A 72,089-nucleotide genomic window follows, 5' to 3' on the forward strand; every position below is an offset into this window, starting at 1 on the left:
TAATAACCTGCCACTCATGGTGACACCAAAGGCCTAATGATGGTCAGTTTTAGTCCTGGTCTTTGTCCCTGTGCTATGACCCCCTCTGCTGGACAGACAGAAGACCTGGACACGGTGTGGTCAGTCTCTTGAGAGTAAACCAGGAGGAAGAAGATGCAGTCATCATCTGATGTGCTGAAGCTGAACTTCAAGTTGATCTTTCACTAACCAGTCTGTGTTGCATGGTCTGGTAAAGTTAGGCGTCTGTGTGTGTGTTTGTGTGTGTGTGTGTGTGATGGAGGGGGGTCACCAGGGACTCCAGTCTGGGTTTGCAGCACATCGGTGAGGCTTTAATTTGGTGTGCGAGGCGAGAGGCGGCGGACTCTCCCAGCAGAGACGGTGCTGTGTTTGTTTTGCGGGTGTGTAAATTAGCGGTAATTCGTTTGCTCAGTAATGACGTGGGAGAGCTAATTAGGGCAGTGTTGATGGGTGCATTAATTAGTCTCTAGTGTGTGATGCTAATGAGACCCTGATATAGAGTGTGTGTTTGTGTTTGCATGTGCATGAGTGTAAGCCATGTATCTGTAAAGGCCTACCACTATAGGTCACAGCTCTGGGAGTGTAGAGTAAGAGCGCAGAGACGGTGAGAGTTAGAGGAGGAGGAAATTAATTCAGAATCACTTTGTGAAAATCTGTGTGGTAAAACTGTGCAGAGACAGTCCCCCAGTATTGATCTATTTGTTGTACATTATTAAAGTTTCATTGCAAAGACAAATTAAAACCCCAAACTGAAGAGGCTGCATCACTTTTATCTACAAGTTTCATTATTTCAAATATCTGCTAATAGCTACAACATTATTAATATGTTCAGTGTGAGCTCAATGTGCCATAACTAATGAGGCTATCACACAATTACCCTCCAATGCTACGCTTCACAAATGTACACACTATACAGCAGAAATAATTAACTTTATGTCTAATACTTTCTTGAGACAACCCATGATACTTTTCTTTTTCTTCCATTTAGGAGGTGTCGCATGATAATCTGTCGAAGGGATCGATAAAATACTCAGAGATGGGTTCAGAGCTGGAATGCTGCGTGCTACATTAGTCAGGTAAGATAGTCCGACTTTAATGTTATACTCCCTTTCAGCAGACTGTCTGATACACTTTGGTGTACATTTGTTTGTACATTAATTTGTTTCCTGACAGTATTGAAAATTATGATGACCCAGTACATTTTTTATATTCCTGATCTTAGTATCCAGAATATTGCCAGGATCTGGATCGTAATTTTACATCTGTCAGAAATGATGGTGACCTTGTCTTGTATTGTTTTGCAAAGCAATCCAACCATTTATGGTGGAGTTACATACACATATGGTGAAAACGGCTCTATCTCACAATGTTACAGAGGTATTGTGATATATTTTACTGGTCTAGAGATATAATTATATTTTGTATAATGACAAAATACTGCAATTAGTGCTGTCAGGTGATTAAAAAATTAATCGAATTAATTGCAGGATTTGTAATTAATTAATCTAATTAATCGCGTTTTAATCTCTTAAGCTCCATTTAAGAATTTAAACTCTTTTGACATTACAAAACTTACTGCGTCTATAGAAGTAAAATGTATTTTTCCAAATGGGGAGGCGGGGTCTGGTGGAGCTTGTCAATCAAAACCATGCTCGTAAACTACTGTGGGTGAGAGCGTTGTGCTCTTTGGATGAGAGCTCAGCATAGATATGAGGAGAAGATGAGAGATGACAGAGGCATAGAGAGACGCTGCAAGTCAGAAAAGTTCACGCTCCAACTGAGGCGGAGATCATGGAGGATCGAGATGAACGGGTTCTAAAAAAGTATGTCTTCAAAACGAGAATATTACATTATTTTTTATTACATTTCAATTTGTGGTGTAATTAATCAATTTAATTAACACGTTAAAGTGAATGTTTTGGTAATGCGACATGTTGTTTTGCTACTATTGAGTTGTGACGATGACATCGTGATAGTGTTGAACGTTCACAGAAGCATTGTGATAATTTTGGACAATCATTGTGACCAACTGTATTGTGATCATATCCTATGAAGAGATTGTATTAAATTGTGATTAGGGATGGGTACTGAATTAGTATTTTTTATAGGTACCGAAAAAATTCTGTCAAAAGTACCGGGTACTGATTTATGTAAAATCAAAGGGTACCATGTTTGGGTACCTAAATGCATCCTTGTGACTGTGAGGGAGTGGAAAAGTAGGCGATTTTCCATGCTGAACATGAACACAGCATTGCAAGGTTATACATTGAAGAATTAATGTTTTAAATTGAAAAAAATGTATATTTCATTATTAAAGAAATGTATATTTTCAACCACGAGAATTGCAAAAAAGTACCAAAATTGGTACCGTTGAGTAACGATATCTATTGCCAGGCACTGGTACCATATCCTTTCAAATGTGAAAGGTATCTATCCCTAATTGTGATATAATATTGCAGTAGAGTTGTACTTTTAAAACTCAAGTTCCTACTTCTACCAAGTGTGTCTGTAAGTGAACATGAGTGCCCCGTGTGTGTGTACAGGAGGTCTGTATCTGTGAACCCTTTCCTCCCGCTGCCTCGGTGATGTCAGCCATGCTCGGCTGAATAGTGATCTCCCTCCATTGAATCATCTCGGGGCTGACGGGGGTCCCTGCTCAAACATCACAGGAAGCAGAGGTGTGCAGCGGCTCGGTCACACTGCGGAGGTTTCACAGCCTCCAGCTGCATCACCGCCATAAATTCATCCCAAACTATAAAAACGTCCCAGACACAAAACAGACAACACGGGGAGCCGTAATGGATGAAAGGCTGTTTTATAAGTGTGTTCAGAGACAGGTCCACTTCACAGATAAGAGGGATCCATCTGTGTGTGGTAACAGCAGGGCAGTGCTACTACACTCCTCTGCAGCTTCTCTCACTTAGGATGTGACAAGGTGGCAGCCTGCTGGAAGAATTTACGGCGTATTACTGAGGTGGCATTTGTCATAGCAGCGCTGGGAGGCAAAGCATGTAGAAGGAAAGAGGGTAGAGCAGGGGGATTGGCTTTAGAGCTTCACCAGTGATCTATTCTAATCATATTTATTCATGACTATCCAGTTATACATAATCCATTACTATTCCTGTTCGACTGTATCCTCGGCTGTTTCCGGCTGTCGCTCATTTCTTCGCCTGCTCTCCTTTCTCTTGAACAGCTGGGGAGAGACAGAGGAAAGGAAATCAGCATGTGAGGCCAGTGGACCAAGCTGCTGCATTCAGAGTCGTCTCCAGTCCACAGATAAAATAAGGTGATTTATTTCGAGCTTGCTAGAATTTCAAAGATGGAGATTTGTCACACTGAGCTTCACTGAAGACAGAAACTTCTCCTGCTTAAATAATCCAACTTCTGACATCAGCATACCTCGAACCTCCAGCTTGCACTCCACCTCGTCCTGCCCCAGATCGTTGACCGCCCTGCAGGAGTATCTGCCTCCGTCAAACAGGCCCGGCTTCCGGATATTCAGAGTCAACACGCCCTGTTTGTTCATCATTAAATACTTCGGGTCTTCGCCGATGATCATGTTGTTCTTCATCCAAATGATCTTAGGCTGTGTTGGAGGGGGGAAACAGGAAAAAGAGAAGCAGGGAGAGAAACGCAGAGGGAGGAGGTGAAACTGGGTCAACATTTCATCTCGACAAATCTTTGCTGATTTGGCGAGGTTAGAGGAAAAAAAAAAAAGGTGTGCGTTCAAAGATCTTTGTGCTCCAGCTCGTTCTGGCTTCAGACATAAAAATACACTCCTGCTGCACAGGCATCAAAATTCTCTGACTGTTCTCGACTCGCGCTTTGACTCCCCAAACTCGTACGCTGGCTCTCAGAACACAAAGCGTGAAATGTGTGCAGCATGCCCTCGCAGCAACGCTAACAGGGGCCAGCACAGGTAAAGTGGAGGCTGGATGGATGCTGCTGCACTAAGTAGTGTATAGTTTGCTCTTCGTGAGACGCAGCCAGGACATTTTCCCAAGGCTAAATGTCAGAAATCTGCAGCACACTAAACTGTCCTCTATTTTTAAATCAAGTTACGCTCTTTGTTTCTCATCTTTCTGTTTTCATTCTGCAGCAGTTAGAGGCTAAAATTTAGAGAAATGTACAAAAATTAACTCAAACTTCCACAGAAATCTTAACCTAAAGGTTGAGTACCTTGGGGTGGCCTCGGACAGCACAGCTGATCGCGGTGGTGTAACCAGCAACCACACTTCTGTCCACAAGGGGCGCTGTGAACTTCGGGGAACACTTAATGTCCTTCTCCTTGAAGGGTTTCGATTTAGAGTCCAAACCTGCACAGATGGAAAAAAAACATGTGAGATTCAAATCAGTAAAACCCACACAGCTCTCCTCCAGGAGACCACTCTTTTAGTTCTGCCCTCTGCCTTTCGAAGCGTTTCACCGTCAAACTCCCTCGGGTCACGCAAAACATTCCCCTGCAGGCCGCCTTACGTAAGACACATCTGTAAAACTGTTAATCTAAACACCACAAACAGTAAACAAGGTCACAGGACTTTTTTTTATCACGGGTTTCTATTTTTAAAGGTTGATTACTTTTGAATTTTTCATGAAAAGTAGAGTCTGTGGCTGTGTGAGAACTTCTGGATCAGCAGGAGAAACTTATACTTGACACAGACAAAAACAGTGAAGTATAAAAGTTTTCACCAATTGTGGCCTGTGAATCCAGTCCAAGTTTATTTATAAATCACACTTAAAAACAAAATGTTACCAAAGTTCTGTAAAGTAAAATTAAAAAATAAAGAAATATAAAACACAGATGCACAAAAAAAGTAAAAACTGGAGGACATAAATGGATTAAAAAAAACAGAAAAGGGTTAAAAGCCAGATTCTCAATCAGAGCTAAAAACCAGGGAGCAATGGTATGTTTTAAGTTTGACTTAAAGACAGGCAGAGAGAGGGACACTAACATGATGAGAAAGAGCTTTCCAGAGCTTTGATGCAGCTACTGAGAAGACTCAATCACCCTTGAGCTTCAACTTTGACCTTGGGGCAGTCAGAGACACCAATCAGAAGATCTGATAGTCCGATATAAAGTATGGGGTTTTAAATGTCAGAAAGATAGGGAGGTGCCAACCTGTTTAGAGGCTAAAACATGAATACTAAAATTTTAAAATCAATCCTAAACGCACAGGAAGCCAGCAAAGACTTCCAATCCGATCCAATTTTTTCATGATGTTTTGCTGATACTGATCCAATACCCTTCTGTGATAAACCTCATTCTCCATTAGGCGATTCTGCTGTAAATGATAAATCATATTTGTTGTATTAAAGTGAGCCCTGTTGGTACCTCCTCAAGGAAAACTCACTTTATAAATGTTGCAAGATGCTGTTTTACTGTCGTTGCTTTGCAAAGAGAAGTAGTCCCACACGGTGGACATGTTGGCAACATGGTTTGATTTACAGCAGCCGTAAAGCGTGACGGTGCCGAAAAGACGTGCAAACTGGATCGGTCCTGATCATGTAACAAAATCTGATGCTATCTGATCCTCCAAAAATGGCCATATCAGGGGCCGCTACCGATCAGTGTATCAGATTGGAACATCCCTAACATAACATGCATCCAGTAATTGAGATGGATATTGAGATAATTGAGATAAATAGGTGGCAGCATTGGGTCAATGTGACAGTAGAGGAGGAGGACAACACAACTGCAACTTGCAAAACAAATGTCGCACATGAGTGAAAGACGTGGAACTGTTAAATGCTGATTGGTGTAACCAATGTTTCCCATAAAAAATCCAATATCTCGCAAATTATTTGCAACGATAATGATTTTATCAGTCTACTACACTGTAAAAAATGACATTTAAATTGATTTTAAACCAACTGACCCAACAATAAAGAAAAAACACTGATGTCAACAAAACCTCTGTTATCAAGTTCAGAAATGAAATATTTTAAACATACTCTAAAATGATACTTCTTAACCCTTTAACCCCTGCCCTCTTCTTTTTTTGGGTCTCTACTAAAAAAAAAAAAAAAAAAAAAAATTAAGGAGTACATTTCTGCATCTACAAGCTCTATTTGTACCATTCTGGTGTCATAAAAAATACAAAACACTTGTGAAATTGGTTCAGATACTGGTATTTATGTCACTGGCTTGGAATAATAACTTAACGTTTTTTAATGCTTTTTGTTGTAGACCAACCTCAAAGTCAGAAATATGGAACATTTATATAAATATGAACTTTTTAGGTGTGAATAAACCAAACATTTAAATCACTAATTTGCAAAAACAACTGAAAAAAAATTAAGAAATTTGTGTTTGCTGCAGTATCTGCTTGAAAAAGTCCTTGTAATCTGTGGAAACATCAGAATGTAGGCTCAGCTACCTGTGATGATGCTTAAACAGTTGAACATGTATGGTAAAAGTGTGACATGGTCAGTGTTCAGTGTCTAATCAACACATCTTCGTTTAACTCACAGCGAACATGTCTGCCTGATTCTGTTTCCGTTTTTAAGTCGAGTCTGATGAAGAAGTCTGCTGAGCATTAGCTGAAATGATAGTCATGAAATCCACGTTTATCTCTTTCAGCTCCTCATCCTGTTGAAGGAGCAAACTCTTTCAAGTTGCAGATTAAGATTTGGAGACAGACATCTGACTCTTGCTTCGCTGTGATATGTGGCTGAAACTCCCCACAGCTATCGCCGTGATTTAACCGGCCAGACTGCAGCTTGGAACACGGGGGAGATTGGCTGGTTGGCGGCCAAATCCTCTGGTAGAGTAAGCAAATACAACAACACAACAACAACAGTAGCAGCATTTGGCTGGTGGCAGGTGTTAATTTCCCAGCCCGGTTGTTTCCATAATCCGCAGCCAGTATTAAATATTATTTAACACTCTGTAGAAGATTATTTCTATCCACAGTAATCAGGGAAATTGATTCTTGTGTAAATCATGTTTAGGTTATTATTTCCTGTCCTAAACTCACGTGTGAGCTCCGTTTTTCAGTTTTATTATGTAATCTTCCTCAGCACCAGACCCATAATATACCATAATGTTCCTTTATGTTAGGACTGAGCGCTCTCAGATGGTCTTTGGCATCGAAAGAAATACGATCATGTCACAGTCTGCTCTCCTCCGCTCCACTCTGCGGGGACTTTATTACCTGTTTTGGAAATGATGGCGGTGTTCTTGCTGATGCCAGGCTCGTTGCTGAGGCCACAGATGTTTTCGCTGTACACTCGAAAGGAATACTCGTTCCCCATGACCAGGTCAGACACAGTGCAGCTGGGCCTGCGATTGTGCTCATAGACCGTGAACCACTCCTGACATGAGAGAAGCAGATAGGAGGAAGGAGGGAGAGGTTCAAAGAGGCTTACACTGAAACCTATACACGCTGAAGAATCTTCAACCCACAGCACACATGTTCCTCTAGTCCACCTCTCTGTCGATTCATACAGCGTAATAACCGTGACGCTGTACTGAGGCTCTGCAGTCCTGTGACGAATCTGTCAGAAGCTTTAACTCTGAGCCCTCCTGAACGTCGACTTTGTGCTTATGGATGTAGGAAATGAACAGCTTTTTACTGAGTGCTGCAAAACACTGCATTTGTTGCAGTATAGAAAATTAAGTACAAAAAAAAAACCACACAGTGCAAAATAAAAATAGCTTTTGATGACATTAGAGGAGTAAAATGCTGAAAAAAAGCTGAAAACAGGGAGAGGCAGTGAGACAAGAGATCTGTGTTTTTCTCTGCTAAAAAAATTGATTTCTGTGATTAATTTTATAGTGATGGATGACACAGGAGGCTAAAACACAGAGGGCCCAATGTGAGCTAATCGCTAAGACTCAAACAAAGGGCTAAAACACATTCTAAAAGCTATGACTTCAGCTAATACCTTAAAAAATGAGCTAAAGCCTTAAATGTGAGCTAAAGGCTAAAGCATGAGATAATGCTAAAATATAAGCTCAACACTAAGACATGAGCTAGAAGCTAAAACATAAGCTCAAAGCTAAAATACTGACAGAAGGCTAAGACACAACTAAAGGCTAAAACATGAGCCAAATGCTAAAACATGTGCTATATGCTAAAACATGTGCTTAACGCTAGAACATGAGCTAAAGGCTACGAAACATTGCTAAAAGCTAACCCATGAGCTAAAGGCCAAAACATGGCCTAAAGGTTAAAACATTAGCTACAGGCTAAAACATGAGCTTAAGGCTAAAACATGAGCTAGAGGCTAAAACATGAGCTAAAGGCTAAAACACCAAGCTTTAAGCTCAACCACAAGCTGGAGGCTAAAACATGAGCCAAAGGCTAAATCATGAGTTTAACACTAAAACATGAGCCAAAGGCTAAAATATGAGCTTAAGGCTAATACATGAGCAGAAGGCTAATACACAAGCTAAAAGCTAGAACACAAGCTAAAGGCCAAAACACAGGCTAAAAGCTAAGACATGAGGTCAAAGCTAAAACACAAACAGAGGACTAAGACACAACTGAAGGCTAAAACATGAGCTAAATGCTAAAACATAAAAAGAAATAAAAATGTAAAAATCGTGATGGCAAGTTTTCATTGTACGTGTAGTCTGGATTGTGATGTTTTTGTTCTTTATGCTTCAAACTTGATTTCTGAAAACATGTTATTGGAAGGAAACCGCACTCTGGGACATGATGTTGGAAACACGATATATAAGTCTACCTCCCCAGATTTTATATCATTAGCCTAAAAGCATAATAGTGTAAGTTACATATTATAGACATTTAAATCAAATTATTAAATTGAATTATTTCTTTGTGAGGCATAGTATGACTGCCAAGGTCAAAGAAATTTAAATAGAATAAATAAGTAAAAACATAATTTTATAATTGGCAAATAAAAGACAAATAAAAAATAAAAATGTTAGAAAAAATAAAATAAGTATTTGATGTTTCTTGTTTATTGTAAACTTTGTGATATGACTTAGATAATAATTCTGTGAGGCTAATTTACGTATGTAATGTTATTGATAGTTCTGGCTCAACGCTGAGCTCTGTAAAAGTTTTCTGAGATTTACTGAGTCACTTAAATCTAAATGAAATAATATCTCTATATTTCTAATCTGGATTATTCTTGTCGTACCTTCGTCTTCATGTCAGCTTTCTGAATGGTGTAGCCAGTGATCTCACAGTTGCCGTCATCTTTTGGTGGCTTCCACTCCAGCGCAGCGTTGAAACCCCAGATGTCTGTGACTTGCACAGCGATAGGTGGGCCAGGTTTATCTGTTGGAGGGGGTTAAACGTTAAACTTTGAACATGAGAGGATAGGAATCTTGTTAAGATGACTGACTTCTCTCTGCTTTGATGGACGTTTCGGCTTTCAGCGATACAGAAAGAGACAGAAAGAGAGTAAAAGAGAGAGGAGGAGACTTGTGAACAGATCTGGAGCAGGAAAGTCAAACCACGAGGAAGAAATCGACGCTTGCAGCGGTGGAGATTTGGCAAAGATTGACGGATTAGCAGACTAAAAGACAAAGGTTCAAGGAGAGGCGGAGACAGCTGAATGCCTTTCTAGGAAAACTGTGTTGGCAAAGAAGTGACTCACTGAGAAATAGTATTCTTTGTGCTCTGGGATTAGCAAGCAGAAGAATGCAGAGTGTTTATCATCCATCTTTCTGTGTGGTCGCCTCTACACAAAGCACAGGAGGGAAATACTGTACAACACAGTAATGTATTTGTCATTAATCTCCCCCTGCGTGCTCTCCTCTGTGGAGTACAGTACAAACAGCAAGCAGCGCCTCTGTTGTCTCCCGTTAATCCTTCCTGTACTGTCTCCTGCTGAAACGGCACGGTGACACATCAGCCTCTCATTAGCTCAACCTTCTCAGCAGAGGAAAGTGACAGAGTAGCCCTAAAAATCCCAAACTAATCCCAGGCTACACACAAATAATCCCAGCAGAGCCCCCCGCTAAATAATCCACAGAGCGGCCTGACCCTGGAGACGAGCTGTGAGCGGGGAATGAGCTGGCGACCACGGCGGTGATGCGGTAGAGGAAAGGATTATTGCTAGAGAGGGAGGAATCAGCGCTTTGATGATTTGCTGCTTGAGTCACAGATCCTGAGGAGTTTGAAATTAGGATTTATCATCATTGGAAAAAGCCCCGACATGTCACCAATTTGAGCTTAACCCTTCATCCTCTTCCAAACAGGTGATTAACCACGACGTGCCTACTCCTAATCTGTGTTAACGCACATGCAACAGGAGCACAGAGGTGTCGCTGGTGACATCGTACTGACCTACGACCTGGATGTGGATGTCGGCGCTGTCGGACATGTTCTCGATCTGAACCGTGAGCGTGTATTTCCCTGAGTTGGTTCTCTCTGCAGAGCGGATGAAGAGGATGGTGTCCAGCTCACTGGTGCGAGTTCCCACCGATTTGTCCTCCAGGAGGGCGCCATCTTTGAACCAGGTGACAACAGGGCGGGGCTTACCCTGGAGACAGAGGAGTGGAGAGAAATACCTGAGATGATACCATCCAGACTCTTATCGTACTAATCCTTTAATGATTAATAAACACGTTGACCCCTTTCGGACACGGGTCTTAAAAAAAAAAAAGATTCTGCTGCTTCGACGCCACATCTTCCCTGGGTGTGATCACAGCAGACGGAGCTGCTTCTGTCCAGCTCTGGGATGAGATGACAGAGATGCGGATGCTCTGTTCTCACAGGAGAACATCATGTAGCCACGTCCTCCGTCTCAGAACAGGCTTTTCATCCTGATCTTCAAAAGCACGCAGAGCCACGGCTCACTTTTTCTTGTCTGTTTTTATTCCGAGCAGTGGTTTCCCCTGTGCTACATACGGTTAGCTTCTTCTTACTTTTCCCATATTTTGAAGGTTGCTGTCAAATGCTGTAATGCTCCCTGTGTCCTTTTAGCTCTTGCCCTCTGTGTAACCAGCAGAACACAAGGATCTGATTTGCATTTCAGGAGAAGAGAAAAAGCTCTTTGAGATCACAGCAAAAAGGAAAATGTTGAGTATTTATGGTTGTTTTCTTAAATACACCTGAGTACATTATTTTTTCACAATAACTCCAAACAAATAAAAGCTTCCTGAGGTTTCTTATGGATCTAGTTAAGTTTGTCCGTTGTGTAAAAATCTTCAAACCTCCTAAACCTCACATTTAAACTCAATCTTTAGATGATATCTCCTGTCCTTTGACCAAACCAGGACAGGTCCCCAAATTGCTGACCCCTACCGTCCCACTTTTTGGTACTCTTCTGTTGGGGTGCCAGACTTACATATCCAATCTCAGAAGGTGGAGCTAGAAACACTGCAGTCCGTTGCTTGGTCAAAAGAATCGTCACCTGTGCAACAGCGGTAATGATATGCTTTGTAACAAAGAGCCACATGCCAATCACAAAGAAGACATATTGCCTGATATCTCCCATTGTTGCTCTTTGTTAAATGTGTCGTGTTTTTCTTCTTCGATGGATTAATTATCAGGGTACACTGTGTTGTGCTGCTATGCTGTTAAGCTAATACGTAGCTGATGCAGCTATCGGCATCCGGCTCACACGCCTCCTTCCAAGAAGGGCACAGTTGGCTGTGGAAACAGTGCAAACAGGATCGGGCTTTACAGATCCGGCCCATACCAAACTGTACTGATCCATACCGGACCACTTGGTGGAAAAAGAGCTTAAGGCTTTGTACACACGTAGCCGGGCATTTTCGGAAACAAATATCTCCCCCTAGTCTTTCTTAAAAATACTTTCGTCCACACATACCAGGAAAACCAGCCGATAAGTGCGGCTTGAAGCACACCAAACCCACACTGGGCAGTGTTTTTCAGACGAAAAACTAGGGGAGCACCGATCGCAATTTTCTAGCCGATCATGGATCATTAAAAAGCCTGACCTGCCAATACTGATTTTTATTTTATTTTTTATAACTGACAGCATATACCTTCAATTTTCCGATCATATTTTATTGAAAATCATTGAACAATACCTGTGAAATAATAAAATCTTTACTTTTTAAACTTAAACAACCAATAAAGTGTCCTGAGTTTTAGGTCTCAGAGCAAAAAGCAACAATGGCTGGCTGTCAGACCATTCTGGAGGTATACAAGATCAGTTTCATATGTAAGTATGGTCTGATCACCGATCACCAATCTACCAAAATTAAAGAACCGATCGATCGGTGCATGTCTACGTAAAACCCGTGCCAGCCAATCACAATGAACCCCCATCATTCAGCTGTGGCATTTGACAAAGGCAACTAAGGGCTAAAAACTTCCAGAGATTTCAGAAAACATTGTTTTTAGTGACGTTAAACTATGGTTTCGTGTTGTCGACAGGCCCAAACGTTTGAGAACATGAATGGTTTCCCAGATACCCAGCTACAAGTAGACATGGCCTAAGTTTCTAGAGCAAGGCCAAAACTGTGCCTCTGAAACATTTTCTTTTCTTTCTCTCTTTCTGTCTGTAGGGCCCTAAAGTGGGGTCCAAGTGCCTGGAAGTGGTCTTTGCAAGTGACACTAAAACGTAAAGAACAAGCTGGGTGGACTTGAACTCACCTGAAAAGGGATGACCAAGTTCACTTTGTCTCCAACAAGACAGATGAGTTTGGTTCTGAGCTGACGAGGCACGCGGATCTTCGGGGACTCTGTTGGAAAAACATCGACAAAGAAGAAGTGTGAAAGACTGTGTCATTGTTTGATTAACACCAAAGTTATAAGATGCCAAACATGACCCCGACCCATGATCTCTCTGATGGTGACGGCCTGGGGCAGAACAGCGGGGGGGCTGCGCCCAGCGATGTTGACGGCCACCACTCTGAACAGCATCTTCTCCCCCACTGGGAGACCTTTCACTCTGTACATGTTCTTCCCCACCAACTCCTGGTTGGCTTGAGTCCACTGGTCACCTGAGAAATGAATCGCAACAGAGAAGAAACTAGGATGTATAAATTTGGCTTTTTGTTGGCTGCATTGAGAAAGATCAGATCTGGATCAGAGCAGTACAACAAGATCAAACACAGCTGCAGTGTTTGAGCTTCAAACTCCACATTCATTGTTTTATAATCTATGATAATATCTTTGAGTGTATTTACTTCCTTCTTTGCAGTACTCGATGATGTATCCGTCAATGCCGCCCGCTCCGATTTTCTCCGGAGGACGCCACTTGAGAGCGCAGGTAGAGTCTGTCACATCTTCCACGGTGAGACGACAGGGCTCACTGGTGGGGGCTGAGAGAGGACAGGAGCTAATTAACACGTTAATACCCAGCGCAAATGGGATGGGAGGCAGGTTAAGCTCCGTCAAAATGAGCATTGTGCGGAAAGCCTGTGTTAATTAACCATTCTGCTAATGATAAATGGCAACGCACCGATGGGCATGAAGGGCTTTGAGTTTTCACTGGGCTGAGAGATGCCGATGCCGTTGACAGCAAACACTCTCATCTCGTAGAGCACGCCTTCAATCATCTTCTTGGCCTCGTACGTGGTGGACTCGAACACATCAAAGTTGAGCTTGGTCCATCTGGACGAGCCGACCTTTTTCCTCTCCATCAGGTAGCCTTTAAGAGGCGACATCATCGCACAGAGGAGTCATTAGAAACACAGTGAGTCTGTTCTCCCTGGAGACCCAGACATCAGATGTGAGCATTAGATCCAGAGGTACCTTTAACAGGAACTCCGCCGTCAAATGAAGGAGGGTCCCATGTGATTACAGCACAGTCCTCGCCAACTGATGTGCACTTGACGTTCTCTGGAGGGTTGGGCACATCTGGAGAGGCAGGTTAGAGATAGAGACAGGAAGAGAGGAAGGATTCAAATGAGGTGAAAAACAGAAATTCATCCTGAGCTCTGTCAGTGTCTGTCGTGTTTTGTGGTTTCATTTTCCCTCCTTTGATAAAATCTTGTGCAAAGATGCTACTATGGGGTAAAAACTCACTACGTTTGTCTATTTTCGCTCTGAGTGTCATTTTTTTCTCCTAAACCAGTTGAGGAAACGTGGGAGTCAGAGAGAAGATGAAATAAAGAGGTGAAATAAAGCGCTAACCCACGATCTTGACAAAGAGCTCGGCCTTGTCCTCTCCTGCAGGGTTAGTCACAGTGATGAAGTAGAGGCCCTCGTCCTCCTTCTCCGCCCCCTCGATTACGAAGCTGCTCAGGGTCTTCCTGGTCTCCACGCGGACCCTTCCCTCAGCCTCGGCCACCACCTACAGACCCACAGGGGGAGGAAGAAGATGAGGAAAAAAGTGTCGCATGACGATGCCACAGCTGCCACAATGACATGATTCAACCTTCCCACTCAAGTGCATGTTTTACTCTTCCTTTGTGCGGCAGTGACTAACAGCTGGACCCTCAGATTGACGCACAAAGGTAGAGAAGGTGTGACGTGTTTGGAGTGTGTGTGAGGTGAGAATCCTTTCTCCTCCTCCTCACTTTGTCTCCTTTCATCCAGCACACAGTGGGGGCTGGCTCTCCTGTGATCTCAACGTCAAAGCGAAGTTTGTTTCCAGCCACCACCACAATGGTGTTCTTGTTGCCGCCGCCGCTTGTGTCCAGGTGTATTTTAGGAGGATCTATCATGGAGAGCATCCGTGGAGAAGAAGAAGGAGAGAGGTCAGTGAGGTTGGAGATAGAGAAGACTCTTTTACTGTTGTATTGCATTACCTGTCCAGGAGAGTTTGAGTATTTCTCTGCAATTTAAAACATTTCTATGAGTTATATTTATCTTTGATTCACTCCATGAAACTGTCCATCCTAAAGTTTCAAAGCCAAGTTGAGCAACAGGAACGATGGTTAATAATTAATGACTTGAAAAAACAGTTTCTTTTCTCTCACTAACATAGGAAAGCTCTGGCTACATGTTGCTGACGTGGCTGTTTTTAGATTTAACTGTAAATTTACTGCCTGTGTGTGTAACTGTAGCATCAACTGACAGTATTAAAGAGTAAAATCAGTACAAGATTATAAAAACAGAGGCTCCTTCAAAATTAAACATGTTGTCACCATAGACTGTAAAAAAAATGGACGTCTGCTTGCTCGGCTCGAAGTGAGGTCTCCACAAAAACTGCTCCCCCTGGTGGCTGGCTGCAGTATAGGTCTAATAATCCATCTCCCCAGTCATTCCAGATGGGCTGAGGTCAAACTTTAAAAAATTATTACACCTTGTAGAAATGTTTCTCACATCCGATTGTTGTGGTGATTTGAAGATATTATTTGGCTGTCTTGTATCCAAGTCCTCTTTTTTCTGAAAAGTTTCCTTTTCATAAGTTATATGAGGTTAAAAACGAGACCTTACGTAATGTTTAAAGATGATTGACAGCTGCCGTTCTCATGTATTTTTTTCGGGGATCGTAAAATATGTCGGCAGGTAGAGTCAAGAAGTGATTAGACTCTCGAAAGAGAAAAAATAATTATTATTTTTGTCACCCAGCTCCACTCAGATTCTCCCAGAATCCCTCATAGCCTCTACTGCACAGACTCTGGCTGCACAACTGCTACAATGGCTGCACCTGTGGCGAGGTTATTTTGGCCCTCTATGCATTTTAACATCAGCTTTCTTTTTCCCTCTCTTGGGCTTTTTCTAGAGCTAGGAATAGGTACCATCCACATTTGAAACGATACGATGATGCAGTTTAACATAGTTCACAACAACAGAGTTTTTCAATTTAACATATTTATTCTCAATAGATCAACTTGAAATGCTGTGTTCATGTCCAGCATGGAAAATCGCCTACTTTTCCACTCCCTCACAGTCATAAGGATGCATGACACATGATATCTTTGAGTGGATTAGACTTTATTTCTTTATGACCACATTTTTATTTGATTACTTCTTTTTAATTTATTTATTTTCATGCTTTACATTTCCTTCCTACTTTTATGATCATTTGTGTACTTGTTTGACCATGTGTATTCTTTTGTGTATGTGTTTTCTTTGGGATGGTCAATTTGTTTTCTGTTTCAGTTAATATCCAAATGTACAGCTGTAAAAAGAAAAAAAAGGAGGAAAAAAAGAAACGTGTATGTATATATGTATGTATATATGTATGTGTATAAATGTATATATGTACATATATGAGAAAAATGAATGAAAACTGAGTTAAAAAAAAAAAAATTACATCCCTAGTCAGAGTTGTTTCAATCTATTCCTAAATAAATGTAAAAAATAATTGTCTTGAAAAGCAATAAATATGATGAAAATTTAAGGTGCTATGAGGAGGATCTGTTTTGATTGGACTGCCTTGCAACCTCCAGGCCTTGAATCTCAAGCAACTGTCGTAAAGATGTGATTTTGAACCAGGGATTTGTTTGTTTTAGAACAAATTTTCTGTGTTCGAGACAATGCGACAAGGTAAGGTATTCATAGTACAGTTATGTAGCGTTGTTGTTTGAAACATGACAACAAGCAAACGTTGTAGGTTTGAACTATACCTCAGCAACCGGCTAAATGTAGCGCTACTAGCAGCCCAGTGCTACGACGTATCCATAGGCTAACGTGACAACAAGCTAACTGTCAGTTTGTACAGTAGTTTAGTAGCTGTTCATATGTAGCGCTGGCAGCCCGGTGCTCTGAGAGGTGTCTGTAATGAGTAACATTAGTGAATCCTGGTTAGCTATGTCCTGCTAGTCATCTACCAATCAGAGCTAACGTAACCTCACTCTTCATTTTACTGATAGACTCTCAAGTTTGAACAGACCACTGCAGAATAACTGCTGACTGTGAGTAGGAATCAACATTATCACAAACAGTTTCGCCCTTTTAGCCTTTAGCTTGAGCTCTATCACTCTCCCTTCATACTTTCTTCTGCTCTTCTGTCCTTTTTCTGTCTGACTGTTAGGCTCTAGTGTCCACCATCACTAAAAAAAATAATCACAGAAATTATTTTCAGCAGAAAAAAAAACCACAGATCTCTCTTCTAAACTTTGTCAGCCAGCATGGCGCTGTCATGGAGACTGGGAAGTGCCGAAAATCAATCTGGTCTTGCCCAACCCAATCGGCAAGCTACAAAGTAGTAGCCTATTTCAAATAATTAATGTCATTGATGATAATCTCATTTTAAAGAGTGGATTAAGATCTGGCATACACCTATAAGGGAGACTTTTTCAAGATCAATTAGAAACTCCTCACAGCCTCTTTAACATCGATAAACACATATAATTTAAGAGTATGCTCACCTTGTCTTGGAACATAGTCGATCTTGATCTCTGAAAATCAAAACATGAATTACTCTCCCTTAAAATGTTAAAGTAAAAACTTATTTTAAATTACATAAACGTCACATTTTGTCCTACTCACCCAGGAAGTTGAGTTTGGCAGAGAGGGAGAGTGCGTATCCATCAGGGACGAAGGTGTAATCCCCAGCGTCCGAGGGTTTCACGTCATCAATCGTCAGCTTGTGGGTCCTGGGGACATGTTACCAGATGTTACCAAGAAGACAACACGCTTTGTAACCCACACTTATGCAAAAGACAGTTGCCCTGGCAACATCCTGCACCAGGCAATATCACAGAGTGAGAAACATACTAAATAGTTTTCACCTTGTGTGACCGCTGTTGCCTCGGTATATCTCCTGCCATGGGCGGCTCTGATGGAGGGATTACTGAGAGAAACCCCAGACCTCAGGGAGTGTGTGTGCGATGTGTGTGAGACTGTTTGTCTGAGTGTTTTTGGAGGTTAGAGCTCTACAGATTGCAGCCTATCCTGAAATTGGGTCACACGACTGAGAAACCCTTTGGTAATAGTTTGGCAGGCCATGTGGCAGACAGTGCTTAGAGTTGATGATTTTATGAGTCTGTGTGAATGTGCAGCTTCACATAACAGCTCTGAAGAAAGTTTAAGAAAACTTTATTAGATCCTTATGTTTAACCTTTTCTTCCCTGAGCCCGTTTTTGAGACTCCTGTTTGAAATTGACATACTCAGAATAAAGACGGTATATCACTGCAAATACAGCTCTGTGTGCATTACTTTGGTATCACAATAAAGGTAACAACTGTGAGATTTCACCATAGGTGGAACTGTATGTTCAATGTAATCTAGCAGTAGGCAAATTCAGATGGATCACAGCATTATTGAAGGATTTTTTCATTCCTTGCAAAAGAAATACTTCATATTGGGAGAGTTTGTTTGTCCATCTGTGAACAACATAACTCAAAAAGTAACAAACAGATCTTGATGAAATGTTCAGGAATTGTTTCAAATGGGATAAGGAAGAAGTGATTAAATTTTGGAGGTGATCCTGATCACTGTCTGGATCCAGGATTCTTTTAAAGGATTGTGAATAGGGCCATTTTGTGTATATTGTACACACATGTATGTTAGTGTTGTTCATTGTTGTAATAAAAAGTTACAAAAAAAGTAAAAATGTAATGCAAGACATTTTGTCCTGTCTTTTTTGACACCAATTTGTTACGTTCTGACTCAAAAGATCACACGATTTAATCATATTTTTAATCAGAATTCTAACGTCAATGTTCCAGATTAATATTTTTCATATCACAAGAATGGGAGTATAACATTAAAGTAGGACTCAAGTGTTGCGTAATAATCACAATATGCTTGGTGCAGGTCTGCGCTCTCTGAGTGCTTTTCTAATTGTAAATATCCTTTTTTAAAATACTCATCAAAAGCCTAAAGACTCAAGAAAACAACAGGAACAACATCTGAACATCACCTGTGACAAGTTTGAGGCTGTTTAAATAAAGCTGGGTAAAATTACAGAGGTTTCAGTAAAGAGATTTAAATACAGCAAAATAAATAAAATACATAAAATATATAAATAAATAATAAGTTAATTTAAAAAAAAAGAGCAAAAATAGAATAAAACTAGAAACTATCAAGCCACATTCTTCTTTCAGGGCATAGCTGGGTGTTCCATCCCCCATTGGTCAGTTTGGATGATTGACACCTCTAAAATATTATCAGAGCCAATCAAATCAATTTCTGGGGCCCGCCTCATATCACTTACACCAATAGCAACCTGGGAGGAGGCAACAGTATACTTATTGATTGACAAGCGCCTTCCTCCAATCAAACCGTTGAACTGGAACTGGAAATTGTTTCCCAAAGCATCCTGGGAGATGTAGTCATATAGTGTTAGCAGTTTTTATCACACTGGATTAAGTTTCTGCTCAAAAACAGCAAAGGTAGGACACAATTTCTGGATGTGTTTTCAAAAGGGGGTGGTTTGTTTGGTCTTAGTTGTCTGCTGGATCGCTGAGTCTTAGTTAAAAAGCAATTAATGTGGTTGTGTTTGAATCTGTGGAGTGTCTTCCTGGGAGACATATTGTTTCTGTTTCTATGATACTGCTGGCGTTTGTGTTTGTTTATGCTAATGCTGTGTTTTAACTGTATTTTGTGATCATATGTATGAGCTTTCTGTGGGTTTAACACATGTGTGTAAGGCAGACTGGCTGTCAGACTTGAGTGCTGTTTCAGTGAGTGGCAGCCTAGTAGCAGCTCCCAGTACTGGGGGCATCAGTGAGGAAAGGGTGAACGTGACCCCACAGCCGTCTGATATAATACCTTCCAATGTGCGTCATTTTGATGCGATCACTGGCCTGGACCTCCACGCCGTCCTTGAACCACTTCCCAGTCACATTCTCGTCAGACACTTCACACTTGAATACAGCTTGATCTGTAGCCTTCACTGTCAGGTCAGCGATGCTCTGCAGGACCTCCAGCTCCTTATCTGAAGCAAAGACACCGACATGCATCACTACGTCCTGCAGCACAGAGACACATCTTTAGCTCGATCCAGACTGGAGCAATGCGCACTGAAGTTAGCAAAGAAACCACTCTGCACTGCAACTAGTCTCAAATTCAGTTTGTAGAATGTATAATTAGCCTTTTAAGTATCATTAGACTGAGTCTGAAGCTCATGTGTAGTTAACAAGCTCATTTTTGTCTTTATAAATGTACCTTTGAGTGACGTTTCCCTCTCTTAGCTTAAAATATCACACACAACAACAAAGACTCTCTATCACTTCAGCAGCACCATAACCAGACAGTCTGAATCTAGGTCAGAACCTAAAATATATTCATATTGATCACCTGCTGCTCCATAATGAGGAGGGACACCCATCTGTCTCTGAGACACGCTCTGACTTTGCAGGAAAAAATGACCCCAGCGTCAGTTTTTTGGGAGGTGTGAATGAAAATAAGCATGACGAACAGCGAGATGAACAACTGATACGAGGGATGAGCTGAGTAATATTAATTATGAAACGAGTAATGACTAATTTATGGCTTTTTCATGCTTGTCAGAACGGAAAACATCATCCTGTGCTTGTGTGTAATTTTCTTTAAGTTCCTAATTGAGCAGCCATGTCTGAAATGCTTGTTAGCAAACTTTATGTCCAGGCTAATCACCCATAAATTACTGCGTCTGATGCTGTTAGATTCAACCGTACATTTCTTAAGGAGTGTGGAGGTAATTGAGATGAAATTACAAGTTCTGCATTTGCAGGGTAAACAGCGTGGTCTGTGCAGTTTGCTTTTTCATTTTCAATGTCACGACTTTGAGCTCAGACTTGATTTGATTTCAAAATATACATTCACCGGCCACTTTATGAGGCATACCTGTCCAACTGCTCTTTAAGGCAAATTTCTAATCAGCCAATCACATGGCAGCAACTCAATGCATTTAGGCATGTAGACATGGTCAAGACGATCTGCTGCAGTTCAACCCGAGCATCAGAATGGGGAAGAAAGGTGGTTTAAGACTTTGAACGTGCCATGGTTGTTGGTCTGAGTATTTCAGAAACTGCTGATCTACAGGGATTTTAACCCACAACCATCTCTAGGGTTTTCGGAGAATGGTCCCAAAAAGAGAAAGTATCCAGTGAGCAGCAGTTCTGTGGGACAAAATGCCTTGTTGATGCCAGAGGTCAGAGGAGAATGGACAGACTGGTTGGAGCTGATAGAAAGGCAACAGTAACTCAAATAACCACTGGTTACAACCGAGGTCTGCAGAAGAGCATCTCTGAACGCACAACACGTCCAACCTTGAGGCAGATGGGCTACAGCAGCAGAAGACCACACCGGGTGACCCTCCTGTCAGCTAAGAACAGGAAACTGTGGCTACAATTCACACAGCAACACCAAAACTGGACAATAGAAGATTGGAAAAACGTTGCCTGGTCTGATGAGTCTGGATTTCTGCTCCACATTCAGATGGTAGGGTCAGAATTTGGCCTCAACAACATGAAAGCATGGATCCATCCTGCCTTGTATCAACGGTTCAGGCTGCTGCTGCTGCTGGTGTAATGGTGTGGGGGATATTTTCTTGGCTCACTTTGGGCCCCTTAGTACCAACTGAGCATGGTTTAAAGTCCACAGCCTACCTGAGTATTGTTGCTGACCATGTCCATCCCTTTATGAGCACAGTGTACCCATCTTCTGATGGCTACTTCCAGCAGGATAACGCTCCATGTCATAAAGCTGGAATCATCTCAGACTGCTTTCTTCAACATGACAATGAGTTCCCTGTACTCAAATGGCCTCCACAGTCCCCAGATCTCAATCCAATAGAGCACCTTTGGGATGTGGTGGAACGGGAGACTCTCATCATGGATGTTCAGCCGACAAATCTGCAGCAACTGTGTGATGCTGTCATGTCAACATGGACCAAACTCTCTGAGGAATGTTTCCAGTTACTTGTTGAAACTATGCCGCCAAGGATTAAGGCAGATCTGAGGGCAAAAGTACCTTCAAGGTGTGCCTAATAAAGTGGCCAGTGAGTGTACATCTTCCTATTAAACTTTGTTTTTGACTTAACTTTAATAACTTGAAGAGAATAAATTGTACCTTCAACTTCTAGCTCTGCAGTCGACTCCCCGCCGTTGGTGAGAGCCTGGTACATCCCAATATCTTCCTTCGTTGCTTCATTTATGATGAGGATGTGCCTCTTCCCGTCCTTTTTGAACCGGTACTTTGAACCTGCTGTCTCTCTGGTCAGCTCAACTCCATCTTTCATCCTGAGGAGACACACACACACGCACACACACACACACACTGGATTCAGTGACATTTCATCACAGAGAGAGGGGAAGAAGAGCTGAATGACATGTCTGTAATGTTCATGACTCAAGCCTTCAGGGGTTACAAGGTGCTGGCATTTTTTTTGAAATGGTGCAGAAGTGAAACATTTTCTCTTAGATCATTGTTTCGCTTTCAGAGAGAGCAGGAGTGGAGCTCACAGAGCTCACTGACGTCAGGCTGAGCCCTGCGGTTCTCCTGTTTACCATTTGACGTTGGCTCCTTCCTCAGACACCTCCACCTCGAACTCTACTTTCTCCCCCACCACGGTGTGAACGTCATCCAGCAGCTTGGTGATGGTGATCGGAGGCTCTGAAACACAAATTCAAAGCTTGGAGTCCAACTTTAAAAAACAGCAGAGTGGTCACTGAGTCACTGACAAACTGAACGGTTGTGTGGAGTGAATCATGAGTCTAAATCACCAGAGTAATGCTGACCAGGAACACGAGTGGAGGATGAAAGACAGAGGAAGCGTGGTGAGCAAACAGCTGTAAGGTATCAGTGCTGGAGCACAGTGAGTAAGGCTTTTTGTGGAGGGAAGGTCAAATAAACAAATGTGGCTACTGAACAGAGGCATTTCTGACACATGCAAAACTTATTTTCTTTTTTACCTTGAATACAATTTTGTGTGGAAGATGCACTCCTAAACCTTTCTTTTCCGGTTCTAGAGCGTGGGCTGCATCCTGAATTAATGTTGCTAATTTTCTGATGCAGACTGCAGTAGGGTCAGGATTTGTTAGGGCTGGATGTAAGAAGAGTGATCAACAGGGATGAGGCTGCGACTGTAGGTGACTAGACTTGATCCTCCTTCAACCTTAAAGCTAAAGGTTGAGCTTGCCTGCTTTACTGGCTGCAAGTATTGTAAACTTTTCATGGCGTAAATGTAAAAAGAGCTACACAGCTGCACAGAAACTGCACATTTCTGACCATGCAGGAAGACAGTTTCAGTCTTTTCCTTATGGATTTAAAGTAAAGACTGGCTGTCCATAAAGTCTAGAAAAGCATATTTAGAGTGAATTTTTTCTTTATGCAAATATTAGCAACAAGAGGCTTGTATCTAATGTATGTGTTTCATTATTGTTAAATTAAGGTTATTATCTATCTGTAGCTCAGATATAAATGCAGTTTTGCTAGGCGTTGCCCTGTTTGCTGTAGTCATCTCTGCATTTGGAGTGGGTCATTACTTTGTATGGTTCATTTGTTGGTCATGGACACCAAACTTTTAGTGTCTTCAGTGATATTTTTACTATTTTTTCTCCTGTGTTTGTCTGGAGATCCTACATGTAACCATGGCTGCATTGTTTACATGTTGAATCAGCCGTTAGCACCCTGTAGCATGTCAATGCTAACCGCTGCAAGGCCTGATGTTTCCCACAAGGTGAGGAGAAGGAGGTGAGGATGACGTGCTAGTACCGAGGTGTGAGCTAAGAAGTGGCAACATGGACCTGTCCTTCCATCCATCGTTATTGGGAACGTAAGATCTATCTCCAATAAGATGGACGAGCTAGCCGTGCTAACCCAGCAACAGAAGGAATACCAGAAGGCAGAGTAGCATCATGCTATTCACAGACATGGTTAACAGAGCTAACACCAGACACCAACACCACATTGGAAGAGCTTCACCTGCTGTGAGCAGACAGGATCCAGGAGACACAGACTGAAAAGACTGCTGAAGAAGCTCAGTCCTGGACCCTGTGGAGGTGGAGGCTGGCTGACTGGACAATGATGGACAAGCTGTCAGCATCTATTTTCTTATGGACCTTTTTGCACTTTCTATTCACTTTTTTACTTTTGTTTTCTTGATTGCTGCTGTGACTCCTGTATTTCCCCTCAGGAATAAATAGAGTGTTTCCTATTCTTTTCTATTCTGTTTATGTTTACTCTATAGATAAACGAAGCTGTACTTCAGGTATTGTTGCTCTCCTCCTTTGTAGATTTATGGTGGGTGGTGATTTCAGAGTCTTTTTATTGAGGAGAAAATAGCACAGAACAATAAGATCTGGATTAAAAGCACAGTATGATCCCGACGTCCTTATCACAGCGACCACACACAGCCGACATATAAAGACAGAAGGTGCTTCACATCTCCCGAGGTGGTGGGAGTCACATTGTGTAACCACATGGTGTGATGTTTTGATGCTCCGTTCGCTGAGGCTATTTGTCATCGTCAGCATCCCGTCGCCCTGTGGACTTCTCAATTCTCTTTAACCCCTGCTGGAGAGCCCAGAAACCCCCTGAACCACAGTCAGTCAGACACTCTTGCAGTTTGACTTCAGGCTTTTAGAAAAGTTTTTTGGACTGAGGTTGATGTCTAAAGCGTAATGTGTGGTTTCTCTAGGGTGTGAGATTTCCCCTGAGGAGAGCAGGTGTGAGCCACAATGTGCACAAAGTCGCAGTTTCACTCGAGAAATGTTGATACAAACAGGACGGCATGCTGTTAGCAAAGGACGTGAAGGTGGAAGCAACCTGCAAAATATAAGTATGCTGAATGATTAATGGTACTTTTAGTTCATTTATATTTAGATTTTTTTTTATGCATTACATTGACGCTCACTGGGCTTTAAATTGCACGGCTCCACATTGCGCCTTGAATATTTTGTGTTTTTTTATTTTTTATAATATTTAATTTTCTTACATTTTTTTATTTCGTATCTCAAATATATATATATATATATATATATATATATATATATATATATATATATATATATATATATATATATATATATATATATATATATATATATATATTTAATAGTGTAAAACTACTTATTCTGTATTATCTCAGTAATTGCTAGCATGTTTTTTCCTTGTAAATTGCTTGGCCCCAATACACAAGTCAAATTCCTGGTACGTATAAATGCACTCGGCAATAAAAAAACAAATTCAGATTCAGATCTAGTTTGTAATAATCCTGGGGAAAATATGTCAATGCTAATTCTGTTTTAGAAACAGTGAGATCACATCTTTGAATATGTTCCAAACTTTGTGATTAAACCTTCAAAACTAGCAAAAGAAAAATGAAGTTGTTTCAATAACAGTATTATGCACAAACTCAGATCTCTTTGATACTCGTGTTACAGAGCTTTGTAAGCTCTATATTTGACTGTGTTGTGGGAAAAACAATATTCCCCGAGTAAACACTTCAAAAAACAACAAATCAAAAGCACAAGCTTTTTCGTAAGTACTTTATGTCTTATTTAAAGTCCAGGGACTTCTTCTTCTGAATGACTGTCGTCTGCTGAACTCCCTCACTGATGTCAAGATGAATCAGCGACTAAAGATCCTGCTGAAGATGTTTGCAAAGAGAGTGATGCAGGCACAGGTAAGCCTTGACCCTCTTATACAGCCTGGAGTGTGGGATTAATATAGAAGCAGTTACACTACATTAATTTAAAGACAGTGAAAAAACACGGAGATGAAAGGAAAAGAGTTAGACTGATGATGTCTTTTTGAATACGTTTTAAACCTTAAGATTTCAGAAATAACATTTCTACTTAAGTTAATTTCATTTTAAATTTTCTGAAATTTGCAGATTTTATTTTTTTAGAACTTAAAGAAGCACATGTATCAGTCAAACCCTGACAAACGTGACAGCACATGACTGCAAACAGCACCACAACACTGATTCATCGTTATAAACAAAACATGAAAATTTCCCCTCGCCTCATCCGCATTAAAAATAAGTGAGCTGACAACAGAGCGTGCCGTGCCACCGAGCTGCATAACAGCATTAAAATAAACAGATGACAAACACAGGCACAAGACGGTAACAGAGCTGTCAAGCCTCTCAGCGCTCCAACGACAGAATCTGCTAAACTGAGCAGAAAAAAGCCTCTCCCTCCCGAAAGGAGGATTCCTCCAAAGACAGTGACTCATCTACCTTTGACAAAAACCTCCGTGAAGCACTTCTCCTCCCCGACCACGCACTCGTACGCTGCGTCATCAGACAGGTTGCACTTGTTGATAGTGAGTGTCCGCTTGTTGCCCACGCTCTCAAACACATACCTGTTCAGAACGAGATGATTGGCGAAGACAGAGACACAGAGACAAAGACAGAGAGAAAAATGAGAAAGTGCTTTCAGCCAATCCCGCCACAAACAGACTCAGAGGGCCTTCAGACAGCAGAGTGAGTCACAGGTAAAACTCAGACCTTCAGACCTGTGACTGCTCACTCACTAGCATGTTCTCCCACACACCAACATGAGAGCTGTGATGAGAGTCAAAGGCGTTTGGTCGCAGCACAGAAACACTTGTTTGAAGACTAAAATCAAAGTGTTTTTCTGAAGAGCTGAGCTTCAGGTGAGGCAGGAGGTGATTCAAACAATCGTAGTCGTGCATGAGCTAAAGCAAGGTGCAAATGCATTAAGAGAGTGCAAATACACTGTTTGATTTGTTAGAAAAGGTGTGTTATCCTAGCATAAAGTACGATACGATGAGCTGAGGTTAGTTGGTCAAAGGTTTTATTAAATTCAATCCAGTTGGAGTGTCGTTACTGAGCATGCATGTGGTGCATTTCTATTTTCATGGTCTCTCTTTTCACATTAGAAAATGTAACTATCTCGGGTTTAGCCCGTGTGGGTGCATGTTTGAAAGATGCACCCTTTTCATGCATGAGTGACTTCAGACCAGGTTGACTTTGGTCATCAATGCAAGACAAAACCCTGCTCTGAGAATAACTACCCTTTCATCCTGTTGCATCTATTGGTGCAAGTAAATTTAGGTTGCTATTACTTGCACCGATGTAACAAACAGGATTTGAAATCCAATGGGGTTTTCCTGCACAAGTTTAAAATCCTGTTCGTGACGCCAATTTTTACCTCTGTCTGTGAACAACATAACTCAAAAAGTAACAATTGGATCTTGATGAAATTTTCAGGAAATGTTCAAAATGGGATAATGAAGAAGTGATTAAATTTTGGAGGTGATCTGGATCACCGTCTGGACCCAGGACTTTTTTAAAGGATTCTTTATCATTGTGAGATAGGGCCGTTTTCACCATATGTGTATGTAACTCTACCATAAATGGTCGGATTTCTTTGCAAAACAATACAAGACAAGGTCACCATAATTTCTGACAGATGTAAAAGTATGATCCAGATCCTGCCAATATTCTGGATACTAAGATCAGGAATATGAAATATGTACAGGGTCATCATAATTTTTAACACTGTCAGGAAACAAATTATCGTACAAACCTGCAACTAACTCCAAATTGTAGCAGACAGTCTGCTGAAGGGAAGTATAACATTAAAGTAGGACTAAAGTGTTGGTGACAATCACAATATCTCTCTGAGTGTTTTTCTTGGATTTCCCAGATGCAAACATGGAGGTATGAACGACAAGACGACAGAATCAACTTAGCCGCCTTCACAGTTTATCAAAGACACAGCACACAACACGTGTAGCTCTGAACGTCTCTCGATAGATGGACCCAGAACTACCTTTTTTTACTTTTTCATAGACCCTCAGTGATTTCATTGTTTCCTGTTTGGCTATATAAGAGTGATCAGACTTTGCCATATAAATACATCTTCCTGTAAACATGGTGGTGTACATTCAAGTTAGAGTTTACTTGCATCAAACTAACCGAACTGAATGTTGCACGGTTTCATTTTATCTTCTAAATTAATGTGATTTCATGCAACATCTTTGTTGCATGAAACTAAAACCTCACATGTTCTCTGTGCTGTGCACCATGTGTGAGATAAGGAACAAAGGATCTGAAGAGCATTGGAAAAGAAAGTGGTTCCCAATGAGATGTTATGTTGGACGCTATGGAGAGAACTTCAAAGAAAGGCCTCCTGCCTGGAGTTATTTCTTGGGAAAGGGCTTTGTTTCTTACTTTACTGGCCTGTGTTGTGTTTCCAAGTGATAGAGAACAATCTGAGAAAACATGTAGCTTATTCTGTCTCTCTGAGATGACCATCTTTGTTGAGCAATGGAAGATAAAAGAGCCTAACAGGGTATACAGATGAATTATATACAACATAATCCTCAGTATCTATATTTTATCACTGGCGTCATCCCAGAAAATCTTAAACATTTGATTGGTTGGATCGAGCTGGTCGCGGCACGCACTCGTGGGAGTTGATGTTCCGGGAGAATCAATGTCCCCTCTCCATTAGTTAGCGTCTAATCAAACAGGAAGAGGACTGCCTTACTCTCAATGAGCAGCATGACGCTCCTCAAAATGGCAGATGGTAGATCCATTGAAAAAATACCACTTGCAACAGCTGTACCCTCTTCAATTAAACACCAAAAGAAGTCTTTGAAGGAGGAGGGAAGAAGAGCAAAGAGGAGAGCAACACAGGCGCTGGAGAGAGCTCAGCAGGCTGAAGACTCTCTGAGTTTACAGATAGTCCTATAGCTCCTAGAAAATACTTAAATCCAGAATAGTGCTGAGGGTTATCTCAGCGGGTCTTCAGGCGACTCGCAATGTCATGTTGTTAAACATTTCTGAACAGATACAAACGTCCATTTAGTTCAGGGTTGTGAGGGCCAGATGATTTATTATTGTTTGATATGTTCATTCTTATTCTATGTTAATGTTATTGTTTAGTATTATCAGTGTTTACATTCTCATACTACCTGTTCTGCATTAAGCCACAAGGGGGCGACTGCAGTACATTTGGTTTCATATTTGAGGCTGCTAAGCTGTCCATCACTGTCAGTTACAGTGTGGTAAAAAAAAAAAAAAAACTTCTAGATATGTTAAACTTAAATGGCTTTTTTTAAAGAGCCTGAAGCAGAGATTTGATGCAGAAAAGCTCAGTTTTAATAAAGACAGTTTAGCTGCAGTGTCTGTGGATCATGTGGGGATGGAGATCACTGATTGGTTGGGAGTAAGTTGAGTTAAAGTTGAGTTTAGTGATCGAAAAGTGTGTTTGTGTGAGTTTTTTACATATGGGACAGTGATAAATGAGGTTTGGTATCAAAAGTACGCTTTAAACTTCTCAAAACAACATGTTAACTGTTTGTTTCAATGTGTTGTTTGCATTTCTGTTGGTGTCATAGTATTTTATATTACATTTCTACCATTTTTAACCAATTAAAGAATCAGTCCATTAAGCTGTCAATTGGTGTGGCCACAAAACATGACAAGTATTAAAAAGTGCACCTTCTTAGAAGTTGTGCAAGTAGGGATAGGTACCAATGCCCGGTACCTGGCAATCGGTAGTGGTACTCGGCAGTACCAATTTTCTGTACTTTCTTGTGTTAATGTGGTAAAATTTATCAATTTGTTTTATTATTATTTTTTTTTCAGTAGACATATGTATTCTTCAATATATAACCTTGCAATGCTGTGTTCATGTTCAGCATGGAAAGTCTCCTACTCTTCCACTCCCTCAAAGTCACAATGATGCATTTAGGTACCTAAACATGGTACCTTTGGATTTGAATCGGTACTTGGTACTTTTGACAGAATTCGGTTGGTTCCCTTTAAAAGTACCTAATTCAGTACCCATCCCTACATGGAAGTATATAAAGTATCTTTATCCACGTAAATGTAGATCATTGTCCTTTAATTTATTTGTGATTTGATTTATTTTGGATTGATGTCATTACTTTTTTTGTTCTTAATATGTATTTGCTTGTTGATATGTTTTCTCAATCCTTTTATTTGTACACTTGCTTTGGCAACATGTTTATATATATTAAAAAAAAAACCTAATACTAATAAAGCTTGTTTTGAGTTTAAATTTGAGTTTGTATACAGATGAAATAAGTTATTTGTTATGAAAAAAATTCTCAAAGTATAATCAAAATATTTCATTTCTAACCTCGATGACATGGGTTTTGATGTTCTGAGAAACTCATTGTGCTGTAGATATCAATGTTTTCTCTCTATTTTTGGGTCAGTTGGTCAAAACTTATTATAAATTTCATTTCTACAGTATAGTAAACTGATAAAATCATATTCACTCACCTGAGGTTTTGACACATTTGCCCAGGAAATAGCTAGGTTAATAATATTTGATGTTGGTTACAGCTCACTGTAACCTGTGTACAGTTCCCAATAAACCTGTAAAATCAAACCAAGCTTTGACCTCAAAGTCTCTTTTGCGGGATGCTACGGTATGTATTTATAGTGCCAATTTTAAGAAATGCTGTAAATTTGAGGCGTCATCTTCAAGAGTCACATCCTGAACAGTCAGAGGCCCTTCAGTCAGGGAAACATTTCTGCTTCAAAACCTCAGCACTCCCATGAAGAGGAGTTAATAACCCAACTTCAAGTGAGCAAGAGAGGGCAGCAAGAGCATCTCTGCATGCATCCAGTCTGTGGTTATTTTAGATTAAAGGCAGGATATGGCACATACTTTCAGAGTGTGTTTGTTTCATTTGGGCTGCCAGTTGACCATGATTGGTTTAGTTTTTCCTGTTAGTGCTCATTTTTGTGTCATCTTCTTTTGTTTGTAGTCCACTCACTTGGCTGATGGTTTGATTTCTTGCCCGTTTTTGAGCCACTTGACCTGGACGTCAGGGTCAGCCACCTCCACAGTGAGCTGGATCTTCTTTCCTTTGTCAACTGAGTAAGCTGGGTCCAACTTCCTCAGGAAAGCTGACAAGAAAAATATCCTGTTAGTACACTTTTGCTTTTACAGCCAAATAATCCATTAGTGCCCAGCAGCAGCAGCAGAGAGCATATGCTAACACTCGTTCCACCTGTTGTCCCTGCAATACGGCGTCTCCCCTGAGGCCTCTTAACGCCGCTGGTATTTACAGCCTGCTGTATTACACAGCTCCTGTTCCTCGCAGAGCTCAGGCTTCTTTTTTTCCTCACCATCACTCTTTTTGGGCTCCACCTTCTTCATCTTCTTCAGCCTCGTCAGCATGCCTCTCAGATCGGTGATACCATACTCGAAGGCGATCTTCTCGTAGTCGCAGGGCTTTGCTGCCTTCAGGATCTCCCATACATCCACTTCCTCTTTGACCTGCTGTTGTTTCTTCTCCCTTTGGTTAAAGCAGAGAGAAACCTCATGTTATTCACGGTTTTTAAGCAACTGTGTGTGTCTGCAGCTGATGAGGATGATCTCACCTTTTCTTGAGCAGGGCGCTGAAGTCTAAATCACCTGCATCCTCATCCGCACCTCCACTGGAATTAAGAGATTTGGAAAATGATTGTGATAGGATTATAAACCCATGCTGTTTACAACACAAAAGATCATTAGGGCATACAAATTCAAAAATAACCCCCCATTAACCGCGGCTATAAATACACAGAAACATGAAATACTAGACGCAATTATGAATCCAACAAAAACATCATGAGTTAATCCAGCAGCACACAGCAGATCTAATGAACGAGCTTACCCTTTTTTCATCCTGTGTTCGGATAGATGCAAAAATAGGATGAGTGAACACAGAGCAGAGTGTTTGATGGGGACTAAAAGCTAGCATCATGCCCTAAATACAGGTGACAGACAGAAATCATGGCAGACAAACACCTCAAGTGACAGTGAGGGTGAAAAGTGGTATCCAGCATGCTACTTGCGGCAGAGTGGAATATATCAGTTCCCCAGCGGCATATTCCAGGTTTCAAACTGGCATGCCAGCATCAGACTGACTGTTATATTTTGATTTTATTGACAATATAATTTTAACAGTAATGGAAACACCGTTTGTATTGTGTGGTCATATGCATTGTTACAGTAAGCATGTCAGAGAAAACAGCAAACATTCTCATGGCCAAACCTTTGCTGTAGTTGTTTTTCTTGCCGGTATAACTGAGTGTTCTGACAGTTGCAGCCTTTTATCGATATTACAGTAAGCACTTGATTGCGGTTGCTAATTTTGTTAGCATTAGCCTAGCTTGGCTCAGCCACCTTATCCAGGGTTCCTACAGCTCAAGCCAAGTTAAATTTAAGACTATTTAAGACTTTTTTGAGGCCGTTTGAAATCAAATTTAAGACCAAGTCGACAACTAACCACAATTGAAACAAACAAAACAACAAAATAAAAACACCACATGATTTACCTGGGTAAGAGGCCATTTTAACACAATGTTTATTTTAAATAAAACATCACTTTTTGTCTTCTTTTTAACCCCATTTTTACAGCTTTATGCCTATTGTGCTCCCCATTCATCATTTTTTTGGCCACTGTCAGAAAAAAATTTGTAATTTTTGCACGTTTTTTTATTTATTTATTTAATATCAAATTTTATTCCCAATTTTGCTGCCAAAAACTATTTTCCTAAGCTACTTTTGGATTTTTTTGCAAATTTTTCCCAATTTTTATTTATTTATTTTTGCAATTTCATACCTATTTTGCACCTATTTATTATCCTTTTTCCACTTTCATACCATTTTTGCCCAGTTTTTGCAATTTCATTCCATTTTTTAACTTTATTCATACACTTTGTCCAACTTTTGGACCATTTTTATCTTTTTAAGCCCGTTTTTATACTTTTATTCCTATTTTGCCCCCATAAATTCTTTTTTTTTTACCACTGTCAGAAACATTTTTGGAATTTTTACATGTTTTCTAACATCTCTCATTTCAAATTTAATTTCCAAGTTTGCTGCCATAATCAATTTTCTAAGCCACTTTTGGATTTTTTTTAATTTTTTTTTGCCAATTTTTCACCTTTTTTCCCTCTCCAGGCACTGTAGTTGAAACCAAGACATGCGTCTGCTCTGAAAGATTCTGGTGCAGCCACATCGCTGCTTTGTTAGTTCTGCTTTTGTGATTGCACGATGTTGCCATGACGACAAATCAGTGAATTCTTTTTAAAAAACAGACACATTTTGCTAAATATTTCTTCAATTCAATCTAACATTAATCTTATTAATGTGGTTACATTTTTAAGACTTTTGAAAATTGGATTTAAGACATTTTAATGCCAATTCAGGCCTTATTTTTAGGACTATGAATTCAATGCCTTTAAAGACTTTTCAAGGATCCGCGGGAACCCTGTTATCCAGTGTGACCAAATTGAATGCAAGTCAGTTGGGCAGAGTATGCTACACTATGAATAAGGAAGTACCATACACTATTTTATTTTACACTTTTTTAATTTGTTAATGTAAAAAAAGTGATAAAGTTATTGTCATTTTATGTTACTTTGCTTTTTTTTAAGTCTTTATTGATTCTTTTTTTTTATGTGTGATGGCACTGACCTGGGTCCAGAGGTAACGTGAAAGATCAGAGGTTAAAATGAGGAAAAAAATCTGCTTGTATTCTTTGTTTTTGTTGTGAAGGAAAATAATCTTTTAAAAAAACACAGCACTGAAAAGAATAAAGCATTGATTCAAATCAGTGAAACTCTCAGACAGTTAAAACAGAAGAACAAAAAAAACATTTTTAAAGGCAGAGCTCCGCCCCTCATTAAATCGTGTGCAAAATTACAGCATTTAAAGTAGTTCAGGGTCCTTTTCTCAAAAAGTAAAAAAAAAATAAATAATAATAAAAAAATAAAATGGATGAAACCAAGGGGCAACATCAGGTTTAGAAAAATGAAGCCAAAAAAACCCTCAGACTTTTAGACTTTTGTTTCTGGATCAGAACTCTTTGAGGTTATCTCAAAGGCAATAGCCGTGGCCTTGTCACCATCATACGGCACGAACATTGTTGAGTCTGGGCGGGGATGTAGTCCATGGGCTTACACATACACACACATGAAGTCACATGGCACACACACTACCTTGGACTCAACGCCTTCATTGGCTCTATTACAGTTCAGCTGCAAAGGGTTGAGGCGCGCGTGCTCGAGGAAGGCTGCGCTGCTTGTTAATATGTCCTTATATGCTGAGGTGTATTTTTCTTGATCTCAAACTACACCCCCAGTTGGGAATAGTCTGGAATTGACCTTTTTTTTCCTCTCTCCTCTCCCAGTGTTGTTTTTTTCATATCTATTGCAAAGGGGGCACTGGGTAGCTGGCAGCTCCTGGGTTCATCCCATTTCTGTGTTTCCCCATGTTTGCTTTCTTATATGTCTTGAAAAGGGATGTAACTGGAATGAAATTTCTCCTTGGGGATCAATGAAGTATTCTGATTCTGGTTCTGATTTTGATTTGTGGCATTAAAAAGCGTATTTACAGCCTGGTTCAAAAAACAGCTTGGGTCTGAAATAGGGATGATTTTTTGATTTCAGATTTTTTTCATGATACGTTTGCCGATACTGAACTGATCCGATCCAATACCTTTCTCTGATAGATCCCACACTTTGTTGGGTGATTCTGTTGTAAATGATGAATCATATTTGTTGTATTAAAGTGAGCCCTGCCGGTACCTCCTCGAGGAACACTCACTTTACAAATGTTGCAAGACGGTGTTTCAGTATCATTGCTTTCCAAAGCGGACATGTTGGCAACGTGATTTGATTTACAGCAGCTGTAAAGCGTTATGGTGCTGGAAGAACGTGAAAACTGGATCAGTCCCAATCACGTAATGAAATCCCATGCTATTCGATCCTTCATAAGTAGCCATATAGGGCGCTGATACCTATCAGTGTGTCACATGGGGACATCCCTAGTCTGAAACGCTGATTTCGCTATTGGCACACACTGTAACAGGGATACATTTTTTTCTAACTCGGTGGTTAGAAGTTGTTGGGATAGTTTCATTGCCCAATCAAAGATACATCTCAGGTCACTTGACTGATGGGCGCCCTGTAGCTGTTTGTAGCTCTTTGTTCTGGCTTCATTTCTCTGTATAAGCAACAGACAGGTGACGTGAAGACTACATCCATGTTACATACAGTCCATGGATGAATCCTGATTTGATATAGGCCTGGTATCACAAAACAGAATACATCAGTCTTACGACTTGCATACCACTGACAGAACTGGTATGCCAGTTTGAAAACTGGATTATGCCACTAGGAAACTGGCACATTCCACTCAGCTGCAAGTGGCATGCCAGATACCACCTTCTGTCCACGCCAAAGGCAGCACAGGGATAAGCAACAGCTAAAAAGCAGCAAACATTGAACACATCACAGTGACAGAGCACAGTCTGATTTAAAGAAGGCAACACTGATGTTAGCTAGAGGATAAAACAATCCCATGCAGAGGAGAGGAGAGTTTGGCGCTACATGAACTCTTTATTACCCTCACACACGTCTGACTCACACAGTGTCGAGTCATCAGTCACTCTCTTGTGCTCTACAAGGTGACAAGTGCTGTGTGTGGCACACGCCAATAACTGTCTACAGGCTGGAGTGCATGCCGTTCCCGGCCGTGAACAGTTTTGGCAGCTCTCTGCAGCATGGAGTGTGTTTTCCTGGCGTGGTTGAGGCTCGTTGAACTCCTCAGAGACCAACATAAATGCCAATAAATTCAAAGCGCTTCTGTGTGATTGTGTACGTCCTATGGATGAGCGGTTCATCCAAGGATAGCATCCATCCAGGTTGTCCTTGCTGAGCTGATGGGAGGTAATTCTCCCGGGATGATAATGCTGTCCTATGTGTGATCACCACATGGCTGGGCAGGCTTGAAATTGATGTTGCTGCGTTCAGTGCTGCTATGACACAAGGTAGATTTGAGCGCTTTTGAGGGATTGTTGAAAACTGCATGAGGAGAGCCATCAAACACTGAGAGGTGGAGGAAAACAATGGTGCAGCGATGGCTACAGATGCTTTTTAAAGGGATGTACAGTGTGTCTCTGTGCACGAATCCTGCAAACAAAGCAAACGCTGCTCCTCCTACAGGCAGAGAAACGGTCACAGACTAACACTCCGACATATCAAATGTCTTCTGTTGAATATTTTGTTTCCCCTTTGAAGTATTTTCAGCGAAGCCACGACATGAAGAGGAAAAACTTAGCCAAATATGCCCGAGGCACATGTTGCGATGCTGCAGCTCTAACAAACTCGAAACGCACAATGAAGTCTGGAGCTGTAAAAACCAAAGTCCAGAGGAATAATGAGTGAGTTTGTTGTGCTTCCGGCAGAAACGTTAGAAGAAAAACACACAGGAATCCAATTGGATTCAGCGTACTTACCTCCCGGCTGTGTAACCTCCACATAACAAGGTGTTTAACTCACGCATTCATTATCTCTCCAGGGACATTTGAGTTTTAACCAACTTTCACTTTTCCTTTTATCTCTGCCTCGCCCTCTCTGTTTCTCATATCAGCATTCTGCAAATAAGCGCGCTGACATCCTGTCTAAAGCTCACTGTGAAGCTGTCCTTTTAACTTCCTGCTCACGCTCTAATGAAGGAGGGGGAGATCATATTTTTAAGCACAGATTACAAATGCGAGTCTTGAGATGTCACTGTGAAGGTGTTGGCTGATTTGCGATCACACACCTGGAATAAAAAAGCTACACTGTCACAGTCACACAGGTACACTTCACACAGGCAGAGACAGGAATAGACAGACGCATACAAAGAGGGAGAAATCCAGAGACGGGGTGGAATAGGTAAGATGCTGAGCCATGAGGGACGTCAGGTGAGGCGGTAGGTGCATTGAGACGTGACAGACAGAGAGACGGGGCACACAAACTGACTCAGGACAGACAGGCAGGCAGAGACGCTGGTAGAGACTGACAGATGCCCAGAGGCAGCAATCTACAGAGGAGCATATGTGAGACAGTGTGATGGGTGACATGTTGAGCAGACCCTCGCCAACACTGACACTCACGATCGCTTAAACGCCTCCAAGATGTTGTCCTGCTGCTCCTCTTGTGCGGCTGAAACCAGACAGAAGGAGAAAGCCTGGTGAGCGCTCGCTTGCCGAGGTTAATTCATTACACAGCAGGCTGCAGCCACAGAGGAATAATGGAGTGATGACCTCGCAAGGCCGCTAAATGATGGGACCTAATATGTTCCGCACTCACTGAGTTATTGGCTGACAAAGCCGGTTACATAGGAGCGCTGGAGACGCCGAATGGAAGATGACAATAATGAGATTGCGTGTCTGCAGACCTACCCTGCACGGAGACTTCGAATGTGCAGCTGTCGCACTTGTCTTTGGAGGTGACCTCGCAGCGGTAACCACCTGCGTCTCCATCCACCACTTTGATGATGCTCATCTCGTAAGTGTAGATCTGACAGAGAGAAGGGGGGTGGTGTGTCAGGAAGACACAGCAATAAATTAGCACTCAGGCACTGACACACACGTGTACATGCACAGACATGCACTCGAACACACACCTGGAGCGTGCAGACACAGTTTGACAGATGCTGGTTTGCTGTTAAGGGAATCAGGCCGATGGAAGCTGCTTACTTAGCTTCTGTAAAGTGTTTGTTTTATCACATATTTTCACTCAGCCTCACCTCTCCGTCAGCTTTTATATGAAAGGTTAAAAAATGAATTAAGGCCTCCAATGTGTGAAGAATGAAACAGATATCTGAACAAGAATTTAACCACTGTTAGTTGGTCATTAACTTTACCATATTGTTGCAGTACTCATACAGGCCACTAGAGGGCTAACAGTTCTCACAAGGAACCTGAATCTCTTTAAGGGCAAGAGCCAAAAAGTAATCCTTCACCACACGGAACAATACTTGCATTTTCTTTAACTTTTTGCTTTCACAAACCAAATCTATATGACATTTTTTCACCATAAGCTGCTCCTAACAACAGTATGAAAAGTTTGCTAACATGTTATGTTGTGCAGGTCGTATTATAAGAGTTCAGAATCTACTTTTCAAGGCCCATTTATGCTCAACACTATGTACGGATACGGATACGGATACGGATACAGATACGGATACGGATACGGATGGAGCCTTCTGTCCGTGCTTTACTACCAAAACTCTAGTGAGCCACAAAGATATAACAATGGGGGAACTTTTGTGATGTATTTAACTGCCCCACCGACCACTGCCTGCCGCAACGCTGCACAGTTTTTGTCTTTAATGCAAGTAGTGCATTATTAATTCCTCCTCCACGGTGGCCATGCTTTCCTGTCATAAACTTTTGACTCTGGGCTGCCCCCCCACTAGTGGTGAATACATTGGTTAACTGCAATGCTAACATAAGGACGTATGGAAGTATAAGAGCAGTAACAGTAACATCATTTTAAACGGAACAATACATTTTGTATGTAAAGAGAAGAGACATGGGGCTTTGAGCTAGTTTGCATGCTAATGTTTGCTGACTTCTACATAACATGCAAAGGAGCAGATGAGGTGAAGAATAAAGACATCAAAGCTTGTGTGAGGAACTTAAACGCCCCATTTGCATGAGGTTTTATTCAAAAACGCTAAAATGCAGTGAAAAAAATCTTCAAACGCTAAAAATGCTGTAGTAAGCATGACAGGCCCCTAGGTGGCGCTATAACTATCTTGTCCGGAAGCTGCTTTTGGTAGATCTCAACCAAAGTAGAGTTGAGCTGATCATCTGGTGTATTGGTGAATGCTAACAGCAACAGATGCTCATTTTGATGAAAGACAGCAGATTCAGCAGCACAAGCACAACATGGTAGTCCATGATGATCGTGAAAATGGTACTGTTGGACTGTTGTATGCGCTTGCACAAAGCGGAGCGTGATGACATTGTTTCCACTGAAAACGCCGGCTTACTGTTAACGTGGCGTTGGCAGCAATTCAGAAACATTTCACTCTGGAGGCCGCTTTGCAAAGTTTGTGTTTTAGGTCCGCTTAACGCGAGACAAACGCAGAGTTACTGGTTTTTCCCCCTTGTGAACAAAAATGTATCTTTAGTTTTTGATCTTATCCTGTTTTTGTGAAACAAAATAAATTTATAACTCTTATTGAGATTTTTTGGGGTTAAAGTTCACTTTCTTTGACACCTACTCTGCATCACTGATGATAGCCACAAAAAATAACTCTATCAAAATAATCAGTCGTGTTGCTAATGAACCTTTTTGCTTCTGCGGGTCTCAAAAAGTCAGAAAGTCTACAGTTTTTATTTCAGACTGTTTTCATAACTTAAAAAAAAAAAAAAAAAATCCTCACAGGAGCTTTAATTTTTTAGGGGTTTGTAGAATTTAAGATCCTTCAAGATGCTTTTATTATTATAAAAATAAAATCCTCCACACAGAGATTTTGATCAAACCTTGGTGTTCCTGTCGTAGGTCTCTTTAAACTGCAGGTGTTTCCCAGCTTTACTCCCCAGGTCCAACCACTTCCCCTTCAGCCACTTCATGGTGGGCTTCCTCAGCAGGTTTGAGGAATCAACTTTAGTCACAAACGTGATGTCTTTGCCTGAGGAAACAAGCACAAGCTGCTGTTAGCGGTTCAAGTTATCTGCCTCGTAGTTGATTCAGTTTGAGGACTTTTTTTTTTCTGGACCTTTAGTTGCTGTGACACTTTCCGGCTTCAGCACGAAGAGGCCGGTCAGCTCGGACATCTGAGGATCCTCCCCTGGTACATGCTCTGTGATGAGGGTTGAGAGGATGAAGCAAAGTGGATAAATTAAGGCAGGAAATCACAATCTGGGTTGCTCTCAGAGAAACACCACAAACAGACGACAAGTCGACCAAGCAAACCTCTAAACCAGCCGTTCATTTTGACAAAGAGGTTTCACTTTCTAACACCTATTTGTGGTTTAAAGTCATTAAATCGCCCCGCAGAGCACGGGGATGCATTTCACAGAGCCGTAATGCCTTTCCTCTTGTTTTCACTCCACACAAACCATCAGGGACCCTCTGACAGGCGACCAAGGCGCCCCCTCGAACAGCCTGGCCCCAGGGAATAAAGAAACCTCTCAGATCTCCTCTGAAGACTTCACATTGAGGTTGACTTCCAGCAATCTTCTACCACCCTGACAGAACATACACTGACGCTGTACGCTCTTATCCTGGCGATAAAAAACGAGTTTGCTCTTTTATCTGTTCCCTTGTTCTCCGGCAGGTAAATTGATGTAACCTCTGTGAGGTGTTTGCTTGTCAGATTATAAGCAGAAACGCCAACGTATTCATTTGTCTTACCATCAGGAGGCAGCTCTGCATCGACAGGGAGAGACAGAGAGGGAGACACAGAGCGGGGAACACGTCAGTGTGTACAGTATCAGAGCTGTGTGTTAAACACAGGCGTTAATTGGCCCAATGATAATCTTGACTGCAGGTGAGGAACACTCACACGTTAAATCAGCGTGCTCTCACACTCCACAAACACATCTTTTTTCCCTGACTAATTAAAAAAATCTCTGTTTTCTTCAACAGAAAACATACCACTGTTAATGAGTTATGTCTCCAACAATCAGGTTCTGGGATCTCTTTCCACAGTGCTGTTAAAGGTGCAGTGTGTAGAAGTCGTCAGCCGAACAGAAACAGTGGAAATGAGAGAAAATGTTTATATATCCATGTGAAGTATCTTAAAATAAGTGAACAATAATTCTTATATAACTTTAATTTCTTTTTTTTAACTTCGAAAAAATATATTTATATTCCTGCAGGTCTTGTCCATGGAGGCAGACATAACAAACGGCCATGTTTTGTCCCCAACCTTTTTTGCGCCACGAACCGGTTTAATGTCAGACAATATTTGCATGGACCGGCTCTTCTTCTGCCAAAAGAAACTTTCAAATGATGTTTGTTTTTTGTCCATTTTGCTATTTTGGGGGGGTTTGGTGTCAAGAATGAGTCATAGACATGTATGACCAAGAGAATCCGGTCATTTTTCAAAATAAAACATCCGAGGGTTGGGGACCAGTAGTCTAGAGGAAAAGAGTGAAACGCGGTTTTCAATACGAGCCTGGCTGCTGGTTCTGAAATCTACCTGAAAGTCAGGTGGAGAAGAAGAGAGAGGGCGGTTGTCGTATTTACCGTAGAAGAAGAAGAAGAAGAGAGAGTATATTTTTGTTGTTTTGCATGAAAGAATTGGGACTGAGAGAATTTTCTTAAGATGAATCGCAAACAAGCATCATGTGAGTGTAAATCATGATATTTTGGTCCAAAAAGATCAGGAAGAAATCAAGTGAAACTGCAACCGAGTAAACATGGGTGTAGAGCAGGGCTATTTGATTAAAAATTTGGTTGGGCCGGATTTTCAGACTAAGGACATGAGCTGGACTGTACATTTTTAGCAGCAAAATTAAGCTGCTGTGGTTCTCTTGAGCTCTACTAGTCTGCTTTAGTGTAGAAAAAGCTCTGGTTGCAAGACGTGGTCAAACTGTGAATTTCTGCCGCCCCCTCATTAGATCCCTCTGGAAAGTTTGTCCTAAACTGAGATGTTTTTCAGGGTGGTATCTTTGGACATTCTAATCTTTCAGCACTGCAGAGAAAACACATTGGCTTGGTTTTTGGACTTGGTAAAATAAAAAATTCTTTCCAGTCCACGCAGGATTAAACAGACTAATTCCCTTGCTGATTGTTTTCTGTTAAGGGTAGAAAGAATTTCACCTGTGTAGGACTGATAATCTTAACTTTTCAACAGACCTGCTCAATGGCATATGCATTGGGTTAGTTGCTTGGTAACTATAGGTGCTGCAGTCAATATTTGTAGGAATGATGGAATTTTTGTACGAACTTGTCTGTGTTGGTAAGAGTTGTTTTTGCCAGACCTTAGGCCCAATTACACAGTAGCTGCTTTGGGGCCACATGTGGCTGCTCAGTGAAAAGAGTTGGTGTAGAGTTTCCAAACTGGGAGTCATCAATGGAAAAAGTTTGGTCCGAAGGATGATGCTGAAGTTGGCTGTTTTCTGCCCCACAGGCAAAGGTGAAATGTACCTTTGTGTAATGTCTTTGTATCACTGTTTATTTTGCGTCATTGTTTATTGTTTATGGTACACTCTAACAAACGTCAGTGTTTCTCTGTTTGAGAGTGAGAGTTTACTTTTCTCTCTGACAGAGGTGGATTTGTGCTTCATTGTTGAAGGCTAGCTCTGTCAAACACATAGACTGTAAAAAAAAATGGATGTTATCTTGCTTATCTCTTGTTGAAGTGACGTTGCCGCAAAAACTGCTCCCCCTGGTGGCTGGCTATAGGTAAAAAAAATCTGGCTTTTCAGTCATTCCAGATGGGCTGTGGTCAAACTTTAAAAAATTAATACACCTCGTAGAAATGTTTCTCACATCCGATTGTTGTCGTGATTTGTAGATACTATTTGGCTGCCTTGTTTTCAAGTCCTCTTTTTTTCTGAAAAGTTTTTTTTTTCATTTATTATGAGAGGCAAAAAACTAGGTTTTATGTCATATTTAATGATGATTGACAGCTGCTGCTCTTGTGTATTTTTTTCAAGGATTGTAAAAAATGTCGAGCAGAGGAGCCGAGAAGAGATTAGACTCTCAAAAGAAGAAAATTATTATTATTTTTGGCATTGGGCTCCACTCAGATTCTCCCAGAATCCCTCACAGTCTCTACTGCGCAGACTCTGAGTGCACAACTGCTTCAATGGCTGCGACTGTGACGGGGGAATTTTGGCTTCAAAACTGTACAATGGAAAATGGCAATTTCTACACACTGCTCCTTTAAGTGCACATAAAACCAGTTCCTCTTATATTTCCGCGCCTCCCGTGTCAGATAATGTGAGTGTTACAGGAAAACAAAGTTTATAGACAGGCAGGTAGAGATAGAGCCACATCAGACCACCAATCAAGTAAAGTGAGCAGGCCCCGGGTGGACATCCATTGGACGAGAGTGGCTGCTGAGAGAATGGATCCGGGGTCACGTGTCAGATAAGGTCATGCACCTCCATAAATCCAGAGAGCCACAGCGCCGGCGCCTCCTCCTCTCTCTCTGCTTTTATGGGCTCAGTTAATTTGATCTTTTAATCAAAAGTGCCCCTGAGGACAAACTCAGGGTTCAGATGTTCGGCATGATTTAAAGGGTTTCAGTTAAAATGCTAAGTGGGTGAAGCTGATCCCGGAATGGCACCCAGGGGACACGTTTGGATGTTTACACTTGTTGTGTTTGGGAAATTAACTCCAGACACTGTCCTTGGCTGTGGGAATAAAAGTTTCAGATGTTGTGAGAGAGCCCTAAGGGACTAATTGACTAAAACTCCCCAGCAGACTCGATTCATGGTTTGGATAATGAAGACAATTTCCTACAGTAAAAACTTCTATCATCCTAATATGAATAAATGCTCTTTATTTCCTCACAATAAAGATATTTTTATGGCAAGACCTTTGCACTGTGGTTCAAATTTGAGAGAAAGTTCACTCTAAGGTCACGTTTGGGGAGTTGGAAATGTCAATTTTTGTCAATAAAGCAAAGAAAGTCAGAAAGCCAAAAAATTCAAATTCTCAGACAATTTACTTTAATTTAAAAGATAATTAATTCAAAGGAGCTGTGAGGAGTTTGAAACTGATCTTGAAAAAGTCTCCCTTCTAGATATACGCCTGATCGTAATCTACACTTTAAAATTAGATTATTAGCGCCAGTATGCTGGTTATAGGTTACTTTACATTGCTGCTTCTTAGCTTACAGTTTGGGTTGTCCAGGACCGGAGTGACTTACGGCACCTCTGGGTCTCTATGACAACACCACACCAGCTGATGAAGTTTAAACACAGAGATCTGTGTTTTTCTCTGCAAAATCTGATTTCTGTGATTGATTTTGTAGTGATGTTGGACAAAGAAGCCTTATTGTTGGACACAAAGGACAGTAAAGCAGGAGAAAACACACGGGGGAGTGATACAGCCCAAGCTAAAGGCTAATTACCCTTTAGCTCGGGCTGTACCACTCTAAAACACAGGCGCTAAACTGTTTGTCCTAATGTTCATTCAAACCCACAGTCAGCAGTTATTCCACTGTGGTCTGTTCAAACCATAGACTGTAAAAAAAAATTGACATCATCTTGCTTAGCTCGAAGTGAGGTCACCAGGAAAACTGCTCCCCCTGGTGACTGGCTGCAGTTTAAGTCAAAATATGCAGCTCCCCAGTCATTCCCGATGGGCTGTGGTCAAACTATTAAAAATTAATACACCTCGAAGAAATGTTTCTCACATCTAATTGTTGTGGTGATTTGAAGATATTTTTTGGCTGCCTTGTATTCAAGTCCACTTTTTCATTGGTTATAGGAGGTTGAAAACGAGGTTTTACATCACGTTTAACAGTGATTTACAGCTGACGTTCTTGTGTATTTTTGGGGGGGGGGGATTGTAAAATATGTCGGGAGGTAGAGTCAGGAAGTGATTAGACTCCCAAAGAAATTATAATTTTTGACACCCAGCTCCGCTTACATTCTCCCAGAATCCCTCACAGTCTCTACTGCGCAGACTCTAGCTGCACAACTGCTACATGGCTGCGCCTGTGACGGGGGTATTTTGGCTTCAAAACCGTACAGTGGTAAATGGGGGAGCCAAGCTGTCCACTCTATAAACAGTCTATGGTTCAAACTTGAGAGACTATCAATAAAATGAAGCGTGAGGTTACATTAGCTGTGCTTGGTAGGTGACTAGCGGGACATAGCTAACCAGGATTTACTGACGTTACACATTACAGACATGTTTTAAAGCACCAGACTGACGGCTGTGCTAAATATAAACGGCTACTAAACTACTTACAAACTGACAGTGTTTACTTCTTGTCAAGTTAGCCTACAGATACATCAGAATGTTGTTAACATATAGCCGGCTGCTACTAGAACATTTGCTTGATGTCACGTTTCAAACCGTAGCGCTACGTAACTGTGCTGATAAATACCTTACCTCAGCGCGTTGTATCCAGTAAAAAGTTGTCTTGAACAAAGAAATTTGTTTCGATCTGATCTCCATTTAATCCCAAAACAAACACACGCCTCGCTTAAAGTAATTTACGACAGTGTGCAGAGACTCAGGGCCACAAGGTGGCGAGGGAGTTTCAATTCAAACAGATCCTCCTCACAGCATCTTTAAATTAATTTATAAACAGTTAGAGGAAACAGCTGAATTTAGTGGTATATTGTTGATCCAAATATCACACTCTCCACAGATATATACCGAGCACGAGAACAGGATATATCACTTTTTTTAAACCAGACGTAATCAGTTCACTTCACATCTCACCCTCAAATGCTTCTCGGATGCTTTGGTGGAAGCGATCAAACCACTGTACTTTAACTCTCTCTGAAAGCATGTTTCTGTTCACAGACGTCTCTTTGGTCTATTTGTTCCTTCTTTACTCATTCTACTGTCACCTCCTTTCATCTGACAGTCCATCTGATGAATGATCAGTGGCTCCAGCTGTGTCATTTTTATCTCTTTCTTTCCATCATCCATTCTCAGAGAGGCTCCTTTTGTCTTTTACATGAAAAAAGTTTTTATACAGCTTTCCTTCCACTCTAATAACCCTCTCTTAATGAATCCATGCGCTGAGTCAAACTCTTGATGTTAAGCGTAAATGATGGCCGTCACCAGAGCAATCCAAGGCCTCTGGGAGGAGCAGTTTCAGTCTGTCACATTCAGTAACAGATCCCTGTGTTCACCAACACACCATGTGGTTGAAAAAAAAAAGAAAGCAGGCAGAAATAGAGAAAACACGAGCAGGCCGGGAAACAGCATGTTGTGACTGTTCCTTACCATCCCTAGGCTCATTGTTCGCTGGGTGAAAAGAAACAGTTGGTACATGGGAATTAATGGTGTGGACAATGAAGACTGGAAGCTGGTTTCCATCAGCAGACTCAGGCAGGAGAAATATGTGTGTGTTTGGTCCACAAATAGATTTAAAACACACACATAAACACAAACACACCAACCACACAGCAAAGCACTTACCTACAGCAGGCTGGATATCTGTTGATGAAGGATAAGCTCAGGTTAAGCAGACGCTCTGAAGCAAATGAGTAGCAGTGAAGATATGATATACATACAGTACCAACGCTGGATGTTCCTGCTAAAGGCTTGGTTATTCTTTCTCCATGAACATGATGCACGGAAATGAGACGCACAGACTCAGCATGAGGGAACGCATGTGGCTTTTATGCTTTTTAAGACTCTGCACGGCACCCGCTCCTGAACTGTAGGGGGCAGTGTATTGGAAATGCACGTCTACCATAGTATCAAAAAACAGGAGAAGAAGTTGAGGGGAATTTTTTTTTTGCCAATTCCTCTTCTTTGCTCAATGTGATGAATTTTGAATGTCAGTTTTTTTAGTACAGGTGGTCCTCGAGTTACGAACAAGTTCCTTTCCTAAAACGCATCGTAACCACAGACTGTATAAAACTTGGACGAAGCATCCGTGACGTCATCCGTCTGTTCCTGAAACCGTGAAATGAAGCCAATCCACGGACACAGCCACATTCGCTATGACACCAGCTGTGAGATTTGCTTCGAGCAGCTACAGGGCGCCTGGCGGTCATGTGATCTGAGCTGTGTCTCTGATTGGAAAATCCAATGATCTAAAAACTTCTAAACCACCGAGTTAGAGAAAAATTCTCTCACCGTACACTGTGTCGATAGTGAAATCAGCGTTCCAGACCTAAGCTGTATTTTGAACCAGGCTGTAAATACGTTTTTGAGGCCGTTAAAGTCTGTTTTTATTGCTGGGTGTGTACGTGACTTCCAGTCTTTCTGCAGCCAGCCTCAAGCAGATTCTAAACAAACAGCGACTTTTAGCACTTGTGCACAGGCTTCATTTTTACTAAATGGATGTTGCCCCTTATTTGTAACCTGAAATTCAGTGAAAGTCAAAGTTTTACCCTTAATACCTCCTAAATCTCTGAATAACTACCCAAATACATGTATTATACTGATCCTGCTTTCCTTTTTGTGTCCATGGGACGAAAAAAAGTGAGGATACCGAGAAAATTACGGAGTTCAAACACCGTAAATCTTCACTCATACCCGACTCGAGAAAAGTGGACGATGCTGATATCCAAGTATCCAGGTGCGTAGCTGTGTATTTGCAAGCAGGGCTTACGAAAAGAGCGGCATAACTTCGCAACCTTCTCTATTTTCTTACGTACATTTATTGGCGTCATAAAGTCGAGAACCACTTGAGTTGAGGACCTCCTGTACTCTGGACACTAGGAGCTCCTGTTTGTTCGCATGTCTCTGAGCAGAAGTTAAAAATTTTTCTGCTTGAAAAGGACGACGCAAAGGGCTGATGTTGCTAATATGCCGTCATTGGACTACACAAAGCTGCACGGACCTCACGGATGCATCAAGCATAAACAATCACTGCGCATTCACATGCTACAGAAATATCTGAATCTGTCAGTGAAATGATCATAAATGGTCTATTGTAGAAATGGCAAGAGATGCTGAAGTGACAAGGTCATCACACAAGGATCTCCCTAACTGGTTCATGACATATTGGAGGCATGGGCCTCAAACACTAAGGTCTACCTGTAGCTCTACCCCTGACAGGCCTCTAGAGGGCTGGCCAATCTGTTTAAAAAATAGTAAGATCTTCACTAAACTTGCTCAAATGAGTTTTTTTCTTTATGGTTCATGACACGATGAAGTGGCGAGCCTATAGACTGTTAAAAATAAAAAAAAATAGACGTGTGGCTTGGCTTGAAAGTGAGGGCACCACAGACACGGCTCCCCCTGGTGGCTGGCTTCAGTATAGGTCAAAAGCTCAGTCCCCCCAGTCATTCCAGATGGGCTGTGGTCAAACTTTAAAAAGGAAAAACACCTTGTAGAAATGTTTCTCACATTCGTTTGCTGTGGTGATACAAAGATATTATTGGGTATTAAGGGGCATATTTTGGCTTTGGGATCGCACAATGGTTAAAGGCGGAGCCACGCTTTTCATTCTACAGTCTATGGACTGGCCTCAAACACAAAGGTCTGCCTACAAAGAGCTGTCCAATCAGAGAAAAGGAGATTGCGAAAACAAAAATATTCCAGGTTTTTAGTCCCTCAGAGTAAGCTAGTAAGCTACATCTCACTACCTTACTTGTACTAGAACTGCTCTTCCATGCTCGTATCCTCTGGGTCAGTTGCTGCAGAGACTGGATGACATTTAGACCCTGAAGGTGAACTTTATACACATTCCCATACAGACTCATCACACACATGCACAACAACATGGTACGCTCCACTCTGGGGACTCATTACATATTACAGATGCATGCTTTAGGCCGACTTCATCAGCATAATCATACATATGTATGCTGTTTGACTAATAAAACTGTGCCATGTTGCAGCACTGTACATGTTTCTACCTGATCTGTTCACACATACAGCACATATATCTCAAATATCATGGAGCTGTGCTGCTCTGGGCAACGACACCCACACACAATTATCCTGCACATTTAGCTGAATGCATTACCCTCCACTATGGATTTGTCTTGAAAGGTCAGGTTTTCAGGCACACGCTGAACTGAACGGAGAGGTACGATCTGCCATTCTGCATCCATCACGGACTTCTTTCTGTTTCCCTCCCTCGCATACAGAGCAGGAGTGTACTGTAGCGTGCAGCAGGTGGGGAACGTGTTGACACCGAATGACTCATGATGTGGCAGAGGATAGCAGAGAATAGCAAATTAAACTAGGAAGTGCTTTCCAAAGCATTTCAGTGGAGTGGTGGTAGCACTGCATCTGAATATTTAAATATCAGCCTCAGTTTGGGTTCATTTGTTTTGGTCGATACGTCAAGTTACATTACTTTAAGCCACTTTATGCTACTGCACAGGAAGCTGAAACATACACGATAATCCAACAAAAAAACGTTGTGATGCACGCTGTTGCTGGCTATATATGGAGCCTAATATTAAGATTAGAATTAAGTTAGAAGCCCAAACCAAAAAGTTTCGTCATGTAAATGGTGAAACCGAGAGTTGTCAGGTTGGGTTCTGTCTTGATGTAAGACTTGTTCTCACCTGTCTTACCTGCAGACCTTCATACACAGCTTTCTGGTCTTTGGGGGACTTATAGGCAGAGCCAGTTTTAGCAACTTTTTTGCTACTTTAGTGACTTTTAAGACGCCCTCTAGGGGCATTTTTTCAAAAGAAATAACTAGCAAGACATCTAGCAACTTCCTGGAGTTTGTAGACACTGAAGTCAAAGCATGTATAGATCTTACCCATGGACTGTAAAAAAAGATGGGCGTTATCTTGCTTGTCTTGTAATGAGGTCACCACATAAAATGCTCCCCCTGGTGGCTGGCTGCAGTATAGGTAAAAAAAAAAAAAAATCCATCTCCCCAGTCATTCCAGATGGGCTGTGGCTGTGATTTTTGTGGGGATTTGAAGGTATTATTGGGATGCCTTGTTTTCAGGGCCTCTTTTTCTGAAAGGTTTAGTTTTCATTAGTTATAAGAGGTTAGAAACAAGGCTTTACATCGTGTTTCACGATAATTGACAGCTGCTGTTCTTGTGTTGTTGTTTTTTTTTTGTTTGTTGTTGTTTTTTTTGTTTGTTTTTTTTTTTTGGGGGGGGGGGGGGGGGGTTAAAATTTGTTGGAAGGGAGAGCCATGAAGAGATTAGAAAGAAAGATATAGTTATTATCTTTGGCATCCGGCCCCACACAGATTCTCACTGAGTCCCTCATAGTTTCTACTACTACTGCGCAGATTCTGGCTGCACAATGGATGCCAATGGCGACACCTGCGATGGGGGTATTTTGGCTTTAAAACCGTACAATGGTAAATGCCAAAGCCACGCTGTCCACTCTATATACAGTCAATGATCTTACCCTTCTTATCAAGCAGTGGGTGCTGTTGTGTGCCCCTCTTATACAAATCACTCCTAAATGGTTATAAACATATTTGCAGCATTTTTACGCGCTTTCCTTCACCCTCGTGATGTTATCCTCTCTCCTACAGCGTCCATGACATTAAAATGCGAATTGCTTATTGTTAAGCAAATTTGGCGATGACTTTGAGCAACTTCTGGGACAGCCAATCAATAGTACAGAATCAACTTCTTGTACAGTGGAGATGGAAACACGTCTTCTTCTCTCCAGTGCTTCCAGTAAGAACGCGATAGTTTATTTCTTCTAAACCACTGGGTAAGAAAAATATTCACCCCCTGTGCAGTGTGTGCTGGTAGCCAAAATTAGCGTTTCAAACCTGAGCTGTTTTCAGGACTAGGCTGGAAATATGTGTTTTGATGCCATTAAAGACTGTTTAAAGTCTTTCTACAGCTAGCCTCTATGAACAGCAACTATTAGGGCTTCAACACAGGCTTCATTTTCTGAACCAGATGTTACCCCTTGGTTTCATCCATTTGTTTTTTTTGTTTGTTTTTTTTTACTTTTTGAGAAGAGGACCCTGAACTGCTTTAAATGATGTAACATGGCATATTACTTAATGAGGGGTGGCACTGTTCAGAATGAGGCTGTTGCAAGAAAAGTTGCAACTACTCTGTTAATAAGACGATAGACCTCTATCATTTGAAATTATGTGCTGTTTTCGTACACTGGATCAGAACAGATCATGTTAAATGTGAACAGTTGACCCCGAGATCTTTGATTGGGATGATTTCAATCCGAATAAAAAAGTATCTGAGTGCAAACCCAACAGAAAACTTTGTTGAAACTGACTTGAGATTAGCTCGGGCTCTTAGCTGTAGCTCCTGTGAGGTTTAAATAAAGGACGCTGAAACACTCTTACTATGTTTGTTGAAGGACAAATGTGAAAGTTAAATTAAATTCAGTGTATGCATGGTCGGAATTAAATTCAGCGAAGCTAAAATAGAAAGACAAACACACCAACACACACACTCGTACCATGTGATGTGCACCCATAAATTAAACACCTTCTATTTTGCTCCTAACACTTAATTTAATTAGCATCTCTGGTGCCTAAAATAGACGTATAACATGCCTTCAGTGCTAATAAAAGGACATTATGTATGCATCTCATGTGTGTGTCTGTGTGTCATGCTGCTCCACACTCAGTCCCAGCACCACAGAGGTTCACAGCTTCTGTGTTTGATTCAAGTCTTACCCTCCTCTTCTGCCGTCTCCTCTGAATGAGCGGAAAGACACACGTGTTAGCTTACGGACGATGGAGAGGGTAACAGTGGAAAGTGATGGAGCAGGTTAGATGGCGACGATGGCAGGATGAGGGAGTTTTCTTACCCTTTTGATCTAAAAATGAGAAGTTAATGAGAAATGATGTATGAGATGCTTTTATCAAAACATTTCTTTTGAGTTTTTCTTCTAAAAAAACTGAAAGAAGTCGTCTCAGAGAACTTCTTCGGATGTGAGGACGGCACTTACCAGCAGGAGGTGCTGTAGCCTCATCGCCCTCGGCTGCTGCAATTAAACAACAATTATGCAAATTAATTTGTACATCCTCATTGTTTCACATCATAGCAGACTCTACTCCAGCAGCAGCAGCAGTTTGGATCGTCACGGCTCTCAGAGGTGAGGCACAGTAAACTGTTTGAAGAGCTGCATCTTTTGATCTGAATCCTCAGGAGAGCAGAACTAATAATACTCTCTTTATAACACAGAGGGCACTTGTTCTGCTCTTGTTTTATCTGAGACGTGATGCATTGTGTTTACATAAATGGATATCTAATATTAACATGAATTTGGCTGCAGAATGTGTGCACAAAGGCGTTCAGTTAATGGGAGGAAGCACCCGGTAGATCCTGCAGATTCCAGGAACAGAGAGGAGACACCTTTATTAATACACACATCTGCACTAAACACACACTCTTGGATAAACAGCTTCATTTTCATAAGATAAACACACACTCACAAGCACCGCGAAGGGAAACTACATGTGGGCACTCCTGCTTTATGCACCTCTTCGTGATTTCTGCAGGGTTTGCCTGCGGCAGCAGAGAGAGAATACCGGATCTCACCGGGGGAATAGTGCATGATTCAAATGAGGCATGGTTTACAGAGACAGAGCGGCTGAGATAAATATAAGTCGTTTTTTTGCAGAGATCATGGAGAATAATTGGGCTTAAAAAATTCTGAGAGGGGCAGCCTCAAGACAAAAAATGCTTTTGATAGGATAAGTACATCAAAGTTCCAGGATCCCAGATCTGGGTTACTTGAGAAGCTCAGGGGTGTCTAATGAGATGGCAGATTAGGTGTGAGTTTCTGTCTGCCAGACAAACTAAAGCACACAGCTGCGCAGCAATAATTCAGCTCTGGCAGCATTCACTTTTAAACCGTGTGTTCAATAATTCCTCAGGTCTGTGCCCTCGGCAGGCGTCCTGTTTAAATGTTAAAATAGGGTTTCTGTCAATGCAGCAAAGCCTATTAAAGGTCCCACCCGAGGATGTGAACGAGGAGATCTTCCTGACAGCTACCGTCTCTCTCAAACCACCAACAACAAGCCACAACTGGCACCACCGAGCAAAGCGTCCCATGAGTCTACTTAACAGTGGGTCTAAGATATCAAGGCCCGGCCTTGGCACTCGAGGCTGGCACAGTATGTCTGGCATACTGGTGGGAGGGTGCCGGGCGGTGGTGGGGGACAACACGTCTATTTTGGATATGGTTTGTTTTTCAGGCAGCAATCTGTTAATGCTTCTCTCAGCACTCCAGCCCATGTGGGGATCCGTAATGCAGCAGGCAGTAAAATCTGTCTTCAGGTTGCAGCTGAAGCACGAAAATCAGGGGGGGAGCTTATTGCTAAATTTGAGATTACATGGATGTTCTCTGAGTTTTTCATGGCTTGTTGACGTCAGTGTCAAAGTCGATAGAAGCTGGAGATTTTGATTTGTAGACACAGTCTGGGAGTAAACTTCACACCTATAACCAGTGGCGTGCACAGACTTTTTGAAAGGCAGGGGCGTAAAGAAAAAAAGAGACATACAGTTGGTTCTTGCAACTGTAGAGGGCACTAAACTTTCCTATTTTTAAGCGCACATTAACACACATTTCTGCCACTCAGGGGCAGTTAAATGTGTTTTTTCCAACCAGGAGGGCACTATGGTGTGCATTTTGGCCCCCGGGCAGAGGCCCCTCAGCCTCCTTCCAGTGTACACCACTAAAGATGGGTGCCTTTCACATTTAAAGTGAAATGGTTCTGGTGCCTGGTATCTGGAGGTCAGAGGTGGGCGGATTGATCCAAATGATAATAATAGGGATACCAACATTGGTTTTGATATAGAATGATACCAGTGTAAAAAGATCGATACTCTAGTGTAATTTTTTCTCCTCCATGAAGTGACGGCTACAGTTTTATAAAAGTGGCGACCTGACTGTGTCGGTGTAAGTGCCGCTGTGCCCCATCCTGATTGAAGCAAACAGACTTCAAAAAAGAAGCTAGCTTGAAATATTGTATAACATTTGTTCTGGTGTGGTAATTCTTTATACTTAAAGGTCCCATATTATGCAAAAATCATTTATTAAGTCTTTTAGTGAAATTTGTGGGTCTTTGGCTTTCCTCCCAGCCCACAAAATGTGATATTTAATGCTAAAACCTGTACTTAGTAGTGCTTGTGAATGTAAAATCCTGACCTAAAACGAGCTGTTTGGAATTCCCGTTAGGTTCAGGATGCTAACTTTAGCTGCTGTTAGCCTGTTGTTTTAGCCTGTAATGTTACGGTAAACGAGCTTCGCTGTTTTCTAAACATTGTGCACTCGGAGCTTGTGGCGCAGCTCTCAGTGACGTTGAAGAGCGGGGCGGTATCAGCGGTGGCTCATTTACATATGAAGGCCACGCCCACTAAATCAGAGCGTTCTGAACAGAGGGGCTATGAGAGCCTGGAAACAATGCTGCTGTGCTTGATTTATTGGCTTTTTGGACCAAAACATGTTACTACCATTTCATGAAGACATCAATGATCCATATTCAACTGCAGAAAAGGAGTAGAATATGGGACCTTTAACTAATTTAAAAAATGAGTCCAACAATGGGAGAACTTTCATATATTTAATCATTTTTTTTGTACCGTAGTCTTCAACTCTGTACTTCAGAAAAGGTTTTGTTTTCATTTTTGTGATATTTTGTGCACTTTATTTTCTTGAGAAAAAAAATTGCACGCAACAATGTTTTGGAGAAAATTTGTTTTGTCACTGTTGTATTGTTTCTGAACATAAATGTTTATCATGACACTAAAGTAATTTGTAGGCACCTTTTAACTTTGCCCAAATTTTGTCCTAAGTTTTAACAACATAATGAAAAAGAAAAAATTACAAAAAAAACTCAAGATCTGAAGTGTGATGATACATCAACCTTAAATATCAAAAAATATCGGCATCAGTATCAGTATCAGCGATACTGGTCCTCTATTTATTTGGTATCTGATCGATACTAAAATTCCCAGTATGGCCCACCTCTAGTGAAAATCAGTATCGGTACTCTAATGTACCAAATTTTTGTACTTTTGATGATTATTAAACATCAATTTGTTAAATAATAAAAATCTCAATTTTTTTCAATTAAACATATTTATTCTTTAATATATAACCTTTTACAGTCACAGAGATGCATTTAGGCACCAAAACATGGTTCCGGTTTATTTTCCCATTTTATCTGGTTTATTGTCCGTGGAGTGACGGCACATTACATCAGAGTGTTTTGATTCAGGGCGTCCAGATTTGAAGCTTTGAGACTAATTTAACAAACTCTGACCTCATGAGGTAAAAAAAATTGTGCACTTTGAAGATTTCCTCTTATGATGATGCAAAATCCTGCAAAAATTAGACTAACTTGTCTTAACAATAGATGAATAAAACAAACATTTCTGCCTCACAATCTGTAAGAGCACCTTGAGTAGCTGCAGGAGATTAGACTTGCTAATTTCTGAGAGATGGTTAAAAATAAACTCATTCAAATTCAGACCAACAACCTTTTTCTTTACATCATGACTTAAAAAATATGAAGACAAACTATCAGTGGCTGGCTCTGACAAACATTAGATGTGTGTAAGAGGTTTGTACCCTGCAGCGAGCGGCTTTCTCACAGCCAAAGAGGAAAAGATGTGACATCCTGTGTGGATTTTTCCTGTCTCAGTCAGAGCAATGTGTGTGTGTGCAGGAAATTCAGTTTCCACAAAAGAGTCTTTGATTTTTGAGAGGTTTACACAGGTTATCAGGATCTTCCTTCTGTTTTTATTCACACACTGTCCACTGCTCATCGAACAGATACTGTAGTTTGGGTTAAATGGTAACAAAGTGTTTGTGTTTGCGACATGGAAGAAGAATGTAAGTGTCGCTCTTTTTTTTTTTTTTTTTTTTTTTTTTTTATTGATTACACATTATATGATCAGAGATATTAGTCTGGGATTTGTGGCTGGGACATGTGTATTCACTGCTGGGCTTGGTCATCATTTGTCATTTACAGCCAGTAAAAATAGGGGTGTCCCAGACCAATATTGATATTGGATATCAGCACTAAAAGGAAAACAAAAACGTATCAGATTACATCGGCCTGCATTTCAAATCTCCACTATAATGCCTAAAATCTCCCAGATATGTCTGCAGTCCAGCAAGCTGCATGACTGACAGACAGCTGGAGTCACAGACTGAGGAGTTTCTGCACTTCCCGCTTCATTGACGAGTCTCTCTTTATTCATGTTGGACTGTAAAACCTCAAACCTGTTGACCCCTGGTCTGACTCCTCTCATTAGGTCGGTTTGTTGTTGTAGTCAAGATGAAAACAAACTGGTTTGGACGTGCTTTGTTTTATTTTGAAAGTCACGGGGTGTCTTTAGGAAATTTCCGTGCACTACTTCCTGTCCAGCTTGATCTTATCTACAGTCAATTCCCAAGTGCTGCTCATTTTTGCAACCCTGTATCACCAGGTGTGATGTAATGTTCACATTTCCTACAAGCGCGATTATGTGGTTAAAGGAGAGTCAAGTTACGATTGTTTGCACACTGATTTTATTTTGAAAAACAACGGATCTTCATGCCACATGCATTTCACTTCCTGTAAAGCTTGTCATATTCCATTCAGCTTGACGCAGACCCTCTAGGTTGTCCGGGAAAAATAGACCAGTGGCGATTGCTCTAAGACTGCAAGGGAAGCTCAGCTTTCCCTAAAAAATGTCCCCTAAAAAAAATGGTGATATGTTCTGCTGTGTGTACATTTCATTGACTAAATATGCGCCAGAATTCCTTCATCTTTTGTTCAGAATCAGCTTCCTATCACAGGTAACTGGCTCTACCTCTTTCTCATTCATCCCCGCAGCGTCTCAGCGCTTTGACACAGTCGGACGCTGAGCGTCTTCTGACTTCAGCAGTGAAGCGCAGAGTGGGTTGTTTCACTGTGGAAACTGGACGGTCATTGGATAAATGCTGGACTTTGTCCCACCCATCAGACGCTCAGCATCTCTGGGGGTCTATGATGCAGTGGGCTGGCCTGGACGCTGGGCTTCTGCATGATGATTGGATGATCTGTCTGAGGCCGAATCCCCTTTTGATTGACTGCGAAATGAGCCAGTCAGCGATCTTGAAGTATAACCCTTCATCTCTCAGTTGTTCTGGACTGATCAGGAGGCTTTATGGATCCCCAGCGAGTTTACCTTTCTTAAAAACGATGAGCCTTGTGTTTAAAGATTCTCTCTCTTTTCACCAATAAGCAGCTACAGCTACAGCTACAGCTTCTCCCCAAAAAATGAGCTTCCCCTCCTTGACTGACCAGCAGCCGCCACTGAAATGGACTTCTTGCAGATTGTCTCTATTGTGTTGTACGACTCCTGCAACCAGACCCGCACCATGCTGGGCTAATGTGAGCCTAAAACAGTGATTTTAATGATACAAGCGGGAGCCTCATGGGGCGCACACAGGATTCAGTCTGAGCCTGGGGTCAAAGCTTCAGCATCCGGCAAAAATAGGATGGCTGCAACCTGCAACCTGCTGGACCAGAACGGAGCAGATCCAGCTAAAGCTGACACATCGACTTGAATGGAAACCTATCTAATCAGGTGCCATGACGGAGCCCAGACGGACTAGAGACCCATCTGGTGTATTTCAGCCATAAGCACTCCATTACAAGCAGTCCATTCCAGATTCCGCTCCAGGACTTCTGTCTAGTATCTAGAACCCAAGTGATCACAACAACCGGGTATGCTATGGTGCTAACAAAGTAGCACAGAGTAGCAGTGACGTCAGCAGTGTGGCAGTATTTTTCGTCAATGTCTATAAAAGACTGGGCACAAAACTTATCAAGTTTTTGGTGGTGGCATTTAACATTTAGACATATTTCCAAGGCTAATTCAAACTTTAAAGACCTACAAATAAAGCTGAATGTCACACCATAAGTGCTGATATCACATTGGATGAATCTCGGTATTTGGCAATACACAAGGCTGCGATATTGGTATCACATCAGAAGTGGAAAGGTTGTATCAGGATAACCCTTAACAGAACTCCCTCATGTTGTCTACTGCTTTCACTGATCTAAGCTGAATCTCAACTTGCTCTCCTTCAAAACAACATTTGTTTACACCCTTTGTACGACCCGTTTCACCTTCAGACCCAGGTTTTTCTCTGTCACGCTCGTATCTTTCGATGAGTCAGAAAAAGCTGCGAGCAATCCACAAAGTTCCAACCAGGACAGCTGTGACTGTTGAACCTTCATCTCTAATGCTGGAGAAAATACACGCCTGATGAACACTCTGTCCGTGTGGATCCATCTCCGCTCTCATTACTGTCCACGCTTCATCGACGCTCCTCTCTGTCCTAGATAATTTCACTCTAAAGCCGTCTGCCTCTCTGTCTTCCAGGTATCTCTTAAATGGATAATGTCTCTGGCGGTCTCCATTCCTTCTTCCTTTTCACTTAATGCAAATCCCCTCTCTCAGCACTTTTTTGTCCCACTGTTTCTTTGTCCTACTTTAATCTAATTCTACTTTCTTCCATAAGAAAAAAAAAGTGTAAAGCAAGATTGAGAGCCATGAGGTGGAAACTAAAAACGGAAGAGGGAGAGGAAGAATGATCCGGGCCAGCGGGGGTCAAGGATGGCGTGAAGCTTCGCTTTAAGAGCCTGAGGATTGGATTCTTCTGACGGGAGATGAGTTATACGCCATTTATATTTAACAAATATCATCGGAGATGCTCGTTGTAAGATGATTTTATTTACTCAGTTTTCGCTGACCCCGTCTCCGTCTATATGACCTTGAAATACACACATTACCCAAAGCTCCTGGCGTCATAATTATAGACACTTTTAATGTCCCAAGCTTATCGCTGATATCATTTCAAACCTGAGAGCTATAGTGCCATACAACCCGACCACAGCGTGACCTGATTAAGGTTTGATGAACACGTAAAGCTGAGGCGTGTGGAGGGTTTCTGCGTCATGTTGGTTTTTAAAGCTCAGTTTGTAGAGCAGAGCACAAACGCTGTCTGGGTTGGGGATTTGTTTCCAACAGATGTATGCATTCTTCAATCTTCAAGGTGCTTAGGATATAAGCACCCACTAAATGGCAAAGACGGTTCTATTTATATTGCTGGGGATTACAGGGTTATACATATTTTATGCACTTTTCCTCTGCCTTAAGAGAGTGTGTTTCAGTTTGATTGATTCTGAACGAAAGTCAACTTTTTCACCATAAAATAACAGCTTCGGGATCATTTTGATGGCGCTCTGACTGGGAGGATATTACCTCTTTCTGTCCCTTCTGTACACTACACACCTGCACGTACACGGTACTGTACAACGTTAATGTGACAGGTTTGATCTTCCAGATGTAAAGCACGACTTTCAAGTTAGAGTCAAAATATCAGTGCTTAAAGCAGAAATATACATGTTTACAGCCTGTTATGAAACACAGTTGGAGGAGTGGGAGGGGTATTTTTATGAGCAGTTTGTTTTGAAGATATTAATGCTACGGGTTTAGCATGGTGAGGCGGTATCAGGGAGGGGCTGACTTGATTTGACCCCCTTGATACCAAAGTAGGTTTAAAGTGATACTCCGGGATGGAACAAGTTGGGTCCTATCACAAGGTTTAGGGCAGAAATTACCCCTACAGCAGTGTTTTTGTGCAGCAGAAGCCCAGAGTGCTCGCACCAAAGACCTCCTCCCTGCTCCTCTGCCGGTTTCCTCTGCACTCAGACGGGGCCATATTTTACTTGACCAAAAACACAAATAAACGGACTCCCACCGAAAAATCTGATACCGGTCTGCATTCATGCTTTATCTAGAGAATTTTCAGCGCGTTACTTTCACACAAAAACACCGCTAAATAAGGCTCTAGTTCTCATCGTGTCGTAAAACGGCGCTACCTCCGCTTAGTGTATCAGTCCGTGCGCGCAGCGTGCCAGATATAAACAAACGCAGGTAGTCTTCCAGGACGAAGAGACTTGACGAGAACTAGAGCCTTGTGTGAAAGTATCATGCTGAAAATTCTCTAAATAAAGCGTGAATGCAGACCGATATCAGATTTTTTCGGTGGGAGTCTGTTGATTTGTGTTTTTGGTCAAGTAAAATATGGCCCCGTCTGAGTGCAGAGGAAACCTGCAGAGGAGCAGGGAGGGGGTGTTTGGTGCGTGCACTCTGGGCTTCTGCTGCACAAAAACACTGCTGTAGGGGTAATTTCTGCCCTAAACCCAGCTTGTTCCATCCCGGAGTATCACTTTAAGGCCTACAAAACTGAAAGGGGCCACTATAAATTAAATTTTATACACAGGGTCAGCTTCAGACCTACCTTGTAAAATGTAGGTAACGACTTAAACGACTTAAACCCAAAGAAAAGGCGCTGTGAAGACTATACCTCCACCTCCACGTGCATTAGCATACATTTTGACCTCGATATTTGACGCTGTACTCTGCAGATGCTTGTAGCTGCCATATGGAAATGCCAGGTCTGAGGACATGTATCCTATACAGTATCAATGAACGAGCCTCTAATTGGTATTGTAACATCTGCAAAGAGACTGTTATATATTTAGATATATATATTACAATTTTTGTATACTATGGTTTTATATTCACATAGTTTGAGCGCACAGGCAAGATCATTCTTCCGATTAAGAGATCAACAGCGTAGTTCATCCTCATCACCTCCTCCTTCTCCCTCCTCTTTTCTTTCTCCCTCCTAGATACAGGACTGAGAAAATCACACACACACACACATAATATAACATATTTTGTGAAGAGACGTGTGTCGGTTGGCGCGCACATGCAAACATTTTTGGCCAACAGCAGACGGTTGCGGAAAGACCAACTTTTTGGCAAAATTTACGCTATATGTGAGTGTTTCTGTCTGAGGATGAGGGAGCCGAGCTTCTTTCAGACAGAGACCAGCCCTGATTTATACATGTGACCAATAAACGGTTGAACTGAGACCAACAGATTCTCCAGTCCTCCTTTCAGGGGTTACCAATATAAAGAACTCGGGGTCTACAAGGCCCTGAGACTTACTCCACATTTTGATGTCATTCATTTGACCACTTGGTACCAGTTACTGTCCACGACCAAAAAAAACTCCAAAAAAAAACTCTGACCCTATATTTAATCCTCGGATGAGCCCTTCCCACAACTCTCATAAAACACAACACACACACAGATGTTGCCTGCTGAATTGCCGATTGCGGATGATGCATTCACTGAGCCTTGTAATTCTCATTCGTTTAATCTAGTCCGTTACAGTATCAGCATGAAAATCGGAAGAAATTCCAAATCTCACACAGAGAAGTACAGAAAACAGGAGTGTTGGCAGGTATGACTTGCACACACTGTCATGAAGACGCAACTATTACTAAGATGTGTTTGTTTTGCAGAGAAGATTGTTTTCGCTCTACTTTTCTTTGTTCAAGATAACTTTTTTTCCCAGGAAGCAAAGCGACAAGGTAAAGCATTTATTTATCTTTTAAAGGTGACAACAATCAAACTTTGTCAACTCAGTTTGTAGCGTAGTTTCCAGAGAGTGAGCAGGCTGTTAGCCTTTAGCTCATGTTTTAGCCTTTAGCTCGTGCTTTATCACTCTCCTGTTAAGCTTTCTTTGCCTTTTCCGTCCTTTTTATGTCTGACAGTTAGGCTCCAGTGTCCACTATCACGACAAGATTGATTAAAGAAATTGTTTTCAGCAGAGAGAGCATCTGTCATAGAGACTCCAACATGCCATAAAAAAATCCTGTCCGACCCAGTCTGGAAGCTGAGAAGCAAGCAAAACTTTTTTCTTTTTTTTTTAAACTGATAATATCATTTATAAATCATGGATTGGGATCAGGCATTAAGACTTACAGACTCACAGAGATTTTTAAGAAGCTCTTTCTTAGACCCTTTCCTCATCTCCACCTGTGTTGCCACTCAGACTCCTCGGTTTAGGACAACAGGTGGAGGCAGTTAGCGCTCCTTCAGTCATGGGTAGTGCCTCCCAAATATCAAAGTAACCGTAGGCTAAGTTCAACTACTGTACCAGTAGTTAGCAGGATTCCAGCAACAGATGGTACCAGAACGAGCCGTGCAGCTGCACAGAAACTGCACATTGTGGACTTTGATGAACCCAGTTCAGATTATGGTTCAGGCGAACCCTTTCCCCCTCTGAGAGACCCCCTTTAACTGCCTCTTACACCAGCGTGACTCCAGTCTGGGTTTTGTGCTGGTTACAGTCAATTCCAGTCCATTTGTTTCTGCTCCATTTAATTAAACCCACAGTCTCATTATAACATCTCTGCTGCCAGGTATCCTTTGAGATTGATTTTGTGTGTATGAGGTTTGTTATTCTGTCATGATCCCTCCGTCTGCTCAGCCGTGATGGCTCCTGGCAACCGCTCAGAGGATCACTGTCATCACTATGTCTTCTACCCAGTTATAGCCTTTTTATATCACTATAAGGGAGACATAGTTAAACTTTTACATATCAGATTTTATTGATGTGAACCAACAGTCTGGATAAAGTTCTCCAAAGATTATTCTGACTCATACCGGAAACACACAAACTTTGTTTACGCTTAAACCATAAAAAGATAAATCTACATTTCACTGATGATTTTCTGCTCATTCTCTCTGAGCGCCTCTTTCTCTGCTGCTCCCTCTTCCTGCGCTGCTTTGAAGGGTAACCTCTGTGGAATGCTCCCTGTTAATCTCTCCTGACATTTCCCTGTCTTCCTGTGCTGCGTTAGTCTCCTGCTTGTTCACTCGGTCAGGCCAAAGGAGTCTGTCCAAGCCAAACATTTGAATCTCAGAATCTAGCTCTCTGAATAGTGAACCATGCCGGAGAGGGCACAGATACCGCTCGTATGCATCTCTGATTGTTTTGATCGTTGGCTTGAAGCAGCTGTCTTGTTCCAAGATGTCGGCTGCTGCAGAGAGCCGCACCACTTAAGTGGTTTTGTTTCTGCTCTGTCTTGATGGTAGAGGACTGCCGAGTACATTAAGTCACTTAAGCGTGTCTACAACCGTGAGCTATGGCAACAGCAGACGTGTTAACTAGAGGCTGAGGCCCACGCAGACTCCTCTCAGGCTGAGCACAGCAGCAGCACTTGGTGGTAACATATTCCCCTGGCTCTCACTGAGCTACTGCCGCCCGCTGCCCTTCACCGCCCCCCCAGAGCTGGACGACTGAGTCAGTCACAGGTGGCACCAGGCGCTCATGTTACAGCGTCTGTGAGAGGCGAGCTGCAGACATGCAAATTCAACTACAGCAGGATAGTAAAGTAAATTTACAAGTCAACGTCATGATATCACCCATCAGACCTGATTTAACGCTGGATGTTAAAGTTTATTTCTTTCTTTAAATGTGTAAATACGTCTTAATCAAACTTTTCTCTACACCCCTGTCTGAAACTTCGGCACAAAACCGACATACTTAGAATAAACAGGGCGTATCACTGACACTACAGCTCTGAGTGCTTTATCTCGGTATTAGACTTAAGGTAACACTTATGAGACTTAGAGCTTTCCTCTCTAATGGACTACATGTCTCACCCCTCTCAGAGGGCTTTTTACCTTTATGTTATCAGTCTGAGCACATTTCATCCTTGTATTTTGGTTCTTAATGGGGGGTTAAACAGTCCTGTACACCTTTTTTTCCAGTTTACAATATTATTTTGTATTATTCAAAGTGCTGCCAGGCGATTAAAAAAAAAATTATCTAATTAATTAAAGGATTTGTAATTAATTAATCTAATTAATCTAATTTATCTCATACCTGCTTAAGATCCCCAGATAAAGAATTAGAATTTTAGGACATTACAAAATTGTAGAGCATGACTAATCAAATGAATGCAGGATAAAAAAAGATTTGTAAATCCACATTTGTATTTGTGATTGAATAAAACCTAAGTCAGGGCAACTTGTCCAAAAAAAAAAATATTTTTTATGACAATTCGTCAGGCTGGAGCAGCTTCTGTGCTATGAAAATTATTTTTTTTACATGTGATTGCATCGGTTTACTCAGTCTATAGAAGTAAATTATGTTTTACTACAGGGGGAGGCGGGGTCTGGTGGAGCTTGTTAATCAGAATCCTGCTCGTAAACTACTGTGGGTGAGAGCGGTGTGCTCTTTGGATGAGAGCTCAGCATGGATATGAGGAGAAGATGTGAGATGACAGAGACATAGTGAGACGCTGCAAGTCAGAACAGTTCAGGCAGCTCACGCTCCAACTGAGGATGTGTCCCAGTAGAAATGAACGCGATCAAAAAAAAAAACCCTTCGTTTCATCTGTTTTTTGGATTAAGAACAGAAAGAGAAGCATAAAAGAAGAGAGTCCACTCTTCTTGGGTAGTTTTGGTGTTTGCATAGTCAGAGAAAACAACATTATTTGGCTCTTGAAAGATCGTTCAAGATGCTCTGAAAATGGCTGGCAGCTAATGAGTTTATCTTGCGTTAATTTTTATAACGTGTTAATTGTGGTGTAATTAACTAATCTAATTAATGCTTTAAAGTAAAAGCCCTTATTATTCATTTTATAGATTCTTATTGTTATGTTTGTACTTGATACTTTCTTGTTTGCTGCTGTAACTCTGTAAGTTTCCTTGATGTGGGACGAATATAGGATAACCTTAACTGAACCCTTATCATCACTGTTGGTGCAAGCCATTTAGGTAAAGTGTGTCATTTAGCATTACCTAAAACCAAGTTGCAAAATTTACTCTATTAAAAAATAAGGTTTTAAAAAAAGGATCCTTAAGTTCTATATATCATCTAAAAATCCATAGAAAGGAATTGTGTTTGACTCAAACAGGAGCAGATTTATTCACAGCAAAATAATGATTAAAAAAGTGTTTATTTACAGTAAATACCGGGGGTGTCAGAGAAGAAGAGGTTAGGTTTATAAATCTGTGTTTCTGGTTTTATCACAAAGACCCAGGATCATCTCAGGGATCTTTGAGATGATTTGCAGGTCGTGACGGTAAAAAACTGAGGAGTAACACTTCCACTCAGCACATTATTATTTTTATTATTTATTTATTTATTTATTTTACTTGAATTCTCTGCAGGGAATTTGACGGATTTTAAAATAAAAGAAAAGAGTAGTGTTTACTATGCTAGCATGAGTTTAACATTTTTAACTTTTTTTCAAATTTTATTTTATTTTTATTTATTTATTTTTTTGCTGTATTTATTTTGGAATTCGATTTAAAAAGACTGTATTTATTTATTTATATATTATTTTGCATGTGAGGATCTAAAAGAAGTGGTTTATAAATTGCGTAATGCCAGGTGTGTGTTCCAGTGTTTTTCTGTGAACCTTTCATTGTTGAAAACAGACGATAAGCCGTAGCTAAGACTGTGAGTAACAGTGAGACATGGTTTTATTTCAAAAGTACAGTTTAATTTTAGATGTTTTAATAAACGTCAGAGCTCAACATTGTTCTTCTTTGTCTGCATCGACTCAAATTTAACTCAACCAGTCAGATTACTCCTGTTAAAAGAAGGGCTCTGCTCCTGAGGGATGTTTTCTGTAACTAAAGCTCAAATCCACCATTTATACACACATTTGCCAGCATTATTCAAGAGAGAGTCTCTAAATGTTTTAAATGCACCTTAATCCTCCTTCAAAAGCCACTCAATCCATTATAAAGGCTGGCGAGCACACGTGACCAAGCTGCTGCTGCTTCACTAATACCACATGGTGCTGTGACTGAGGCGTCTTCTTCTACTCTGCATAATTCTCACCAAAATGGGGGAATATTAGCCAAAGAGTGTAAAGAGAAGATTAAATTCAAACAATCTATTTATAACCCTGAATGTGTGGATTAGCATCAATGCTATTATTGGCTCTGGCTGACTTCCATGCTGGGGGCAGAGCGTGACTGATGGAGTTTCACCATTTTTACGATGACGATGAAGAGCGATGCTGTCGGCAGAATCAGAGTACACTTAAGCCTCTGCCCTCACTATGACTCCATCTTTTGCCAAGTGAATTTGTCTTGATGATGTGACACAGGACTGCAGCATGTGCTGAATCGTGTGTCAGCACTTGTAGGAGGAGGAGGTAAGAGGATAAATTCAGGGGAACGCTCTAATACTGCTTGATGCTCAGATTACACATAAATACAGTGCGCTGACAAAAACTCAGACAAGAAATCACATTTTTAGGACACCTTTGTCTTTATGCAACCAAGAATAGGATTAAAAAACATTCAGCAAGGGCCTTAAAGAACAGCAGGCTTACTCACGGCAAACGTCAATTCTGGATGTCTAACTTTGATCTCCTGAAGATCTCCACAGTTCCTCCGTATAAGAGCTACCCAAAAACTGGCCAATTTATGACATAAACCTTTGGTTTCTTAGCAAACTCCCTATGACCTGAGCAACTGACGCTGCTGCTGCCTCTACAGACATTATAGTCATTCTTATTGTTTTTACCCTTCTTCTAGTTTTGGTGTATATCTGTAGTCCAGCTTCTGAAGATAACATACTGTTAAATACATTTAAATACTTAAATACATTTGATTTTCTTAGCAGCAGATGGTAACTGTAAAATACGTGAAAAGGCGTTTTACATTTCTACTTCAAACCTGCTGCTGAGCCAAATGAAGTGAGAGGAAAATGAGCCACTATAAGATAACATATCTTTTTGGAGTAGAAAACAGGAAATGGAAACAAACAAATAATCAAATAATTACTTTGGTTCAAAACTAATTGTAGTGAAATCCTCCTGTGGTCACTGAGGTGTTTGTAGCAAATGCACAGTTGACGTGTTTGCTTTCCCCAGTGTAAATTAAAAAAAACAGTGATCAGTGTAAATGCCTCTAATTCTTAGCTGTCCTTTTACCAAAAATGGTATCAATGCGGAAGTGCTGTTTCTTGAGTGTCCACTTGAGGCTGGCTTCAGAACTACCAGAAGTCACATACACACCAAGCCAAAAAAAAGCCATTTTCAAAGCAGAAGTTACCTATTTACAGCCTGGTTCAAAAAACGTCTCCTGTCTGAGTCGCTAATTTCACTATCAGCACACACTGTATGGGGGGAATATTTTTTTAGCTCGGCAGTTCAGAGGATATTAAGATTGCAAGCTCACCCAATCAGAGGCACAGCTCAGGTCACGTGACTAACAGGCGCCCTAAAGCTGTACGCAAAGCCCTTGCCACTACCAATATGGCTGCTATGGCCGATGTGCTTCATTTCTTGTTTCAGAAACAGACTGGTGACATAGGGGAGACTACGTCCATGTATTATACAGTCTATGGTTAGGCAGTTACAAAATGATACATTTTGGGAGACTCACACAAACAAAAACCAAAATACAACAAATGGCTCAAACACTAATGTTTGAAATTAGACTTCAAAAAATGGCATGAAAAAACATCCTTTAAATGTCTGTTTGCGCAGTGGAAAGGCACTTTCATAAATGAACTTCCAGTAACAGTCTGCTTCTTCAGAAGACCAGAGTTAGATATCCTAAAATGATGTTGAAAAGTCGTCTTTGCACAATGGGTTCACTCTTTCACTCTCTGACGCCTGCTTAGATGTCAACCAAAGGTCCAACAAGACGATGTTAAAATGTTGAACTGGGTACCGACGTCCAAGTGGGGGCATGGTTAGACGCCCAAACAGCAACCTAATTTGACTGAATTGGTCTTGGACTGACAGAGGTGATAGAGACGTGATCTGCATGATCATTGATGAAGAGGAATTATCATTTAACAGGAAACAAGTGTTTGTTAAGGTTGTTAAGGAAAGAGGTTTACAGTCTCAGGAACCAGACCCCTCTCTGTCAGCCTCACCCACAAGGATATTTGGAAAGGTTCAATACTTCATTTTCCCAGGATTCAAACAAGATGAGGTAAAGTGTTACTCGGAAAAACCTTTTCCAACATGTTCCAGCCAGATAAACGTGTTTACAAGAAGTTTAATTTCATTGGTGTAGGGTGGTTGTTGGTAGTTTTGGCCATGGTTCATCACTACAGTGGCTTCGTTTACATGCAGTCAATATTCTGGTTTCTGGAACATTCCAAGTAACCCGTTAAGATGCATGTTGACATGGTAACCTGATCAAAACGGCAACGCACGAGCAACATCTTGACACACGGAAAGTGTCATGATGCATTGCCATCTCTGCTGTATCTATAGCAACAACAACAGCAGCATGGTGGACTTCCTGTACTCAAAAGACCAAGATTTCTTGCAAACAGAACATGCGCAGTACACAAATAAATGTTCCTTTCGATGGGGACATCCCGATAGGCGTTACATGACCACATATTCAAGTTAGAAAAGGAGTAACTGAGGGGTGTTTTGGGGTTTTTTAAAAACATAGCCCTTACGCAACATAGCCCTTGCGCAACAAGGTTATTGCTAGTATTCTGAATACGAAAGGGTGACTGACTGTATATAAACTCACTAACTGATGGGCTGACCAAAACAGGAAAATAGTAATGTTGATGAAAAGGATATAAAAGCAAGAGAAAGTTTGGTCTGTCTGTCTATGTTTGTCCAGAGTTTTGTTATGTGCTGTATCTGCAGATTAAATTGCAGCAATTGACTTTGTCTCCTGTCATTCATGTATCTGTATTAACATCTTGGAAATCACCAATATCATCTAACATTTTCATGTTTAGTGAGTAGTTATGGCACCTTATGTTTAAAAAGTAGTATGGGAGGTGAGCATAAATTATGAGGCCACTACAGAAGAGTCTGATTTAGCCATGTGTAAGGCTGGCTCAGTCTTGCCTTGAATACTGAGTTTTGCTGCTATGAGCTTCGACTGCTGTGGAACTTGACACTCCCATGCTTTAAAGACTCACAGGATGTTATTTTTCTCCTCCACATGTTTTCACATGTCAGACTGGACCATGACATAAAATACGATCAGCTGTTGTACATTAAACTGACCTGATATCATTTTTCATTTCATGTCCTGAAGCTCTTTATCACACCCACTGTATGTGCTGAGAGCTCCATGTTCTAAATACGCTGACCAGGAATGAGCAGGAGAGCTGTTTGCATATTTGCATGACCTACTTTCTGGTTTTTGGCTGCTGAGCTTCAGCTACTTTGGGGAAAAAAGGAGGGAATATGTTTAATGTTTTAAATATTTTAGAGGATTTCTTTTCTTGTGAATCTTCAAAAAACAGTAGTTTACCATTCCCAAACAACTTCTGATTTCATCCTTTGTGTTTGTGCAGAGGAGACATCCTGACAGAGACAGTCTCAGTTTATAATTATTTCATCATTACAGAAAACAACTGAAAGATCTGTCAGGCTCTGTCATAGTCCATCATGTTTTCCAGGAGTTATTGGGTTGAGGAGGAAATCTGAACACTTGTCAGGAAAGAAGTTCAAAGTGTATGAAGTGAAAACAAGTCTGGAAGTTTATCCACAATTATTATGAATAGCAAATGTGACTCACTAGATCATACTCCAAACTGTTCGATAGCTTTATCATCACTGCTTTCGTCACAGTGTCAGACTCTAGATATTCATTTAATGTCTTTTCACTGAGACTTGGACCCAGTGAAAACAGCTCTCATCATTTTACTGTTAATTTACCTTGAGTGATGAAACTGATGTGGAAGCTTTAAGACCTGCAGTTCCACAATTATCCACTGGGGGCTGACTGCAGAACCTGAAGAAACCGCTTAAGCGGTTAAGTTTGGTTTGTCTCAGTATGACACATTTTATGGCGTTTTCTTTGATGAAAATCCAAACAGATCCCAAAATAACCAACCTGTACCGTCCCACTTTTTGTTACCCGTCTTTTGGGGTGCCAGGCATACAGATCTGACCCCAGAAGGTGGAGTTAGAAACACTATAGTCTGTTGATTGGTTGAAAGAATCGTCACTTCCTGTGCAACAAAATTTCCAGTTGACTTTGTGAAGATAACTTTCTTTCTATTAGTGGCATACTCTGTGTCATACTACCAAGCCGTCACACTATTACTTAGCTTGTGCAGCAAACAGAATTTGGCTTAAGGCCCGTTTATGTTCAACGTTACACACGGATCCGGATACAGACGAAGCCTTCTGTTCAGGCTCTTTGTCATTTCGTACACACTTCTGCACGTTTCCACAAAGCTTACGGATACGAACCAAATGGATCAGCACCACAGGAAACCATGGGGGCAGTGTTGGTGTTGCTACCCGATATGTGACTTTACTGAGACATGAAGAAGGAATCACATTGGCGGATCTTTCGCGATGTATCTAATAACCTCACCAACAACGCTGCCTTCATTTTTGTCTCTTCAATACAAGCACTACATTAGCAACACTTTCTCCACTGTCAACATGTTTGTTTTTGAGTTCGCCGTTGTCACAAACTATTGACTCTAGGCTGCCCCCCTGGTGGATGGCTTGGTTAACAGCAATGCCAACATAATGTAATATCGTTTGAAATGGACACATGCATTTTTGTAAGTAAAAGGAGAAAATGGGCCTTTACACGCTGCCCACCAAGAAGGGCGCCAATGGTTTTTCGCAAACAGGATCAGGCTTTACCAATCCAACCCATACCAAACTATACTGAGCCATGTCTGACCACTTGGACCACTTGCTTAAAAGTTGATCTTTACAGGAATAATAAACGTTTTCAGCTTAATTTTAAAAAAAAAAAGAAAAAAAAAAAAAAAACTTAGTTGGTCTGAGCAGCTTTTTTATCAAAAAAAGCTTAAAAAACATTTAAAGTTGGTAAAACAATGTTGTTTTGTTCCTGGTTCTTCTACAGTCAACTCCTCCTATCCTCACCTAAGGCTCACGAAAGGACATTTCTAGAGCACAGCTGCTGCTGATATCTTTAGTTTTATTTGAATACAATCCAAATTCCCTCGACACTATTCCGATCGGCATTCTCTGTCCGTTTCATCGAGGTCCCCTGAGCGAGCACCAAGACCTTCTGCAGAGAAAAAAGGTCACCAATAATGTTTCCCTCCTGCTGGGACTAGTTGATAAACCCTTAAAGGTGCTGACATTCCTGCGTTTCTCCGCCATACGTTTGCTGTTACGGTCACACGTTTGGCGTGTAGTGACGAACGACTCGGGGACGGGACACGGCAGCCTGTGTGAGGGAATGTGAAAGATGGAACCACTGGACTGTACATAACACAGGGTTATAGAGATGATGATAAGAATTATGGCTTGTTTGGATTCCAACAGTGATGTTTCCCTCCCCCCTCCTCCCCTTTCCTCCCCTTTCCTCCCTTCTCCTTCCCTCTCCTCTCGGCTGCACATGAGGAAGAAGATTTATGGATGAGGAAGGAGCGGAAAGGAAAGGAATTGGTAATAGGGCTGGAAGTGGAATAAAGGGGTGTGAATCTGAAGATTAGATTTTTATGGCAGCGCTGTAAACTTTTCTAATGATGTGTGTGAGCAGTTATTACGTGAATAAAGCGTCGGCGATGTGCGAAAACAATCACTTAATGCAGCTCTAATTTAGAGCTGAGGAATCTGTGCTGTGGGTAAACAAAGACGGCTTTAAATACCGTATTAAGCCGTTGTCGAACTTAGCTTTCCATTCATTTCCTTTTGTCTCCCCCTCCAAATAGGCCAAGGCTTTTCTCAGATCACAGAGGAAGCTGTTGGCATTATGGGATGGGTTGTGGGTGCGGTGCTTGGTCTGTGTTCAGAGAGTCTTTGCTAATGATACATCACGGATCAGCTCACTTTCACACTCTTTGAAGGATCTCGTGGCGCTGTCGTTGAGTCTGCATCTGTTTGTAATCCATCAAGCGGCGAGCGCATACCTGTTGGAACCCGATGATGGCCGTGGTATGAGGTAATGCTACACGGGACCAGTTGTGAGACGTGAGGTTTGAGGGGTTGAGAGGTGGGGAGGCAGTTGACGGGATGCTAGCCTCTTTCTAGCCGTCAGTCGAGGGGTGACGGCGGTTTAACCTTCTGCTAAACAACTGCAGCTCCCCAGAAAACAAGAGCACGGACTGGTTATGGATTGAGGATCTGTTTACCGAACAGATGGACTGAAAGCACAAACAGCTGATTCACTTTTATATTTAAACCCTAGCTGAACTGTGCCTGTCTCTCTTCACATTTGGACTGTCTTACTACAAACTGTTCTTTATTAAAACTGAAAAGACGGCTGAGTAAACACCACGCTCTGATTTTAAGCTGTCTCTGAATTCTCTTCCAGCAGCGCCTCCTTCAATCCCTCACCTTTAATCATTGACTTCCCTAAACTCAATAAATTACTGTACTCTGCTGTAAAACCATGGGTAGATGTTAACTTTAAGAGAAAATCCCAATTCCTCACAGGGAAAAACTTGCAACTTTAAAAATGTAGAATAGCAGGAAAAATAAACTTGAAGCTGAAATTTACAATATACAGTTTTCAATTTCACCCAGCTAATGCTTTTGTCCAAAGCAATACACAACACTGAGCAGTTGGGGGGTACAATGCCTTGCTTAAGGGCACCCCGACAGTGCTCAGGAAATTATGCTAACAGCCCTCCAGCTATCAGCCCCATTCCAAATCCAAGTCCATGCTGGGACTTGAACTAGCAACTCTTCAGAAACAAATTCAAGTCTCTATGGACTAAGCTACTGCTGCATAATATAAGGAGCGTCAAATGCTGAAGCCCTGTGATTGGTCTGCTGAGCAAACTCATGCTTGATTTATTTAGTACATGATCAGAAAGGCACTATATTAAACATTTAATTTTATCTTATTTTACTTTAATTTATTTTCTCCTGGCAGTATCACAAAAAGGATCTGAAATAGTTCAGTTTTTGTTTTTTGTTTAAATTATTTTAGTCTTTTCTTTGTTTTATTTTTTTTTTGTGTTTTTCTCTCTTTTTTTGTTTGTTTGGTGCTGGTTTTTAGCCTTTTATGTACTGTTTTATTTTTCCAGTTAATTTTTGTAGTTTTTGTTTTTGTCCTCACATTTATTTATTTATTTATGTATGTATTTATTTATTTATTTATCTATTTATTTATTTATTTAAATATTTATTTATTCATCTAATTATTTATTTATTTATCTAATTGTTTATTTAAATATTTATTTATTCATCTAATTATTTATTTATTTATCTAATTGTTTATTTTTCTTTTTA

At 41.2% G+C, this 72,089-nt stretch overlaps 1 protein-coding gene and 1 long non-coding RNA gene across 3 annotated transcripts; one reads left to right on the forward strand and one right to left on the reverse strand.

Moving 5' to 3' along the window:
• Window positions 1–908: 908 nt before the first annotated feature.
• Window positions 909–18,160, forward strand: LOC141809065 (uncharacterized). The gene is made up of 4 exons (XR_012599980.1): window positions 909–1,094; window positions 3,212–3,304; window positions 12,476–14,614; window positions 17,302–18,160. It is a non-coding gene; the product is annotated as an uncharacterized LOC141809065 (long non-coding RNA).
• mybpc2a (myosin binding protein Ca) lies at window positions 2,833–39,324 on the reverse strand. Of its 2 annotated transcripts, XM_074695875.1 has the most exons (26): window positions 39,246–39,324; window positions 39,010–39,158; window positions 36,916–37,033; window positions 36,628–36,676; window positions 31,079–31,135; window positions 30,824–30,993; window positions 30,469–30,601; window positions 25,922–26,046; window positions 22,245–22,350; window positions 21,808–21,977; window positions 19,525–19,690; window positions 17,298–17,404; window positions 17,177–17,206; window positions 14,435–14,574; window positions 14,049–14,208; window positions 13,668–13,772; window positions 13,375–13,563; window positions 13,100–13,234; window positions 12,746–12,913; window positions 12,564–12,652; window positions 10,284–10,479; window positions 9,130–9,269; window positions 7,173–7,332; window positions 4,198–4,334; window positions 3,418–3,604; window positions 2,833–3,211 (listed from the first exon to the last, which is right to left on the reverse strand). In XM_074695875.1, exons 1-26 carry the CDS (start codon window positions 39,301–39,303, stop codon window positions 3,177–3,179), a joined length of 3,279 nt encoding a protein of 1,092 aa, XP_074551976.1. In that variant the 5' UTR covers window positions 39,304–39,324; the 3' UTR covers window positions 2,833–3,176. The 2 variants fall into 2 exon arrangements, with proteins under 2 accessions (XP_074551976.1, XP_074551977.1); XM_074695876.1 differs by lacking the exons at window positions 36,628–36,676; window positions 36,916–37,033; window positions 39,010–39,158; window positions 39,246–39,324 and adding an exon at window positions 35,986–36,100.
• Between the last annotated feature and the right edge of the window lie 32,765 nt (window positions 39,325–72,089).

Source organism: Halichoeres trimaculatus, unplaced genomic scaffold (genome assembly GCF_033239565.1).
Source record: "Halichoeres trimaculatus isolate MK-OKI-2021-1 unplaced genomic scaffold, fHalTri1.1 fHalTri1_scaffold_20, whole genome shotgun sequence".
NCBI classification, from domain to species: Eukaryota; Metazoa; Chordata; class Actinopteri; order Labriformes; family Labridae; genus Halichoeres; species Halichoeres trimaculatus.

Bases quoted from the DNA above. Each gene is read 5' to 3' on its own strand.
- mybpc2a (XM_074695875.1), bottom strand. From the start codon at position 39,303: ATGTCCGAGCTGACCGGCCTCTTCGTGCTGAAGCCGGAAAGTGTCACA. The intron at 31,136-36,627 runs GTGAGTGTCAGT...TCTTAATTCCAG, and splicing joins TTGGAGGCGTTTAAGCGATC to TGGAGGTGCGGATGAGGATG. The intron at 3,212-3,417 runs GTATGCTGATGT...GTCTCTCCCCAG, and splicing joins GTGCAAGCTGGAGGTTCGAG to CTGTTCAAGAGAAAGGAGAG.